Source organism: Petromyzon marinus, unplaced genomic scaffold (genome assembly GCF_048934315.1).
Source record: "Petromyzon marinus isolate PM22_M1 ecotype Great Lakes invasive population unplaced genomic scaffold, UKy_Petmar_22M1.pri1.0 PM_G_Scaffold_126, whole genome shotgun sequence".
Classification (NCBI taxonomy): domain Eukaryota; kingdom Metazoa; phylum Chordata; class Hyperoartia; order Petromyzontiformes; family Petromyzontidae; genus Petromyzon; species Petromyzon marinus.
The window spans coordinates 310,053-382,141 of NW_027422680.1; the positions used below are offsets into that span (position 1 = coordinate 310,053).

Here is a 72,089-nt window from a genome sequence, read left to right on the forward strand (position 1 = left end):
TCACTCCACCAAGTAATGAATCGAGGATCAATCAACATAGCCGAGGCTATCCGTGTCTCTGTCTCTCTCTCCCCGTGGTGAAGGTGTTCCCCTCCACACATTCAGAGTCAACAGCGGCACGCGCTTAGCGTCTTTGACCGATAGATACATTGACGCACGTATTGTTGGTTCTTTCAGTAAAGTCACGTAGATAGAAAATAAAAATAACAGATTAAATTCAATAAGATAAAGACCACTTTTGTTGCGATCGAAACGTCGTGGGTTTTTTGCTTTATTTTCAATTTATTTATTTTATTTTCTATCTACGTGACTTTACCGAAATAACCAAGAATATTAATTCCTGCAGTCACCAAAGTTTTAAGTTAAAACATTCACACACGTTGACAAAGCCTCACCTTGTGTTGTTGTGGGCAGGTCGCTTCTGATAACAAGAGCGGTATAGCAGCTCAAGCGGGCTTGGCCTGGTGAAAAAGAAAATAAAAACTGCGTGAATATTTACAATAAAACAAAGTTACAAAGTGGCGAGCCGGGTGAAGACAACTTAAACTTAAGCGAGATAATTAAAGTGAACGCAATCAGGCGAGGGCAGGAGGCAAGGCCCCGCGTGGCTAGGCCCCGCGTTGTAAAGTTCCAACCTGGACATCGATTCCCATGCTCGCTGCTACTCAACTGACATCCCTACGAGAGAGAGAGGCTCTACCTTGGTAAACAACAACAACAACCACCACAACAACGACCACCACCACCACCACGATGAGAATTTCTCACCTCGGATTTCAGTGCAAGCGCGCACGCGGCAGCTTCCTGTTGCCTGGCGACAGCAGGAAGTAGTATGACGTCACTTCCCTCCCAAGAGCGGCTCTGTTACTGAATAAATTATGTTAATGATGCCAGCCCATATGTCGAGGGATGGGGGCGTGGGCGCTGAACCTGTCGCAATATACTCGCGACGGCTTTAATGGATATATTATGTTAATGAGCCACCAGTCACTGGGCGTAGCTTTGCCCAAATAAGGATTGCCACTGGAACGATATCGGCAGTGACCCACGCGGAGGGGACGTCACGCTCAAGAGCACTGTGGACGGGGTAAGGGTGAATACCTTGGTGACATGACGTAACTAGCGAGGTACACCTCACCCTGGCGTTTCACGCCGATGAGGTAATGCAGAGTGGTGACGTCACAGAGTTGGAGTTTAGTTGATTTAGATTCATTTTCCATTGCTCCCTCCCTTTGGTGCAGTGGTTCTTAACCTGGGTTCGATCGAACCCCAGGGGTTCGGTGAGTCGATCTCAGGGGTTCGGCAGAGCCCCCGCCACGGAGGTCCGGACACACTTGAATTATTGTGTAAATTTGTGATGACACACACGGCCCGCTTGGCCATCACTGGCTGCAGATGATCATGCTACACTGCTTGGCCAATCAGCGCTGCGGGGAATTTAGTGCATACTCAGTAGTCAACGTGTGACTGTTGTTGTCGTACGTCGTGTGATTTCTTTAGTATTTTATCCATACTAACTATGTCGGGCAAAAGAAGAAAGTGGTCGGACGAATATGTACAACATGGATTCTCATGTATCACGGAACGTGATGGGAGTGAGCGTCCTATCTGCATGATTTGCAACGCCAAGTTGAGCAACTCTAGTCTTGCACCGGCAAAACTAAAGGAACACTTCTTGAAGCTGCATGGAGACGGGGGATACAAGAACACAACACTTGCTGAATTCAGGGTGAAGAGAGCCAGATTCGATGAAAGGGCCACTCTGCCTGCTCTTGGATTTGTACCTGTTAACAAACCGATCCTGACAGCATCGTACGAAGTTGCTTACCTGATCGCAAAGCAGGGCAAGCCACACACCATTGGTGAAACACTTGTGAAACCAGCTGCATTAAAGATGGCGAATCTGATACTCGGAACAGCGGCCGAAGGTAAATTATCCCAAATTCCCCTTTCAAATGACACCGTCAGTGACAGAATAGAAGACATGAGTAAAGACATCTTGGCTCAAGTAGTCGCGGATCTGATTTCAAGCCCGGCAAAATTCAGCCTTCAACTCGACGAAACCACAGACGTTTCTGATCTAAGCCAGCTTGCTGTTTTTGTACGCTATGTGAAAGACGACATGATAAAAGAAGAGTTTTTATTTTGTAAGCCTCTTACAACAACAACGAAGGCAGCCGATGTGAAGAAGCTTGTGGATGACTTCTTCAGAGACAACAATCTTTCATGGGATATGGTTTCTGCAGTTTGTACGGACGGAGCTCCAGTCATGCTGGGAAGAAAGTCTGGTTTTGGTGCGCTAGTAAAGGCCGATGCACCACACATCATTGTGACGCATTGTATTCTGCACAGGCATGCGTTGGCAACAAAAACCTTACCTCCAAAAATGACAGAAGTATTAAAAACTGTGGTGGAATGTGTGAACTATGTGCGAAAAAGTGCTCTGAGGCACCGCATCTTCAGTGAGCTGTGTAAAGAAATGGGCTCTGAATTTGAGGTACTTCTGCTCCATTCTAATATTCGGTGTTATCCCGGGGACAGGTGCTGAATCGTGTTTTTGCCATGCGTGTGGAATTAGCCCTGTTTTTGCAAGAGCACCAACACTGCCATGCAGATTGCTTCAAAAATCCTGAGTTCATTCTCATTTTAGCGTACATGGCTGATATATTCGCAGCTCTCAATCATCTCAATCAGCAGATGCAGGGTGGTGGAGTCAATATCATGGAAGCGGAAGAACACCTGAAGGCTTAAATTTTGATTTAAAGCTTTCGTGACTGCAGTAATTCATATTCTTAGTTTTTTCGGTAAAGTCACGTTGAAGAGAAACAACAAAATAACAAAATATATATAAAACAATAAAAAATTCTCACGACGTTTCGACCATAACTCAAACGGTCATCATCAGGTGTGTCGGTTTGCATAAATTTATTTTGAAAACGGCATATTTATTTATTTATATATATAAATAACGTTTGCGTCACGCGCAACGATTGGCTGTTTGCCAGGACTAGTCCATCTATTTTTTGAAAAGAGGAGGGGGGAGACGAAATTTGTTTTTATGTATGCTGTCTGAAAGCCACTGTAAGCGTGAACAATCAATCAAGAACTGAAATGATTTATCAAATCTTTCCAATGATTGCTAAGATAGAATCCATCTTCTCGGTTGAAATTGTCTCTGTGTTTGTATATGTGGATAGCCTCATGAACGAATCTCTCATGGAAGCCAGATGGCTTACAAAGAACCTCCGTCTTGGAAAAGTCAATGGCATGTGAGCCTACTGAATTAGAACAATGATCTGCTACGGCCGAGGTGTTGGTCCTACCGTGTTTAAGGTCTGCTTTATGTTCACGAATGCGGTCCGAGATATGGCGTTTGGTTTCTCCAATGTAACTACTACCACAGAGGCAACTTAGTTTGTAGACACCAGGGTATTGTATGTCCGGAATCACATCTTTTTACAGACGGAACCAGATCACGGATTTTATGTAATGTGTTGAAACGGACCTGGATCTTGTGTTTATTCAAGATTTTGGAGATCTTTTTTGTGATCCCAGCAATGTAGGGTAAAGTGATGGTTTTGAAAGGCTCCTCAAGAGGGTTCTTCTTCATGGTTTGAGTGATAGCTTTGCGGATTGTATAGTCGGAGTAACCATTAGCCCTAAGAGCTTGGTGTACGTGCTTGAGTTCACTGCTTATGTGTTCCTGGTCGGATATGGATTGGGCTCTATGATACAGAGTCTTGATGAGAGAATTCTTCTGTGATGGATGGTGGTGGGAATCCGGTTTCAGATAAGCATCCGTATGGGTAGCTTTCCTGTAGACAGAGTGGCTCATTGAACCATCAGGTCTCTTTTTAATTAGGACATCCAAAAAAGGTATCTTGCCATCTATTTCGACTTCCATGGTAAATCTGATGGCTGGGTGTATGGAATTGATGTGGTCGAAGAATTGGTCTAGAGCAGGCCAGCCATGTGGCCAGATGACAAAAGTGTCATCCACGTACCTCTTCCATAAGGTTGGGCGCAGAGTGGCAGTCTGGATGGCGTCAGTCTCAAATTTCTCCATGAAAATGTTAGCTATAACTGGAGAAAGGGGGGAGCCCATTGGGGTGCCCTCAGTTTGTTTGTAGAAAGTTCCATTCCAAGTGAAGTATGTATTGGTTAAACAGTGTCTCACCAGGGGGGGTACCTCAGTGTTTAGTCCTTGATGAACCAAGTCTTCAATGATTGCAATGGTGTCAGGTACAGGAACCTTGGTGAATAAGGAAACTACATCAAAACTGACAAGCAGGTCGTCTGGGGACAGGGAAATACCCTTGATTGTTGATACCAGGTGAGTAGAATTTTGTACGGCAGAGGTGGTCTTTCCAGTGAAAGGACGCAGGATTTCAGACAAAAAACGAGCTAGTTTGTAGGTGGGGGAGCTGATAGTAGAGACTATGGGACGAAGAGGTGTATCAACTTTATGTATTTTTGGTAAGCCGTATAATCTTGGTGGCCTGGCAGCAGAAGGTTTCAATGAAAACTGTTTAGATTGATCAATTAATGCGGTTGAATCAGAAATTATTTTGTTGGTTTGTGTGACGAGGCTGTTGGTGGGATCTCTTTTTATTTTTGTATAACTACCATCGTCGAGTAATTCTTTAATTTTGTTGTTGTATTCTATTTTATCCATGATAACAGTAGCATTGCCTTTGTCAGCTGAGAGAACTACAATATCATTCCTCTTTTTTAATTTATATAATTCAAAACGCTCATTTTTGCTGAGGTTGCTAGCTGGCATCTTAGCGTTTTTGAGGGTAGCAGCGATTTCAGATCTTGCTTTGTCTGCAGCGATGTGACCCAGGCCCCTGAGAGCAACGTCTACTTGGGCAATTATATCATTAACTGGTATGTGTTTAGGTGTGACTGCAAAGTTTAGACCTTTAGCTAAAACGGATTTCAGACCATCGGAAATAGAACTGTTACTGCGATTAATTACGACTTTATTAACGTCTAACTTTTTGGTGTGTGGGTCCGGTCTTTTGTTGAATAGGAGGTTAAATTTGGAAATCAGGTTTTCCTTACATTTGGTCGACATAGTAGCAGCTGAAGAGGCAGTCATATTGTCTACATGTTCCCAATCCGATGTGGACATTATTGCCGTCAATGATAAGTGTGATTTGTAGAGTGTCTTGTCTAACTGATCTAGTTCTGTGCGTATAAGTCTGATTTTTTCTGAGATAAGAGCTAAGCTAGTTTTGAAAAGAATTCGTTTCGCATTAGAAGAAGTTACAGTAGCAGAGGTGAGTGTAAATGCGATTGGTATTACCCCAGAGTCGCGGCATCTCTTCAGGAAGGTGAGAGACTCGATCAGCTGAGCTTTCTTATCCCGGAGTTTGTTGAAGGATCTTAAAGTTATGTGAAAACCCTCCCCGTAGAGGCGATTAAATTTTGATTTAAAGCTTTCGTGACTGCAGTAATTCATATTCTTAGTTTTTTCGGTAAAGTCACGTTGAAGAGAAACAACAAAATAACAAAATATATATAAAACAATAAAAAATTCTCACGACGTTTCGACCATAACTCAAACGGTCATCATCAGGTGTGTCGGTTTGCATAAATGTATTTTGAAAACGGCATATTTATTTATTTATATAAAAATAACGTTTGCGTCACGCGCAACGATTGGCTGTTTGCCAGGACTAGTCCATCTATTTTTTGAAAAGAGGAGGGGGGAGACGAAATTTGTTTTTATGTATGCTGTTTGAAAGCCACTGTAAGCGTGAACAATCAATCAAGAACTGAAATGATTTATCAAATCTTTCCAATGATTGCTAAGATAGAATCCATCTTCTCGGTTGAAATTGTCTCTGTGTTTGTATATGTGGATAGCCTCATGAACGAATCTCTCATGGAAGCCAGATGGCTTACAAAGAACCTCCGTCTTGGAAAAGTCAATGGCATGTGAGCCTACTGAATTAGAACAATGATCTGCTACGGCCGAGGTGTTGGTCCTACCGTGTTTAAGGTCTGCTTTATGTTCACGAATGCGGTCCGAGATATGGCGTTTGGTTTCTCCAATGTAACTACTACCACAGAGGCAACTTAGTTTGTAGACACCAGGGTATTGTATGTCCGGAATCACATCTTTTACAGACGGAACCAGATCACGGATTTTATGTAATGTGTTGAAACGGACCTGGATCTTGTGTTTATTCAAGATTTTGGAGATCTTTTTTGTGATCCCAGCAATGTAGGGTAAAGTGATGGTTTTGAAAGGCTCCTCAAGAGGGTTCTTCTTCATGGTTTGAGTGATAGCTTTGCGGATTGTATAGTCGGAGTAACCATTAGCCCTAAGAGCTTGGTGTACGTGCTTGAGTTCACTGCTTATGTGTTCCTGGTCGGATATGGATTGGGCTCTATGATACAGAGTCTTGATGAGAGAATTCTTCTGTGATGGATGGTGGTGGGAATCCGGTTTCAGATAAGCATCCGTATGGGTAGCTTTCCTGTAGACAGAGTGGCTCATTGAACCATCAGGTCTCTTTTTAATTAGGACATCCAAAAAAGGTATCTTGCCATCTATTTCGACTTCCATGGTAAATCTGATGGCTGGGTGTATGGAATTGATGTGGTCGAAGAATTGGTCTAGAGCAGGCCGGCCATGTGGCCAGATGACAAAAGTGTCATCCACGTACCTCTTCCATAAGGTTGGGCGCAGAGTGGCAGTCTGGATGGCGTCAGTCTCAAATTTCTCCATGAAAATGTTAGCTATAACTGGAGAAAGGGGGGAGCCCATTGGGGTGCCCTCAGTTTGTTTGTAGAAAGTTCCATTCCAAGTGAAGTATGTATTGGTTAAACAGTGTCTCACCAGGGGGGGTACCTCAGTGTTTAGTCCTTGATGAACCAAGTCTTCAATGATTGCAATGGTGTCAGGTACAGGAACCTTGGTGAATAAGGAAACTACATCAAAACTGACAAGCAGGTCGTCTGGGGACAGGGAAATACCCTTGATTGTTGATACCAGGTGAGTAGAATTTTGTACCGCAGAGGTGGTCTTTCCAGTGAAAGGACGCAGGATTTCAGACAAAAAACGAGCTAGTTTGTAGGTGGGGGAGCTGATAGTAGAGACTATGGGACGAAGAGGTGTATCAACTTTATGTATTTTTGGTAAGCCGTATAATCTTGGTGGCCTGGCAGCAGAAGGTTTCAATGAAAACTGTTTAGATTGATCAATTAATGCGGTTGAATCAGAAATTATTTTGTTGGTTTGTGTGACGAGGCTGTTGGTGGGATCTCTTTTTATTTTTGTATAACTACCATCGTCGAGTAATTCTTTAATTTTGTTGTTGTATTCTATTTTATCCATGATAACAGTAGCATTGCCTTTGTCAGCTGAGAGAACTACAATATCATTCCTCTTTTTTAATTTATATAATTCAAAACGCTCATTTTTGCTGAGGTTGCTAGCTGGCATCTTAGCGTTTTTGAGGGTTGCAGCGATTTCAGATCTTGCTACGTCTGCAGCGATGTGACCCAGGCCCCTGAGAGCAACGTCTACTTGGGCAATTATATCATTAACTGGTATGTGTTTAGGTGTGACTGCAAAGTTTAGACCTTTAGCTAAAACGGATTTCAGACCATCGGAAATAGAACTGTTACTGCGATTAATTACGACTTTATTAACGTCTAACTTTTTGGTGTGTGGGTCCGGTCTTTTATGTGTTCCTGGTCGGATATGGATTGGGCTCTATGATACAGAGTCTTGATGAGAGAATTCTTCTGTGATGGATGGTGGTGGGAATCCGGTTTCAGATAAGCTTCCATGAGAGATTCGTTCATGAGGCTATCCACATATACAAACACAGAGACAATTTCAACCGAGAAGATGGATTCTATCTTAGCAATCATTGGAAAGATTTGATAAATCATTTCAGTTCTTGATTGATTGTTCACGCTTACAGTGGCTTTCAAACAGCATACATAAAAACAAATTTCGTCTCCCCCCTCCTCTTTTCAAAAAATAGATGGACTAGTCCTGGCAAACAGCCAATCGTTGCGCGTGACGCAAACGTTATTTTTATATATATATATATAAATAAATATGCCGTTTTCAAAACAAATTTATGCAAACCGACACACCTGATGATGACCGTTTGAGTTATGGTCGAAACGTCGTGAGAATTTTTTTATTGTTTTATATATATTTTGTTATTTTGTTGTTTCTCTTCAACGTGACTTTACCGAAAAAACTAAGAATATGAATTACTGCAGTCACGAAAGCTTTAAATCAAAATTTAATCGCCTCTACGGGGAGGGTTTTCACATAACTTTAAGATCCTTCAACAAACTCCGGGATAAGAAAGCTCAGCTGATCGAGTCTCTCACCTTCCTGAAGAGATGCCGCGACTCTGGGGTAATACCAATCGCATTTACACTCACCTCTGCTACTGTAACTTCTTCTAATGCGAAACGAATTCTTTTCAAAACTAGCTTAGCTCTTATCTCAGAAAAAATCAGACTTATACGCACAGAACTAGATCAGTTAGACAAGACACTCTACAAATCACACTTATCATTGACGGCAATAATGTCCACATCGGATTGGGAACATGTAGACAATATGACTGCCTCTTCAGCTGCTACTATGTCGACCAAATGTAAGGAAAACCTGATTTCCAAATTTAACCTCCTATTCAACAAAAGACCGGACCCACACACCAAAAAGTTAGACGTTAATAAAGTCGTAATTAATCGCAGTAACAGTTCTATTTCCGATGGTCTGAAATCCGTTTTAGCTAAAGGTCTAAACTTTGCAGTCACACCTAAACACATACCAGTTAATGATATAATTGCCCAAGTAGACGTTGCTCTCAGGGGCCTGGGTCACATCGCTGCAGACGTAGCAAGATCTGAAATCGCTGCAACCCTCAAAAACGCTAAGATGCCAGCTAGCAACCTCAGCAAAAATGAGCGTTTTGAATTATATAAATTAAAAAAGAGGAATGATATTGTAGTTCTCTCAGCTGACAAAGGCAATGCTACTGTTATCATGGATAAAATAGAATACAACAACAAAATTAAAGAATTACTCGACGATGGTAGTTATACAAAAATAAAAAGAGATCCCACCAACAGCCTCGTCACACAAACCAACAAAATAATTTCTGATTCAACCGCATTAATTGATCAATCTAAACAGTTTTCATTGAAACCTTCTGCTGCCAGGCCACCAAGATTATACGGCTTACCAAAAATACATAAAGTTGATACACCTCTTCGTCCCATAGTCTCTACTATCAGCTCCCCCACCTACAAACTAGCTCGTTTTTTGTCTGAAATCCTGCGTCCTTTCACTGGAAAGACCACCTCTGCGGTACAAAATTCTACTCACCTGGTATCAACAATCAAGGGTATTTCCCTGTCCCCAGACGACCTGCTTGTCAGTTTTGATGTAGTTTCCTTATTCACCAAGGTTCCTGTACCTGACACCATTGCAATCATTGAAGACTTGGTTCATCAAGGACTAAACACTGAGGTACCCCCCCTGGTGAGACACTGTTTAACCAATACATACTTCACTTGGAATGGAACTTTCTACAAACAAACTGAGGGCACCCCAATGGGCTCCCCCCTTTCTCCAGTTATAGCTAACATTTTCATGGAGAAATTTGAGACTGACGCCATCCAGACTGCCACTCTGCGCCCAACCTTATGGAAGAGGTACGTGGATGACACTTTTGTCATCTGGCCACATGGCCGGCCTGCTCTAGACCAATTCTTCGACCACATCAATTCCATACACCCAGCCATCAGATTTACCATGGAAGTCGAAATAGATGGCAAGATACCTTTTTTGGATGTCCTAATTAAAAAGAGACCTGATGGTTCAATGAGCCACTCTGTCTACAGGAAAGCTACCCATACGGATGCTTATCTGAAACCGGATTCCCACCACCATCCATCACAGAAGAATTCTCTCATCAAGACTCTGTATCATAGAGCCCAATCCATATCCGACCAGGAACACATAAGCAGTGAACTCAAGCACGTACACCAAGCTCTTAGGGCTAATGGTTACTCCGACTATACAATCCGCAAAGCTATCACTCAAACCATGAAGAAGAACCCTCTTGAGGAGCCTTTCAAAACCATCACTTTACCCTACATTGCTGGGATCACAAAAAAGATCTCCAAAATCTTGAATAAACACAAGATCCAGGTCCGTTTCAACACATTACATAAAATCCGTGATCTGGTTCCGTCTGTAAAAGATGTGATTCCGGACATACAATACCCTGGTGTCTACAAACTAAGTTGCCTCTGTGGTAGTAGTTACATTGGAGAAACCAAACGCCATATCTCGGACCGCATTCGTGAACATAAAGCAGACCTTAAACACGGTAGGACCAACACCTCGGCCGTAGCAGATCATTGTTCTAATTCAGTAGGCTCACATGCCATTGACTTTTCCAAGACGGAGGTTCTTTGTAAGCCATCTGGCTTCCATGAGAGATTCGTTCATGAGGCTATCCACATATACAAACACAGAGACAATTTCAACCGAGAAGATGGATTCTATCTTAGCAATCATTGGAAAGATTTGATAAATCATTTCAGTTCTTGATTGATTGTTCACGCTTACAGTGGCTTTCAGACAGCATACATAAAAACAAATTTCGTCTCCCCCCTCCTCTTTTCAAAAAATAGATGGACTAGTCCTGGCAAACAGCCAATCGTTGCGCGTGACGCAAACGTTATTTATATATATATAAATAAATATGCCGTTTTCAAAATAAATTTATGCAAACCGACACACCTGATGATGACCGTTTGAGTTATGGTCGAAACGTCGTGAGAATTTTTTATTGTTTTATATATATTTTGTTATTTTGTTGTTTCTCTTCAACGTGACTTTACCGAAAAAACTAAGAATATGAATTACTGCAGTCACGAAAGCTTTAAATCAAAATTTAATCGCCTCTACGGGGAGGGTTTTCACATAACTTTAAGATCCTTCAACAAACTCCGGGATAAGAAAGCTCAGCTGATCGAGTCTCTCACCTTCCTGAAGAGATGCCGCGACTCTGGGGTAATACCAATCGCATTTACACTCACCTCTGCTACTGTAACTTCTTCTAATGCGAAACGAATTCTTTTCAAAACTAGCTTAGCTCTTATCTCAGAAAAAATCAGACTTATACGCACAGAACTAGATCAGTTAGACAAGACACTCTACAAATCACACTTATCATTGACGGCAATAATGTCCACATCGGATTGGGAACATGTAGACAATATGACTGCCTCTTCAGCTGCTACTATGTCGACCAAATGTAAGGAAAACCTGATTTCCAAATTTAACCTCCTATTCAACAAAAGACCGGACCCACACACCAAAAAGTTAGACGTTAATAAAGTCGTAATTAATCGCAGTAACAGTTCTATTTCCGATGGTCTGAAATCCGTTTTAGCTAAAGGTCTAAACTTTGCAGTCACACCTAAACACATACCAGTTAATGATATAATTGCCCAAGTAGACGTTGCTCTCAGGGGCCTGGGTCACATCGCTGCAGACGTAGCAAGATCTGAAATCGCTGCTACCCTCAAAAACGCTAAGATGCCAGCTAGCAACCTCAGCAAAAATGAGCGTTTTGAATTATATAAATTAAAAAAGAGGAATGATATTGTAGTTCTCTCAGCTGACAAAGGCAATGCTACTGTTATCATGGATAAAATAGAATACAACAACAAAATTAAAGAATTACTCGACGATGGTAGTTATACAAAAATAAAAAGAGATCCCACCAACAGCCTCGTCACACAAACCAACAAAATAATTTCTGATTCAACCGCATTAATTGATCAATCTAAACAGTTTTCATTGAAACCTTCTGCTGCCAGGCCACCAAGATTATACGGCTTACCAAAAATACATAAAGTTGATACACCTCTTCGTCCCATAGTCTCTACTATCAGCTCCCCCATCTACAAACTAGCTCGTTTTTTGTCTGAAATCCTGCGTCCTTTCACTGGAAAGACCACCTCTGCGGTACAAAATTCTACTCACCTGGTATCAACAATCAAGGGTATTTCCCTGTCCCCAGACGACCTGCTTGTCAGTTTTGATGTAGTTTCCTTATTCACCAAGGTTCCTGTACCCGACACCATTGCAATCATTGAAGACTTGGTTCATCAAGGACTAAACACTGAGGTACCCCCCCTGGTGAGACACTGTTTAACCAATACATACTTCACTTGGAATGGAACTTTCTACAAACAAACTGAGGGCACCCCAATGGGCTCCCCCCTTTCTCCAGTTATAGCTAACATTTTCATGGAGAAATTTGAGACTGACGCCATCCAGACTGCCACTCTGCGCCCAACCTTATGGAAGAGGTACGTGGATGACACTTTTGTCATCTGGCCACATGGCCGGCCTGCTCTAGACCAATTCTTCGACCACATCAATTCCATACACCCAGCCATCAGATTTACCATGGAAGTCGAAATAGATGGCAAGATACCTTTTTTGGATGTCCTAATTAAAAAGAGACCTGATGGTTCAATGAGCCACTCTGTCTACAGGAAAGCTACCCATACGGATGCTTATCTGAAACCGGATTCCCACCACCATCCATCACAGAAGAATTCTCTCATCAAGACTCTGTATCATAGAGCCCAATCCATATCCGACCAGGAACACATAAGCAGTGAACTCAAGCACGTACACCAAGCTCTTAGGGCTAATGGTTACTCCGACTATACAATCCGCAAAGCTATCACTCAAACCATGAAGAAGAACCCTCTTGAGGAGCCTTTCAAAACCATCACTTTACCCTACATTGCTGGGATCACAAAAAAGATCTCCAAAATCTTGAATAAACACAAGATCCAGGTCCGTTTCAACACATTACATAAAATCCGTGATCTGGTTCCGTCTGTAAAAGATGTGATTCCGGACATACAATACCCTGGTGTCTACAAACTAAGTTGCCTCTGTGGTAGTAGTTACATTGGAGAAACCAAACGCCATATCTCGGACCGCATTCGTGAACATAAAGCAGACCTTAAACACGGTAGGACCAACACCTCGGCCGTAGCAGATCATTGTTCTAATTCAGTAGGCTCACATGCCATTGACTTTTCCAAGACGGAGGTTCTTTGTAAGCCATCTGGCTTCCATGAGAGATTCGTTCATGAGGCTATCCACATATACAAACACAGAGACAATTTCAACCGAGAAGATGGATTCTATCTTAGCAATCATTGGAAAGATTTGATAAATCATTTCAGTTCTTGATTGATTGTTCACGCTTACAGTGGCTTTCAGACAGCATACATAAAAACAAATTTCGTCTCCCCCCTCCTCTTTTCAAAAAATAGATGGACTAGTCCTGGCAAACAGCCAATCGTTGCGCGTGACGCAAACGTTATTTATATATATAAATAAATATGCCGTTTTCAAAATAAATTTATGCAAACCGACACACCTGATGATGACCGTTTGAGTTATGGTCGAAACGTCGTGAGAATTTTTTATTGTTTTATATATATTTTGTTGTTTCTCTTCAACGTGACTTTACCGAAAAAACTAAGAAACCTGAAGGCTTTTCAAAAAAAGCTACCGTTATGGAAACGACGAACAGAGAACAATAACTTCGCAAACTTCCCGCTTCTGGACGACTGTGCAAGTAATATCGAAGATGTGTCTGGAATCGGAGATATTTCTGTATCCACGGAACTGAAGCAAACAATTGCCACGCACTTAGATGAGCTTGCAAAGTCTCTCGACGGATATTTCCCTACAAGAGAGTCATATCCAGCATGGGTGAGACAGCCGTTCACGTTTGCTGTTGAAACAGCAGATGTCAATGATGAATTCCTCGACGAAATCATTGAAATTCAGCAGAGCCAGGTTCAACAGCAACTCTTCAGAACAACAACGCTCTCAACGTTTTGGTGTCGACAAATGAACAAGTATCCAGTTATTGCTAAGAAAGCCCTGGATTTTTTTATACCATTTGTTACAACATATCTTTGTGAGCAATCCTTTTCGAGGATGCTGGACATAAAAACGAAGAAAAGGAACAGACTTTGCTGTGAAAATGACATGAGAGTGGCACTTGCCAAGGTGAAGCCACGCATATCTGAACTGATCTCTCAAAGGCAACAGCAGAAGTCACATTGATTTCCAGGTATGTAATTTGTTGTGAGTTTATGCATTGTGTTGGTTTTATTCTTTGAACAAGGTAATGTTCATGCACGGCTCATTTTGTGTACCAGTAAAAAACATCTATGTCTTGAATTTGAAAAAAATCACATTTTATTTTTCACTAAAGAGGGGTTCGGTGAATGCGCATATGAAACTGGTGGGGTTCGGTACCTCCAACAAGGTTAAGAACCACTGCTTTGGTGTGTGAGCTCACAACGTGGACATTATTGTGTATACACTGTGTGTGTGTACACTGTGTGTACGTATATACACTGTGTATACACTGTGTATACACTGTGTGTGTACACTGTATGTGTGTACACTATGTGTATACACTGTGTGTGTACACTATGTGTATACACTATGTGTATACACTGTGTGTCGCTGTGTGTCACTGTGTGTGTGTGTCACTGTGCCTGGCACAAGCGTCGTGGTGACGTCACCGCCACTTAGTGGCGAATGGCGATTGTTGTTGTGTCACTGTGTGTCACTGTGTATATACTGTGTGTACACTGTGTCACTGTGTGTACACTGTGTGTGTGTACACTGCGTGTGCACACTGTGTGTGTATCACTGTGTGTGTCACTGTGTGTATATACACTGTGTGTGTACCCTGTGTGTGTACACTGTGTATACACTGTATGTGTGTACACTGTGTGTGTACAGTGTATACCCTGTGCATGTGTACAGTGCATACACTGTGTGTACACAGTGTGTGTACACACTGTGTATACACTGTGTGTGTGTACGCTATGTGTGTATACACTGTGTGTGTCACTGTGTGTGTGTACACTGTGTGTCACTGTGTGTGTGTACACTGTGTGTATACACTGTGTGTGTGTACACTGTGTGCATGTGTACACTGTGTGTACACTGTGTGTGTACACTGTGTGTGTACATTGTGTGTGTGTATACTGTGTGTGTGACACTGTTTGTGTCCGAACCCCCGGCAAGGCCATCTACTTAATGACGAGAGAAAATTTACACGAAATGTCCTTTTCAATGAAGTCTTCCAGATGTAAATTGATACAAGCTTTTAATGAAGAGATAAAATCATCTAATTCAAAACACAACACAATTCAAAGATGCTTCATTTAAAAACTTCAAAACGGAGCATGGGGTACTTGCGTGAATGCGTCCTTCGTGTGCAAATGTTGTGACTTTCCTGGCCTGAAGGCCGTCAATGTGTTGGACCCTTATTGGTGCACAGCGTCTCAACAACAGCAGCGGGGTTTGCTTCAACCGATAGGTAACGAACATCCAGACGTGAATCAGCAAGGTGCATTTATAGTCCTAGTTAGACAAAATCTACGTCAACACGTAAGACAAAACTATAATTCGTGTTGTAGAGAATGTACCTCCTCCTATACGTGTAACTTTCAAGTGGTATGCCTTGTAACTGATGAATGATCCGAGCGTGCTCCCTATTTCAAAGACGATGAGTTGCTCCAGAGGCAGACGCTTCGTGAAACACAAAAGTACCCTTTGACCTGTATCACAAGAACAACGGGTCTCACCTGAGTTCTCTGTACGGGTTACTTCCAAACACACACACTTTGTCCTAACATCACTTATTCAATGTGTGACCCTCAGACAAAATGTTACATGTACGCGCACAGTCAGACAAGTATTCATTCTAAATCATTGACGGGCATATTAACATTGAATTACTGCAGCGAAATTGACTGCATCAGGTTACATCGTATTAACAAGAAGTTATTTTAAAAATACGCACCGCCTGCTTAACAGTGTATGTACACCGTACTATTGCAGTGTCATTCAAAACGAGTAGGCCATTGCATGCTGGCGTCTGGGTAAAAATGTAGCAAATTCTAAACATTAGCTACAAATAATAGATCACGGAGTTTAGATCGCAACACAAGCAATCGTCATCAGGTGGGACAACCACAGCAGCAAGAAGACAAAACTGCTGAAGTAGGCGCCTACTACTTCAGCATCTTCTTCTTGCTGTGGTTGTCCCACCTGATGACGATTGCTTGTGTTGTGATCTAAACGCCGTGGTCTGTTATGTTTCTACCCACGTGATGACTTTACCGAAATAACGAGAGTGTGGATTCCTGCAGTCACAAAAGCTTCGAATCAAGATTGCCGACATACTACACAACCGAGATGACACATCAATCATCGCCCCCTACTGACAGGCTCTTGCCCACATGCAGGCCGGTGCAGGGCCACCACTCCGTGCCACACAGGGGCAGCTGCTACTTGGGGATGCTCTTCGAGCGTCTCAGACGAGATACAAAACTCCGAGTTGCCGAGGCGATTAAGCGAGCAAAGCGTAAAAGCAATTATCATGAGAACATCGTGAATGCTTGGGAGCTTATTGGCTCTCGCTCCTGGTGAGAGATTGACCCAACCCACAGGTCCACAAAGACTGGCCACTCTTACTCTGCAGGTTGAATCTAGGAATTGAGTGTTCAACTTCAAATCCTTGTCATTAAAGGCCTGTGACAAAGGTGCATCTATTGTAGCGACATCGTCTCTGGCTTACACATCTACCGGGTCTCCACTTGACGTTGTATTGTCTAGGAGAAACTCCACCCACACTTCCACAAACTGCTGGGAGTTGCCTCGCTCTGCCTCACAGTCAGAATTCACCCCCTGCTTGACGTTGCCTCCATCAATATGAAGGTCCGATTTTGGAGTTGAATCTTCATCTCCACATTTCACCTATACTTCTTCGCTATTCACCATCACTTCTTCCTTCTTCACCATCACTTCTTCCCTCTTCACCATCACCTCTTCATATTTCACCTTGATACCTTGAAAAGTGTCCAAGCTGGGATTTTCTTCCGGTTCGTGTTTCATGAGGGATGGGCTTATAGTGGCACTTTGACTTTCACAAGCTGATTTCAGACTCCACTCCTTGCAGATCTTCTGATGCGTCCGTGTTCTCTGGTGTACTTGAAGATTTTATGAATGTGCAAACGCCTTCCTGCAGAATGCACCTGAAGGGTTTCTCTCCCGTGTGTGTTCTCTGGTGTACTTCAAGATGTGATGACTGTGCAAACATCATCCCACACAGAGTGTACCTCAAGGGTTTCTCTTCTGTGTGTGTTCTCTGGTGTGTTACAAGAGGAGATGACTGTGCAAACGCCTTCCCACACACACTGCACTTGAAGGGTTTCTCTCCTGTGTGTGTTCTCTGGTGTACTTTAAGATGTGGTGACTGTGAAAACGCCTTCCCGCATAGAGTGCACTTGAAGGGTTTCTCTCCCGTGTGTGTTCTCTGGTGTACTTGAAGATGTGGTGACTGTGCAAACATCATCCCGCAGAAAATGCACCTGAAGGGTTTCTCTCCTGTGTGTATTCTCTGGTGTTTTTTAAGAACAGATGACAGTGAAAATGCCTTCCCACACACAGTGCACTTGAATGGTTTCTCTCCTGTCTGTGTTCTCTGGTGTTTTTTAAGAACAGTTGACTGTGAAAATGCCTTCCCACACACAGTACACTTGAAGGGTTTCTCTCCCGTGTGTGTTCTCTGGTGTTCTTTAAGAACAGATGACCGTGAAAACGCCTTCCCACACACACTGCACTTGAAAGGTTTCTCTCCTGTGTGAGTTCTTTGGTGCCGTGTGAAATCTCCAGTACGATCCGTGCTGTATGCACACCGGTCGCATTGGAGCCTTGTCCTACCGAGCTGCGCTGAGTGCATTTGCTCCATCAGACCAATTCTGCGGAGGAAGCGTCAGAGGAAGCGTCAGCTGCAGAGAGAAAAAAATAATATCCACACCATCTACACGACAGTATCGAGGCACAGAGGAATGCATATATAGTCACATGTGACTTACACGTCTATACTTATTCATATATTCATGATGTAGTGAAAAAGTGTCCCAAATTCATCACAGGGCTGTTATGGCACACAATGAGAGGGCAAATGGTTATAAACATGCCGGGAAGCCCTCGTATCTTCAAAATGAATGTTCACCCAAAACTCCGAGCACACAATTTAAGCTGTCTGGCTGCAAAAGGAATATTTATGAAAGCTCAATTCAGCTGACATAGCAGAGGGTGTTGAAAACAATACTATTTGTGTTATGCAGAAATTCATAAATTAATGTTCAATCGCAACTTAGAGGTGTGAATCCAGGCTCAGATGTCCTTGAATGCTGTGATGAACAGTTCCGACTTCAGCTGAATGTGTGTGCTGTGTTAACTTCATGTTTTCATTCATATAAAGAGTTCCAGAGGAAAACAAAAGTAAACTATTGTTATGATATAACCTCAGTGTTCAACAGAGTTAATAGACATTACTGCAAACACAAACTGTATACTGTCACTGGGTAAACAGACGGTGCCGTGTCTAGAATCACGCCTGGCCACCTTCATCTGCTTGGCATGAATGCTTCCTCACTCCACCAAGTAATTAATCGAGGATCAACAAACATAGCCGAGGCTAACTGGAGTTTGCGTGTCTCTCTCCGTGGTGAGATGTTAACTACCTCACCTGGTATACAGGTAGTCGTGGGTTCGATCCCGACCCTGACGCCTGCTGTATATTTGGAGTTTGCGCGTCTCTCCGCTGAGCGTCTTTGACCGATAGACATTGACACACGTATTCTTGTTTCTTTCGGTAAAGTTACGTAGATAGAAAATAACAATAATTGATAATACAATTACATTAAATAAAGACTGCTTGTGTTAAAAACGTGAGTTTTTTTGCTTTATTTTAAATTTATTTTTTATTTATTTTCATTATGTTATTTTTATTAAATTTTCTATCTACGTGATTTTACCGAAAGAACCAAGAATGTTAATTCCTGCAGTCACCAAAGTTTTAAGTCAAAACATTCACACACGTTGACAAAGCCTCACCTTGTGTTGTTGTGGGCAGGTCGCTTCTGATAACAAGAGCGGTATAGCAGCTCAAGCGGGCTTGGCCTGCTAACAAAAGAAAATAAAAACTGCGTGAATATTGACAATAAAACAAAGTTACAAAGTGGGGAGCCGGGTGAAGACAAATTAAACTTAAGCGAGATAATTAAAGTAAACGCAATCAGGCGAGGGCAGGAGGCAAGGCCCCGCGTGGCTACGCCCCGCGTTGTAAAGTTCCAACCTGGACATCGATTCCCATGCTCGCTGCTACTCAACTGACATCCTACGAGAGAGAGCGAAGCTCTACCTTGGTAAACAACAACCACCACTACCACAATAACCACAATCGCAATGAGAAGTTCTCACCTCGGATTTCAGTGCAGTGTTACCTCGCGATGTCACGCGGCAGCAGGTGACATGACGTCACATCCGGGGAACGATACACGCTTCTCCCACAATGAGCGGCTCCGTAACTAAATAGAGAATAAATTATGTTAATGTTACTCGTCCCATGTGGCGTGGCCAATGAACTCGTCGGCTTTAACGAATAAATTATGTTAATGCATGCCGTCACTGGGCGTAGCTTTGCCCAAATAAGGATTGGCACTGGAACGCAATCGGCAGTGACACAAGCGGAGGTGACGTCACGCTCAAGAGCGCGGTGTAATACCTTGGAGACATGACGTTCCTAGCGAAGTACACCTCCTCCTGGCGTTTCACGCCGATGAAGTAATGCTGAGTGGTGAGGTCACAGACCGGGGTTGGAGTTTAAGTTGATTTAGATTCATTTTACATTGCTCCCTCCCTTGGGTGCGTGGACTCAGCTACAACAACAACGTGGACATTATTGTGTGTACACTGTGTGTGTGTACACTGTGTGTGTATATATACTGTGTGTGTGTACACTGTGTGTGTACACAATGTGTGTGTACACTGTGTGTGTGTGTACACAATGCGTGTGTGTGTACACTGTGTGTGTACACTCTGTGTGTGTACACTGTGTGTGTACACTCTGTGTGTGTACACTGTGTGTTTACACTGTGTGTGTTTACTCTGTGTGTTTACACTGTGTGTGTACACTCTGTGTGTTTACACTGTGTGTGTGTACACTCTGTGTGTTTATACTGTGTGTGTTTACACTGTGTGTGTACACTGTGTGTGTGTACACTGTGTGTGTTTACACTGTGTGTGTACACTGTGTGTGTGTATACTGTGTGTGTACACTCTATGTGTTTACACTGTGTGTGTGTACACTGTCTGTGTACAGTGTGTGTGTGTACACTGTGTGTACACTGTGTCTGTGTACACTGTGTGTGTACACTGTGTCTGTGTACACTGTGTGTGTTTACACTGTGTGTGTGTTTACACTATGTGTGTGTGTACACTGTGTGTGTGTACACTGTGCATGTGTGTACACTGTGTGTGTACACTGTGTGTGTACACTGTGTGTGTACAATCTGTGTGTGTGTACACTGTGTGTGTTTACACTGTGTGTGTACAATGTGTGTGTGTGTGTACACTTTGTGTGTTTACACTGTGGCTGTGTGTACACACACAGACACAACCTCTACCATCAGCAGTGGATGGGTGTAGCGAGGTGCAATGCCCCCCCCCCCATCTCTGTGATTAAAACACACAAACACCACTAGGCTATAATAATAAAGTGACCAAAAAGGACAAAGAGTACGTTTGACCTGTCAACTGATATAAATTCCACATTTATATGGCGTAGCCTAGTCTCTCCATTGGATGACTCCTGTTAACCTCACACAGAGTAGTACTCAATTTATTGAGCTCTGATGCCCAAACCTTATTTTGAAATTGCAACCTTTAAAACTGCGAGACAAACGTTTTAATCACATCACTTTCCAGCCAGAAATCTCTGCCCAAGTTGGAGCACTCTACCAATGAATCCAGTCATCTGAAACTAACGTGATTGTAACATGCATTCGGAATTCCTTTGGTCGCCCAAATGAGCCTCCGCACCTTGGCATGGATAGCGAGTCCTGCACTCACGTCAGAAGCAATAACGTCCAGCTATTTTATTTCAGCATGGCAGATTTTAAACCACGTTGACTTGGGATAAACCTCCCCAGGTACTTGGTCCGATTGAAACTGTAAAAATAAAATTGTACCCTTAGGGGTTAGCCTGAATTGAATCCATGAGATCGGATCCAAGCGTAATGCATCAAAGCAGCACTCCCATCTCACTGGGTTTGTGCAAAATATCTGTGCTATACACCATACTACTTTACAGTAATATACTACTATACTTTAGCTGGAATGTAGCATGTTTATGTTAGAGTGGATTATTTGTAAATTTTGATTGAAAATCCAAAGTGCCTTCAGTTATAAGACTCCGTCATTCTTCAAGCTGCATACCAATGTTGAACAAACATTTACATTGCTAAAGGACATTTGCAGATGATACATTATTAATGTTTGAGACAGAGGGACATGCCAATGCACGTGAATGTTTTTCAATAAAACATATCAAAACGATACAGTTGCAATGATATTAAAATTAAATCCAAGCAACATTACCATTTTCCCTGCTCCTTGAGTTTGTGCTCAATACTTTAACGTGTACAGGGCCATGGCGGTGTGGGGGCCGACGTCCACCCCACCGCCCTCGCTAGGCAGGTGGGGCGCGACGTCCGCCCCTTCCGCCGCCTCTTCCACCGCGTCGGTCGGCTCCCGCCGGTCCCCCGCCGACCGAGCGATCGGGGCCCCCCGCGCCAGCGCCCTCTCCGAGGGACAGACTCGTGCTGCTGGCTCACGGCCGCACGGAGTAAACCCACGCACCCCCGCGCGCACCGCGGCTATCGCTAATGCAGCGGACAGCGGCACGCTAGCGCCTACACCGGCGAGCGATTACCTCCACGAGCATCCGCGCGCACCGCAGCCATCATTAACACGGGGCCCGAACGGTCTCGCACCTGCGGGCGATGATCTCAACGCGCGAGCTCCGGCTGCGGCTCCGCCCTCGCTCTCGCCGCGCATCCGCCCACGGAGCCGCTCCGCGCGGGAATCACACGCGCACCACACCGATGCTCTCTGCTGACTTTTATTCGTGGCGCAAACCCCGCACCGCCCGGAGGGAATATTCTACGAGCGGAGCCTAGGCCTACCGCTACCCAAGTCCGCAAATGCTCGCAGGCCCCATCACGTACCTCGCGGCCGTGCTCACGGCGTCACGCGGACGCCGTGAAAGTCGGAGGGACGAAGACGAAAGGGAACTTTGCCTATCGCCGCCTCGTAGCGGCGCTCGCCGGCGTCACACAGATGCCGCGAGCGGCTCGAGAAGGCGGGGAGTGTCGCGTGCGACTCGTCGCCGCCGACCCGGCAAACCTTCGCGCGCCCAAACAATTTGAAGCCAACTCAGGGGCGCCGCAATGTGACTCGCTCTGCGAGGGTCGGCCATTCTCCTGGCACCGGGAAACCGCGGGACTTTCATCCCAGAGACCCTTCGGATGAAAACCCGTCGTGACGGGCAATCCCCCGCCAGGACGCTATGTGCGGGCGCTGCAGGTGCGTGCTCGGTGTGGGGGGCCACGGGGGAGTCGAGGCGCCGGCAGAGTTGCTCCAAGACCGTGGCACCACAACGGATCGGGAATTGCGTTGAAATCCGGCTCGCGCAAAAGCACAAAAGGGGCGACCCAACGGAGCCCGAAATCATGTCGATTTGCCGAGTCGACAAATGTGCATATAGCCCCCTGGGATGGCAACTGACAGTCGAATACGGAAAATCGTGATGTGAACAGATTCTGTTTATGTGCGACACAACTTCACGCCACATGGTCCCATGGGGAAAGAGGGTGACATAAATTAATCTTTGGTTTTTTCGATAAAGTCACATATAAATAAGAAATAACAAAACATAATTATGTTGTTTTGTTATTTCTTATTTATACGTGACTTTACCTAAAAAACAAAGATTAATTCCTGCAGTCACGAAAGCTTCGAACCAAGTTTAGGGTGGCATAAGTAAATACAAAAACGAACCAGTAAACCATTGGTGATTGATCAAAGCTATGAAGGCGATGATCCAGGAAAATGATATTATGATGCTGTGGTAAAAGGTAATAAGTTACTCGAAAGTGCCTGGCCGTGGGAACGTTGGTAATGATCAGGATAATACCCTAACAAAACAGGGAAGTCTGAAATATGTTGGCGTGTAAATCAGCATATCAAATTAAATCCACAGAGGAGGGAAAGAAGGATCCCAAGCATGCGACACTCAGAACCAGAAGTGGCAGAGACTCGGCCGAGAGAGTGGAGAGAGAGAGAGGAAGAGACTTTTCAGGACTTTATTTCCACTAAAAAAATAACAAAAAAACATTACAGGAAAAAAACACCTAAATTGAAAATCAATAAAACATCAAACTCTTAACAGCGGTATGTGCATGAAATACAAATGGCACTGGGATAGAAGCTGTGGAAACGAGGCGGTGCACGGACATTTCCGTGTGCAGCAAAGTTGTTCAAGGGTTTTTCAATTTTATAAAGAATCAAATGTTTTGACATCAGAATGCGATGTGCACAATATATATATATTTTTCTCCTGTATAAAACGAAATGTCAAACACCTGAATTCGTTTTTTCTTCAAGGATTCTGTTGTCGTAGCTACGTATGCAGTCTGCAAGTTTTTTTTATGTGGGCACTTGCAAATATTGTCTGGGTACATGAAAATATTTCTTTGAAAATGTGTCCTAGACACTATATTTGTAAGTTAATAAAAGTAGAATTGAAACATTAGCACAATGTAGATTTGTATATTGTAGGGTATAAATATATTTATCATAGCGATGATCAAATATTGGTTAATACAATTTATATTTTTACTTAGAATACTTTAGCCATGCAATAGACTAAATATAATGCTCGTGTTTTTAAAGAAAATAATATATTTACCAGGATTAAAGTTGTGCGAAATATGTTATAAAATCTGAGGCTTGGAGAATTGCATGCTGGGAATGAAATTGAGACAGAAAGGGGTTAATGCATGCCTTGCAGAGCAGGCGCACGTTACAGAGATTATTGACAAAACAGAATGCGATGTGAACAAAATATATTTTTCTCCGCTACATTTTCAAAACGAAATGGCGTTGACATGTCAAACGCATGAATTAGTTTTTTGTTCAAGGATCCTGGAAGAGGCGGCTGGGAGGCGGTGTCGCGGCAGGGGCTGGGCACATTCTCAGAGGATTCGCCTTGGTGAGGATGTTGTAGGCGTGCTGACACGCCACCTCCCGTGCTCCCTCCTCGCTGGAGCTCAGAAATGCGGGGAAGATGCCGGTGCCTTTTCCCATCCCGGGAATCAACACCTTATAGAGGAGGCCCACGGGTATCCCGGGCTCCGAGTGAGCGTGCAGCTCGAAGATTGGGTAGCTGACGCCGGCGGTCCGGCACAGCATCCGCAGCCGCACCTCCCACGACAGCATGGCCGCCTCCGGCAGCGCCTCGAGAGCAATGGGCATAGGCCGCAGGTGGAGAGGTACCCACCACAGCCACGTACGTGCCCCCCAGCCCTCAAACAGGCTGTGTGCGGCTTTGCCGGTGGCCGTGCACTCCGGCTCCGGCAGGTCTGGCACCGCCGCCTCCTCCTCCGCGTCTTCCGTTGCCGCGGCCGCAGCCACCGTTTCCCACTCCGGGATGGCCCAGTCCACCTTGATGGTCCGGCCCCATGGCCGGAAGTTGATTCGAAGGAGCTTCTTCCTGGCCATGGCGGCCGCGCGATGGCTCCCGTACTCGATGAACGCGTAGCCTCGGTTGAGGGTTTTGTCCCAGCGACAGACGCTCATCTTGACATCCGCCACGCCCTCTGTGGCACCGCTCATCGCCATCATCACCTCCGCTCGCTTCTTGTCCTCTGGCAGCCCCCCAATGAAGAGGCGGCGATTGTCCACGCTGAAGCAGACTGCAATGCGGCGTCCGGGACGGATCTCGAATTTGTCGAGTTTCTTGACGGCATCCGTGGCTTGGGCGAGCGTCGCGTAGGTAGCGAACGCATAGCCGCGGGTCTCTCCGCTATGCTCCATCATGAGGCGGAGCTGGTAGAGCTTCCCCACCGTCTCCAGCACGGGCACCAGCTCATCCTCGTAGAGGTCACGCGGGATCCTCACCAGAAACACCTCGCAGCCACGGGCGGGAGGGGGCCCCTGCCAGTCGGGTGGCGGTCCGAACTTCCTCTGTCCGTTCACCTGGACAATGTTGTACCCCGTGCTCAACATGAGGTCCAGCAAGACCTTCATAGAGGCCATGCCGAGCACCGGTGGTTTGGCTGCTACGGTGGTGCTGGGGCAGCGGCTTGGGGCCCGGTGGAGCCCTTGACACTCCGCGCGGTCGCCTCGTGCCGACAAAGCCACGGGGGGAATCAACTCCTGAAGAGCCAAAACCCCGGCAGGAACTCGCTCGGCCCAAACCTACAGGCCAGCAGTGAAGAGAGGAAGAGAGAGAGTGGAGACGGATGGAGAGAGAGACACGTTTAAGCAGAGCTACCTATATAAACTCGCAAAATCACAATAAACTTAAAGATAAACCCAAGAAACTGTGTCCTGACTTTAGTACCGCCTTGTATAATAATCATTACCCCTCACCCTCTGTACACTCCCCCACCCCGCAGTGCCCCTCCTCACTCATCCACTCACTGATCCACCCACGCACTCACTCACCGAGTCGCTCACACACTCACCCACCCACTCACTTACCCACTCACCCATTCACTCACCCACATGCCCACTCACTCAGCCACTCACTCTCTCTCACCCACCCACTCACTCACCCAATCACTCACCCAGTCGCTCACACACTCACCCACCCACACACTCACCCAGAAACTCACACACTCACCCACCCACTCACCCAACCACTCACCCACACACTCACCCACCCACACACTCACCCAGTCGCTCACTCACTTACACACTCACCCAGTCGCTCACACACTCACCTCAACAACAACAACCGCCATTCACCACTAAGTGGCGGTGACGTCACCACGACGCTTGTGCCAGGCTATGTGCACCCTGAGGCCACGTGAAGTGTCGAACGCCCGCTGACAGGTCACGGGGCAGACCCAGGTGCCATGGGTCGACTGACTGAGATGACTGGCTGATGCACCACCTGTGCCCCCTACTGTGCCAGCCTGCTGTGCTTTAGCCACCCGGCGCTCCGCTCGTTGTGGTGAGCGTCATTCCTCCACCCTCCGTTGTTGTTGGAGGGCGACTACCTCCAACTGCCCACTAGCGTCCTTCACGAGCCTCCTCCACAGAGGCCGATCTTGACACCGCTGGTACCAGTCATCGGCAAGTCCACTCAGCTCCACGTCCTCCCGTACCACATCACTCCATCTCTTCTCTAGCCCGGGCTGCGCCCGTTTAGCCCCCTCGATCCGGCCGAACAAAAGCTGTTTCGGCATGCAGTGGCTGGGCATGCGGGCTACATGACCCAGCCATTGCAGCCTTGCCCGCCGGTGGTCCCCCTTCTTAAAAAGGGGGACCACCAGGGCATCCTTCCAATCCTGCGGAACCCGTCCAGTGGTCCAGACTGTTGTTATGATGTCATATAGGGCAGTCAGTGCACAAACGCCACCCTCCCTCAGCATTTCGCTTTGGAGATCATCTCTGCCCGCTGCCTTTCCTGGTCTCAGACTCCGGATCGCCCTCAGTACTTCCTCAACAGATGACACCTCAGCCAGCCACTCACAGGGGGTGACTTCTTCCAATATTTGAGGCACCGCAGCCTCAGCAGGGTCATCCTCACTTTGTGCCACGATGTTTTCCTGGCTGAGGGATTTTCCCTCCCCCAGGACCTCACAGAAATGCTCAGCAAATCTGCAAACCTGTTCATGGGGGTCGGAGATTGGATCACCGTTTTTTCTCCTGATGGTAATAGGTGTGGTGCTGCAGGTTACTTTTTTGATGGAGTTAAATAGAAATTTGTGATCACGGGCCACTGAGGCAGACTCCATCTCCTCAGCAACCCGCGACCACTACCCATCCTTGCAGCGCCTCACGGCTCTCCGAACCTCCGAGCGAAGGCTGCGGTAAGCCTCCTCATTCTCTGACGTGGGATTCTGTAGCCGATGACAGTGGGCCTGTCGCTTTTTCTCAACCATCCTGAACACCTCCTCTGTCAGCCAGGGTCTCTGGGGAGGTCTGGACCGCGTGCCCAAAGCAGCCATTGCAGCTGCATGAGTCACAGTCCTAAACCTCGCCCATTTACCCTCGACATCAGGAGGAGTCGGGGACGATGCCAATCCCAGCCACAAGCAATGATTAAATTCTCGCTTGCAACTTTCATCAGATAACTGAGATCAGGCCACTTTAGGTTGGAATGGGGTCCTGGGTGTACACCCACCACCGGAGTAGAAGAATGGCAGGCGCATCTTACAGATGACTAGTCGATGGTCAGAGGGCAGATCAGCTCCACGGTAGGTCCTGGTGTCAAGGACATGGGCTCGCATCCGCTGGTCCGTCACTATGTAGTCCAGCAGATGTTCTTGCTTGGACCCGGCATGCATCCATGATGTTGTGTGAATGCGCCGATGCCGGAACAGCGTGTTGGTAATTACAAGCCCATGGGCTGCACAAAAATCTAGCAGCCTCCTACCGTTGTTATTGAGCTGATCTGGTCCATGCCCTCCAATCACTCCAGACCAAGTGCCAGCATCATGACCAACTCGGGCATTGAAGTCACCCAACATGATGACTCTATCCCGAGGGGCCACTTTAGCCAGCACCTGTGACAGGAGGTCATAGAAGGCATCTGACTCATCGGCTTTGCCTGCATCCCTCCACGGATGTTCATCTTCGGTGGGGGCATAAGTAACCACGACCACCATTCCTCGCCTCCGGTTGATGGGAAGGCGAGCCCAAAGTAGCCTGGGGCTTACAACTTCCCACACCTCACCGCCATGCTCCCACGCCCCCTTCATTCTTTTGTTCAAAAGAGCCACACCCTGTTGTTTGGCAGTCTGCTGCCCCGAGTAGAGGACTGTCCACCCCTCATGGTGGCAGGAGCCAGAACCGGTCCACCGGACCTCCTGAATGTCACATAGATCCAGGCGGTACCGGTCCAGCTCCCGACAGAGGAGTGGCAGCCTCTCCTCCGCAGTGAGCGTTCGAACATTCCACGTGGCCACCCGTAGTGGTTTTTCGTTGTTTATGGAGGAGCCCCGAGGGTAGATATTCAATCTCCTGGCTCCGCCAATTGGGGTTTGGCCAGGAGACGTCATAGACGCCTGGCCCCCGGGGCCTCCGGCACAAGCTTATTAGTTACATATTTCAGTTTAACTCGTGGTTTAGTGGTAATTAATTGAAGGTGGAGGGGTTACCAGCCCCTCGCACCCGTCCAGAGCCCCCGTTTAGCCCCTGTGGTGGACACAGATGCCATGAGGGGAGGAGCCAATCGAAATTGGACCTCCCCCCACAGCACTGTCCACGACAGAGTTACCCGTCCGGCACTCACACTCACTACCCACTCACCCAGTCGCTCACTCACTCACACGCTCACCTACCCACTCACAGACACACACTCACTTACCCAGTCGCTCACACACTCACCTCACACACTTACTCACACACCCACCCACTCACCCAGTCGCTCACTCACACACACTCACTCACCCAATCGCTCACATACTCACCCAGTTGCTCACACACTCGCTCACACACTCACCCACACACTCACTACCCACTCACCCAGTCGCTCACTCACTCACACGCTCACCCACCCACTCACACACACACATTCACTTACCCAGTTGCTCACACACTCACCCACCCACACTCTCACCCACTCACCCACCCACTCGCTCACTTACTCGCCCACTCACTCAGCCACTCACCCACCCACACACTCACCCAGAAACTCACACACTAACCCACCCACCCACTCACCCAACCACTCATACACTCACTCACCCAATCCCTCGCCCAGTCTCTCACATACTCACCTACACACTCACCCACCCACACACTCACCCACCCATATACTCACCCAGTCGCTCACTCACTCACACACTCACCCAGTCGCTCACACACTCACCTCACACACTCACACACCCACCCACTCACCCAGTAGCTCACTCACACACACACTCACTCACCCAGTCGCCCACATACTCACCCAGTTGCTCACACACTCACCCACACACTCACTACCCACTCACCCAGTCGCTCACTCACTCACATGCTCACCCACCCACTCACCCACCCACACACTCACCCAGAAACACACTCACCCACTCACCCAACCACTCATACACTCACTCACCCAATCACTCGCCCAGTCGCTCACATACTCACCTACACACTCACCCACCCACACACTCACCCACTCACCCAGTCGTGTTCCGTGTGTGTGTTCCGTGTGTGTGTTCCGTGTGTGTGTTCCGTGTGTGTGTTACGTGTGTGTGTGTTCCGTGTGTGTGTGTTATGTGTGTGTGTATTCGGTGTGTGTGTTCCGTGTGTGTGTTCCGTGTGTGTGTGTTCGGTGTGTGTGTTCCGTGTGTGTGTGTTACGTGTGTGTGTGTTCCGTGTGTGTGTGTTCCGTGTGTGTGTTCCGTGTGTGTGTTCCGTGTGTGTGTGTTCCGTGTGTGTGTGTTCCGTGTGTGTGTTCCGTGTGTGTGTTACGTGTGTGTGTTCGGTGTGTGTGTTCCGTGTGTGTGTGTTACGTGTGTGTGTTCGGTGTGTGTGTGTTACGTGTGTGTGTCTCCTGTGTGTGTTCCGTGTGTGTGTTCCGTGTGTGTGTTACGTGTGTGTGTGTTCGGTGTGTGTGTTCCGTGTGTGTGTTCCGTGTGTGTGTTCCGTGTGTGTGTGTTCCGTGTGTGTGTTCCGTGTGTGTGTGTTACGTGTGTGTGTCCCGTGTGTGTGTTCCGTGTGTGTGTTCTGTGTGTGTGTGTCGTGTGTGTGTCCCGTGTGTGTGTTCCGTGTGTGTGTTCCGTGTGTGTGTGTTACGTGTGTGTCCCGTGTGTGTGTCCCGTGTGTGTGTTCCGTGTGTGTGTTCCGTGTGTGTCCCGTGTGTGTGTTCCGTGTGTGTGTGTTTTATGTGTGTGTGTTTGTTCCCCAGTGTGTGTGTGTGTGTATTCCGTGTGTGTGTCCTCACTCGCGTGTGTGTTGAGACACGTGTCACACACGAGATGTTAACTACGTCGCCTGGTCTACAGGAGGTAGTGGGTTCGATCCCGACCCTGACGCCTGCTGCTGCTGCTGTATATTTAGAGTTTGCGTCTCTCCCCATGGTCGCGTGGATTTCTCTCCGGGCCCTCCGGTTTTTTCGCCCCACATTTAAAGTCAACATCACCACGGCGCATTCACGGCGTTTGGCTGCCGACGTTGTCCACGCGACAACACGCCGCTTGCTTGGAGGGGCGATCATTTGTGGACAGGTCGCTCCTAAAAGAAGAGAAGCTAACAGCTCAGTGGACCCCTTGCTTGTAGGTAAGTTTCAAGGGCTTGCGCCGAAGGTTTTTTAAGGTTAAATTGTCGATTTAAAGCTTTCGTGACTGCAAGGATTCATCTTCTTTGGTTCTTTCGGTAAAGTCACCACGTAGAATGAGAATAAAATAATAAATTGATCAAATAAAATAACGCAATAAAATTATCACAACGTTTCGGCCAGACAGTCTCGTCCCTTCACCTGAAGGCCGCTTGTGTTGTGGCCGAAACGTCGTGAGAATTGTATTGTGTTATTTTATTTTATCAATTTATAATTTTATTCTCATTCTACGTGGTGACTTTACCGAAAGAACCAAAGAAGATATTCGGCTTCTGTCAATTTCCGCGTAAGAAGACATTTAGCTGAGCTATCATTTCTGGCCAGGTCGCTTGTGAAAAGGGCCTGTACACTACTACAGCTTTTCCTGGTAAAATAAAAAGTATATATAGTTTCGTTTAATTGTTTACTTTAACCGCAAATACATCTCTAATAAAGAAGGGATATTGCTCTCTGCCATGAATAAAGCCTCAATGCCCAAATATTGTCTTAAATAATTCCGGAGAGATCTCTCTGCTGTACGAAGAATTGCCATTTCCCCAAAACGTGAATTAATATTCACAATCTTTGCCTCGTTGGGGAAGTGATAGAGGCCCCTCCCCCTCCTCCTCCCTCTGTCCAATCGCGGCGTTGCCTCGCTGGTTGGCCCCTCCCCCCGCCCCAATGCGACCCGAGCTAACCGCTCGGGTCGCAGTCGCCTCGCTGACGATCTGAGTGCGAAGTTTAACACAGAGAGAGACACAGAGAGAGACACAGAGAGAGACAGAGAGACACAGAGAGACACAGAGAGACACACAGACAGACACAGAGAGACACAGAGAGAGACACACAGAGAGAGACACACAGAGAGAGACAGAGACACACAGAGAGAGACACACAGAGAGAGACACAGAGAGAGACACAGAGAGACACACACAGAGAGACACACAGAGAGAGACACACGGAGAGAGAGACACAGAGACACACAGAGAGACACAGAGAGAGACACACAGAGAGACACAGAGAGAGACACACAGAGAGAGAGACACAGAGAGAGAGACACAGAGAGACAGAGAGAGACACAGAGAGACACACAGAGAGAGAGACAGAGACACACAGACACAGAGAGAGACACACAGAGAGAGACAGAGAGAGACACACAGAGAGAGAGACACAGAGAGACAGAGACACAGAGATAGACACAAAGAGAGAGAGACACAGAGAGACAGAGAGAAACAGCGAGAGACAGAGACGGAGATAGATAGAGAGACACAGAGAGACAGATAGAGAGAAACAGAGAGAGACAGAGACACAGGGAGACAGACAGAGAGAGAAACACAGAGATAGACAGAGAGACACACAGAGAGACAGAGAGAGAGACAGAGACGGAGAGAGAGATAGACAGAGAGAGAGACACAGAGAGAGAGACACAGAGAAAAACACAAAAGACACAGTCAGAGACACAGAGAGAGAGACAGAGACACCGAGGCACACAGGGATAGACAGAGAGACAGACAGGGATAGACACAGAGACAGAGAGAGACACAGAGAGAGGGATAGACAGAGAGAGAGACACACAGAGAGACACACAGGGATAGACAGAGAGAGAAACAGAGAGAGAGAGAGAGACGGGGATAGACAGAGAGAGAGAGACAGGGATAGACACAGAGAGAGACACAGACAGAGAGAGGGATAGACAGAGAGAGACACACAGAGAGACACACAGGGATAGACAGAGAGAGAGACACACACAGAGAGAGAGACGGGGATAGACAGAGAGAGAGACAGGGATAGAAACAGAGACAGAGAGAGGGATAGACAGAGAGAGACACAGAGAGACACACAGGGATAGACAGAGAGAGAGAGACACACAGAGAGAGAGAGACTGACTGACTGCTGCTGCCCGCTTGATCGTTGCCCCTGCCGCGTGTTGTAGACGGGGTGGCTGTTTGCGTGAAGAAGTTGCCGCGTGCAAAGCGTCGCTAAGACTGCCGCCACGTTTGGTGAGTCCCTGTGCCGAGTCGGGCGACTGCCGCCGTTCGTCGGCGTTCGTCATCATCGTCGTCATCAGTAGACACGTGGCATCGTCATCATCGTCGTCATCAGGTAGACACGTGGCATCGTCATCGTCGTCATCAGTAGACACGTGGCATCGTCGTCATCGTCGTCATCAGTAGACATGTGGCATCGTCATCATTGTCATCAGTTGACACATGGCATCGTCATCATCGTCATCGTCAGTAGACACGTGGCATTGTCATCATCGTCATCAGTTGACACATGGCATCGTCATCATCGTCATCATCAGTAGACACGTGGCATCGTCATCATCGTCATCAGTAGACACGTGGCATCGTCATCATCGTCATCGTCAGTAGACACGTGGCATTGTCATCATCGTCATCAGTTGACACATGGCATCGTCATCATCGTCATCATCAGTAGACACGTGGCATCGTCATCATCGTCATCAGTAGACACGTGGCATCGTCGTCATCGTCATCATCAGTAGACACGTGGCATCGTCATCATCGTCGTCATCAGTAGACACGTGGCATCGTCATCATCGTCGTCATCAGTAGACACGTGGCATCGTCATCATCATCATCAGTAGACACGTGGCATCGTCATCATCGTCAGTAGACACGTGGCATCGTCATCATCAGTAGACACGTGGCATCGTCATCATCGTCGTCATCAGTAGACACGTGGCATCGTCGTCATCGTCATCATCAGTAGACACGTGGCATCGTCATCATCGTCGTCATCAGTAGACACGTGGCATCATCATCGTCGTCATCAGTAGACACGTGGCATCGTCATCATCGTCATCATTGTCGTCATCAGTAGACACGTGGCATCGTCATTATCAGTAGACACGTGGCATCGTCATCATCGTCGTCACCAGTAGACACGTGGCATCGTCGTCATCGTCATCAGTAGACACGTGGCATCGTCGTCATCGTCATCAATAGACACGTGGCATCGTCATCATCGTCATCGTCAATATACAGTTTATATACACACGTGATATACAGTTTATATACACACATAATATACAGTTCATACACACACATAATATACAGTTTATATACACACATAATATACAGTTTATATATACACATAATATACAGTTTATATACACACATAATATACAGTTTATATATACACATAATATACAGTTTATATATACACATAATATACAGTTTATATATACACGTAATATACAGTTTATATACACACATAATATACAGTTTATATACACACGTAATATACAGTTTATATATACACATAATATACAGTTTATATACACACATAATATACAGTTTATATACACACATAATATACAGTTTATATATACACATAATATACAGTTTATATACACACGTAATATGCAGTTTATATACACACATAATATACAGTTTATATATACACATAATATACAGTTTATACATACACATAATATAGAGTTTATATACACACGTAATATGCAGTTTATATACACACATAATATACAGTTTATATACACACATAATATACAGTTTATATACACACATAATATACAGTTTATATACACACGTAATATACAGTTTATATACACACATAATATACAGTTTATATACACATAATATACAGTTTATATACACACGTAATATACAGTTTATACACACATAATATACAGTTTATATATACACGTAATATACAGTTTATATACACACGTAATATACAGTTTATATACACACATAATATACAGTTTATATACACATAATATAGTTTATATATACACGTAATGTACAGTTTATATAACACGTAATATACAGTTTATATATACACATAATATACAGTTTATATACACACGTAATATACAGTTTATATACACACATAATATACAGTTTATATACACACGTAATATACAGTTTATATACACATAATATACAGTTTATACATACACATAATATACAGTTTATATACACACATAATATACAGTTTATATACACACATAATATACAGTTTATATACACACGTAATATACAGTTTATATACACACATAATATACAGTTTATATACACACATAATATACAGTTTATATACACACATAATATACAGTTTATATATACACATAATATACAGTTTATATACACACGTAATATACAGTTTATATACACACATAATATACAGTTTATATACACACATAATATACAGTTTATATACACACATAATATAGTTTATATATACACATAATATACAGTTTATATATACACATAACATACAGTTTATACATACACATAATATACAGTTTATATATACACATAATATACAGTTTATATATACACATAATATACAGTTTATATATACACATAACATACAGTTTATACATACACATAATATACAGTTTATATATACACATAATATACAGTTTATATACACATAATATACAGTTTATATACACATAATATACAGTTTATATACACACGTAATATACAGTTTATATACACACATAATATACAGTTTATATACACACATAATATACAGTTAATATACACACATAATATACAGTTTATATACACACATAATATACAGTTTATATATACACATAATGTACAGTTTATATACACATAATATACAGTTTATATACACACATAATATACAGTTTATATACACACGTAATATACAGTTTATATACACACATAATATACAGTTTATATACACACATAATATACAGTTTATACATACACATAATATACAGTTTATATACACACGTAATATACAGTTTATATACACACGTAATATACAGTTTATATATACACATAATATACAGTTTATACACACGTAATATACAGTTTATATACACACATAATATATAGTTTATATATACACATAACATACAGTTTATACATACACATAATATACAGTTTATATACACATAATATACAGTTTATATACACATAATATACAGTTTATATATACATAATATACAGTTTATATATACACATAACATACAGTTTATACATACACATAATATACCGTTTATATACACGTAATATACAGTTTATATACACATAATATACAGTTTATATACACATAATATACAGTTTATATACACATAATATACAGTTTATATATACACATAATATACAGTTCATATATACACATAATATACAGTTTATACATACACATAATATACCGTTTATATACACACATAATATACAGTTTATATACACACGTAATATACAGTTCATATACACATAATATAGAGTTCATACACACATAATATACAGTTTATATACACACATAATATACAGTTTATATATACACATAATATACAGTTTATACATACACATAATATACAGTTTATATACACACATAATATACAGTTTATATACACACGTAATATACAGTTTATATACACACGTAATATACAGTTTATATACACATAATATACAGTTTATATACACACATAATATACAGTTTATATACACTTAATATACAGGTTATACACACACATAATATACAGTTTACATACACACATAATATACAGTTTATTTACACTTAATATACAGTTTATATACACACTTAATATACAGTTTATACATACACATAATATACAGTTTATACACATAATATACAGTTTATATACACACACATAATATACAGTTTATACACACGTAATGTACAGTTTATATATACACACATAATATACAGTTTATGATGTATAAAAGGGAAATTTGTGAATGTGTGTTTGTTCGAAATGTTTAGCTTACTTTCCAACATGCAACAAACTTGAAATTTGGCACCTGGGTAGCTTCCAGACTGTACACAATGCAACAAGTATAAAAATAGACTTTTGTATATATTAATATTAGTCACGGCAAGTGAGCGGTGACGTCACATCTGTGATGTCACCTGATGACGTCACGCATCCCCCCACCCTCCGCGTAGGCCGTGTGATCCAAGCCAACCATCATCATCACACATCACATCACAAGCATTTGAATTTGACCAGGTAAGGTCCCACACTGAGTGAGACCCATAGAGACCCATACTCACAGAGAACCACACCCACAGAGACCCATACTCACAGAGACCCACAGAGACCCATACTCACAGAGACCCATACTCACAGAGACCCATACTCACAGAGAACCACACTCACAGAGACCCATACTCATAGATACCCACAGAGACCCATACTCACAGGGACCCATACTCACAGAGACCCATACTCATAGAGACCCATACTCATAGAGACTCACTGAGAACCACACTCACAGAGACCCATACTCACAGAGAACCACACTCACAGAGACCCATACTCATAGAGACCCACAGAGACCCATACTCACAGAGACCCATACTCACAGAGACCCATACTCATAGAGACCCATACTCATAGAGACTCACAGAGAACCACACTCACAGAGACCCATACTCACAGAGACCCACACTTATAGAGACCCATACTCATAGAGACCCATTCTCACAGAGACCCCTACTCACAGAGAACCACACTCATAGAGACCCATACTCATAGAGACCCACAGAGACCCATACTCACAGAGAACCACACTCACAGAGACCCATACTCACAGAGACCCATACTCATAGAGACCCACAGAGACCCATACTCACAGAGACCCATACTCACAGAGAACCACACCCACAGAGACCCATACTCACAGAGACCCACAGAGACCCATACTCACAGAGACCCATACTCACAGAGACTCATACTCATAGAGACCCACAGAGACCCATACTCACAGAGACCCATACTCACAGAGACCCATACTCATAGAGACCCATGCTCATAGAGACTCAGAGAAAACCACACTCACAGAGACCCATACTCACAGAGACTCATACTCATAGAGACCCACAGAGACCCATACTCACAGAGACCCATACTCACAGAGACCCATACTCATAGAGACCCATGCTCATAGAGACTCAGAGAAAACCACACTCACAGAGACCCATACTCACAGAGACCCACACTTATAGAGACCCATACTCATAGAGACCCATACTCACAGAGACCCATACTCATAGAGACCCATACTCACAGAGACCCATACTCACAGAGAACCACACTCATAGAGACCCGTACTCATAGAGACCCACAGAGACCCATACTCACAGAGAACCACACTCACAGAGACCCATACTCACAGAGACCCATACTCATAGAGACCCACAGAGACCCATACTCACAGAGACCCATACTCACAGAGACCCATACTCACAGAGACCCACACTCACAGAGACCCACAGAGACCCATACTCACAGAGACCCACACTCACAGAGACCCATACTCACAGAGACCCACAGAGACCCACACGCACAGAGACCCATACTCACAGAGACCCACAGAGACCCACACTCACAGAGACCCACAGAGACCCATACTCACAGAGAACCACACTCACAAAGACCCCTACTCACAGAGACTCACAGAGACCCACATTCACAGAGACCCACAGAGACCCACAGAGACCCACACTCACAGAGACCCACAGAGACCCACAGAGACCCACACTCACAGAGACCCACAGAGACCCACACTCACAGATACCCACAGAGACCCACAGAGACCCACACTCACAGAGACCCACAGAGACCCACACTCACAGAGACCCACAGAGACCCATACTCACAGAGACCCACAGAGACCCATACTCACAGAGACCCACAGAGACCCACCCTCACAGAGACCAACCCTCATAGAGAACCATACTCACAGAGACCCACCGAGACCCACACTCACAGAGACCCACAGAGACCCACACTCACAGAGACCCACTGCTTGTGACACAGGAGGGCCGAGCGAGAATCCGAGCGGTGACAACCGCCGGCCATGGACAGGGGCCGAGGCGGCGGCGGAGGCGGAGGAGGCGGAGGAGGCGGAGGAGGCGGAGGAGGAGGAGACCCGAGAAGGATCACCGACATCTCGGCCAGGCTGAGGCAGCTGATTGTCCCCGACAGGGGGCGGCCACTGGCCAGGGAGGGCCGGCACCCGGAGGGCGCCGGCGGAGCCACGGGCCGCGGGGAATCGAGGCGGGAGAGGAGCGAACGAGCGAGGCAGAGGGACGCGGCGGAGCGGGCGAGGGAGGCGAGGGAGCACGACGCCTTCCTGAGGGAGCAGCATGCGATGAACCAGAGGTTCGCCGAGAGGCGACGGGAGCTCGTGAGCCGGGGGGTCAACGTTTACTTCAATCCAGCGGAGGAGGCGTGGACGGCCGCCGGGGGGGGCATGGCGGGGCGGGGGGGGAGAGGGGGGGGGAGGAGCAGAGCGGGGGGAGGGGGGGTGAGAGAGGAGGCGGCGAGAGGAGGGGCGGGGGGAGCGGAGGGAGGGGTGGGGGGACGGGCGAGGGAGGAGGCGCAGAGAAGATCGGGGAGGGAGGCGGGGGGTGGAGCGGGGGGAGGAGGGAGAGCCGAGGGAGGAGGGGGCAGGGAGAGGGGTGGGAGGGTGGGTGAGTGGATGGACCGACTGAGACAGGTCGTGACGCCGAGATGGAATCGTCATTCCGGGAGGGGGGGGTCAGGAGGGGCGGGCACTGGGTGAGGGAGGGGGTTCACTCTGACATGGGAGAGGCCAGTTCACCATGGGGGGGAGGGAGGGGGTTCACTCTGACATGGGTGAGGCCAGTTCACCATGGGGGGGAGGGAGGGGGTGTAGGTGTGCGGCTCGCTCCAAGCGTCTCGGCTTCGCACCGTGCTGTTTGGTGTCGTGATGTCTCCAAGTTCTTTCGGTAAAGTCATCACGTAGGTAGGTATAAAATAAAATAAATTAAATCACGTGACGTTTTGGGCGCAACACAACAAGCGTCCGTCATCAGGTGGGACAACCATAGCAAGAGACAATTGCTGAAGTGGGCAAAAGGGTTGCCGTGACAAGAGGCTATGTAGGTAAGAGAGGGGGGGAGGAGCCAGGGAGGAGAGATAGAGAGAGGGGGGCATGGGGTAGGGGGAGTGGAGTGCTGCTAGAGGGATTAAGAAACTAGCAATGAAATGCAGGGGGGGGGGGGGGGAGTGGGCGGGGCTGGGAGTGGGAGGCTGAAGAAACTGGAGATGCGGATATGAAGGCAACATCCTTCCAATGATTGCTCAATTTGTATCCATCTTCTCGGTTGAAGTTACGTCTAAGTTTATATATCTGGACGGCTTCATGAACAAACCTTTGATAGTAGCCTGAAGGTTTGCAGAGTACCGTGGTCTCGGAAAAAACGAAATCATGAGAGCCCACAGCGTTATAGCAATGGTCAGCCACGGCCGTGTTTCAGATCTGACTTGTGCTCGCGAACACGGTCCGAGATATGTCGTTTCGTTTCCCCAATGTAACAGCCACCACAGGTGCAACTTCGTTTGTAGACTCCAGGATATTGCATGTCAGGAATGACATCCTTTACCGATGGGATTAGATCACGGATTTTGTGTGCTGTACTGAATTGGACCTGGATCTTGTGTTTGTTTAAGATTTTGGAAAACTTTTTGGTAACGCCTGCTATGTATGATAACGTGATGGTTTTGATCGGCGTCTCAGGGGGTTGTTGCTCCATGGTTGGAGAAACATGATTGGAGAAACACGGTTGGAGAAACAGCTTTGCGAGTACCCATTCATCTTGAGGGCCTGGTGTACGTGTTCCAGTTCACTGGCTAGGTGGTGTTGGTCAGAAATACAGTGGGCCCTATGGTGTAGTGTTTTGATGAGGGAATGGGTACTCGGACCGTATTATTCGCAAAGCTGTTTCTCCAACCATGGAGAAACAACCCCCTGAGACGCCGATCAACACCATGACGTTACCATACATAGCAGGCGTTACCAAAAATATTTCCAAAATCTTAAACACAAGATCCAGGTCCGATTCAGTACAGTACACAAAATCCGTGATCTAATCCCATCGGTGAAGGATGTCATTCCTGACATGCAATATCCTCGAGTCTTCAAACTAAGTTGCACCTGTGGTGGCTGTTACATTGGGGAAACGAAACGACATATCTCGGACCGTGTTCGCGAGCACAAGTCAGATCTGAAACACGGCAGAACCAATACCTCAGCCGTGGCTGACCATTGCTATAACGCTGTGGGCTCTCATGATTTAGTTTTTTTCCAAGACCAAGGTACTCTGCAAACCACTATCAAAGGTTTGTTCATGAAGCCATCCAGATATCTAAACATAGACATAACTTCAACTGAGAAGATGGATACAAATTGAGCAATCATTGGAAGGATGTTATTAACCAGGTAAAACCTTAACTGCTTTATGGTGTTGCCTTCATATCCGCATCTCCAGTTTCTTCAGCCTCCCACTCCCTGACCCGCTCACTCCCCCCCCACCCCCCCCCCCCCCCGGCATTTCCTTGCTAGTTTCCTAATCCCTCTAGCAGCACTCCACTCCCCTACCCCCACACCCCCCTCTCTATCTCTCCTCCCTGGCTCCTCCTCCCTCTCTTACCTACGTAGCCTCTTGTCACGGCAACCCTTTTGCCCACTTCAGCAACTGTCTCTTGCTGTGGTTGTCCCACCTGATGACGGACGCTTGTCGTGTTGCACCCGAAACGTCACGTGATTTAATTTACTTTATTTTATACCTACCTGACTTTATACCTACGTGATGACTTTTACCGAAAGAACCAAAGGGTGTGGCTCCCCTGCAGTCACGAAAACCTAGAATCTTGATTGAATGCCTCCAAGTGTCCCCAGGTCTCCGCTTGGAACCCTGAGGAGGTTTCCGCCTCTTTGCGTTCGGTCGCCTCGGACGTCGCATGGCCGCCGCCGTTGGCGGTCGCCGCCGTTGCGAGCCGGCGAGGGGGCCGGAGCGGGAGAGGGGTGAACGCGCCGATTGTCGCTGGGCGCGCGTTGATTAAAAGCGGTGCAAAATGTGTGGAGGGTAGAACTAGATTGTGTTCTTTGTGGACACGAAGGCCGCCTCGTTCCTACGGTGGGGCTGGTTGACTTCACTCGCAGAAAGTGGTGCTCGCTTCGCGACGGCCGGGAGGTGTCGACGACGGTGACGATGGCGGGCCGAGTCGACCCCCGACCGGGGATTGAACTGACACCCTTCATCGTCGTTCGACGGTTATCATTTGTTGACGGTGATTGTTTTAACGTCACGTTTGAAGTTGCCTTTGCTGAACGCGCCGATTGTCGCTGGGCGCGCGTTGATTAAAAGCGGTGCAAAATGTGTGGAGGGTAGAACTAGATTGCCGATATGGAGTTTTACGTAAAACCTAGGGAGCATAACCCCAACGCTCGACTTGATGTTCAGGTTAAGGTTCAGAGGAAATTATTTGGTGGTTGCTAAAAACTATTTTGAGTTTCAAATATTCTGTCTTCAAAAGGTCGACCGAACATGCAAAACTGGTGGCCAACTACAAGAAACGTCTGACCTCTGTGATTTCCAACAAGGGTTTTGCAACCAAGTACTAAGTCATGTTTTGCAGAGGGGTCAAATACTTATTTCCCTTATTAAAATGCAAATAAATTTTTGACATGCGTTTTCTGGATTTTGTTGTTGTTATTCTGTCTCTCACTGTTCAAATAAACCTACCATTAAAATTATAGACTGATCATTTCTTTGTCAGTGGGCAAACGTACAAAATCAGCAGGGGGATCAAATACTTTTTTTCCCTCACCGTAAGGAGGGCTAACACTAACAGGAATGTGCGCTAACGCAATTTACCTAACAGGGAGGGCTACCGAACGTTCGAAACAAAAACCCTTTTAACGATTAACCCCTGAACCGCGAGGGAAGCGTAACAATTTCCGACGGATCAACCAGAAGCCACGGCCCGGCTCGCGGCTGCGACCACCCGCCAGACGGCGTGGGAACACAATTGAATGACAGGAGGGAGCGGTCCAGCGGACCGAAGCAACTCTTTGCACGAGCCATCGCCGCCAGTCCCCCCATCACGAGCAGGAACTTGCGCGCTGGGGACCACTGGGACATTACGCAGATGGCCTAATGGGCGCAGCCCCTGCCTTGGAGGAGAAGATGGCAACCCGGCCTCCACACGTGGTCCATCACAGGGAGTGATGGGATCCTGCGGGCGACGCAGCAGAATCCTCCTGAAGCACAACTTCCGGGCTCACCCGCCCCGGCACGTCGGACGCATCAGACACCCGCCGCTCTGGAGCCGGAGACGAACCGTCTACATGTGGCGGGATGTAGGGGGGGGCTTTAACCACGACGGAGGCACAAACCAGCGGCGGCAAGCGACCTGCGTACGGACGCGCTGCGGCCCCTTGGCCTCGATCACCTCGACAGGGCCCTGCCACGCTCGGTGTAATTTAGGCGATGTACCCAAGGGCACCTGGGGAAAATGCGGCCCCGCCTTAGCCCCAGTGGTCCACGGGGTCCTGGACCTCCCGCGGTCCCACCGGCTTCTCGTTTGCGGCCTGCCGTTTGGCCGAATTCCCCCGAGACGCCTCCCACGCCTCCGTCAAACGCCCGAGTGTGGCCTGCATGGGCATGACGGCTCTCTTCCCTCCCAAATCCATGCCCGGCTGAGCTTGCATGGGTGGCTCATTCTCCCTCCCATACACGAGGTAAAACGGGGAGAATCCTGTTGAGGCATTAATTGGCCATGCTATATAGTGGGCAGGACACCGGGAATGTGCAAACCCCAGTTCGCCTCATTGATCCGTTGGCACAACGTGGACGTATGGGTTCTGTGGAAGCGCTCCGCCACCCCGTCCGTCTGAGGATGGTGGGGCAGGGTCCTGATTTGTTTTTGCACCCAGGGAGTTGCACACCTCCCGTAACAATCGAGAAGAACAATTCCGCCCCTGGTCTGCAGGAAGTTGTTCAGGAGCCCCCTTGTCCATGACGTAGCCGTGCAAGAACGTGTCCGCAATGGATGCGGCTGGCTGGTCTGGCAGAGGCGATGCCACCGGCCCCCGGAACAGGTATTCTACCCCGACCAGGATACATTTGTTTCCCCTCTGAGTGGCAGGGAACGGCCCGAGAATGTCCAGTGCGATGAGCTCATTGATATGAGACACCGTGATAGATCGTAACGGAGGCTGGGCCTGCCTCGTTGGTGGCTTGCGGGGTGTGCAATCAGTACAACCTTTTACCATGTGGTATACTTTGTCCGTCACCAAGGGCCAATAGAAGTCAACGCTTTAGTGTCAGCAAGGTTTCACGGATTCTGAGGTGCATTAATTTCTCATGGGACCACCCGGCGCGTGAGTTTACCCTGCAGAGCATTCGGCACCACCGTGCAATAACACTGCAGCTCTTCAACCCGTCTTATCAAAAGTCATTCGTGGAGGACTATTAGGGACATGCATCCCCGATGGCTTGCTTTTACTGCCTCTCGTACCAACGCGGTGGAGCAATTTCAACAGCGAGGCGTCCTCCATCTGGAGGCGTCCCCATTCAGCGCGCGTGAGACCCAACGTGCCGTCACCTACGTGCATCCGCCTCGGGTGGCGGCGCGTCGACAGATGCCACTACAGCACGTGGCAACCTCGCGCACGATGGCTTACGTCAACCAGCACCCATTAAGCACGCACGCTGGTCACTCGGTGGTAAACGGCCACCGAGGGGTCGGCGCGCTGACGAGGCCTTCGCGCGAGGCGACAAACGCGGCCTCCTCCCCCCACCCCCCCCCCACCGAAATCTCTGGCCCTTAGCAGCGAGCGTGTGGAGCGGTTTTGGGATTGTCGCGAACTTGGGGAACAAAGTGGTGATAATGACGTGAAACCCCGACAAAATTGGGAACTTCACCCACCGACTTGGGGGTTGGCCATGTGTGCACGCGCGCCGTTTTGTCGGGAGCCATGGCTAACCCGGACTCGCTAACGATGTGGCCCAAATACTGCATCGATGTTTGCAAGAGGTGGCACTTTTGCAAGTTTAAATTTGAGATTGGCTGCCTGCACTTTGGCAAACACGGACCGCAGTTGCTGCAAATGCTGCTGATACGTGTGCCCGAACATAATGACGGGCGTTCAATACTTCATGCTGCCTTAACGTGCACTTAGCCTGGCACAAGCGCCGTGGTGACGTCACTGACACTTGTGGCGAATGGCGGTTGTTGTTGTGTATAACCAGCAGGTGGGGTGTAACTGAGTCGCAGACATCTTAGGAGCAACACGATTATTAACTATTAACACAACACACTCCAAGCTATTAACACAACACACTCCAGGCTATTAACACAACACACTCCAGGCTATTAACACAACACACTCCAGGCTATTAACACAACACACTCCAGGGCTATTAACACAACACACTCCAGGCTATTAACACAACAAGCTCCAGGCTATTAACACAACACACTCCAGGCTATTAACACAACATACTCCAAGTATTAACACAACATACTCCAGGCTATTAACACAACATACTCCAGGCTATTAACACAACACACTCCAGGCTATTAACACAACACACTCCAGGCTATTTACACAAGATACTCCAGGCTATTAACACAACAAGCTCCAGGCTATTAACACAACACACTCCAGGCTATTAACACAACACACTCCAGGCTATTTACACAACACACTCCAGGCTAATAACACAACACACTCCAGGCTATTAACACAACACACTCCAGGCTATTAACACAACATACTCCAGGCTATTAACACAACACACTCCAGGCTATTAACACAACACACTCCAGGCTATTAACACAACACACTCCAGGGCTATTAACACAACACACTCCAGGGCTATTAACACAACACACTCCAGGCTATTTACATAACACACTCCAGGCTATTAACACAACACACTCCAGGCTATTAACACAACACACTCCAGGCTATTAAGACAACACACTCCAGGCTAGTAACACAACACACTCCAGGCAATTAACACAACACACTACAGGCTATTAACACAACATATTCCAGGCTATTAACACAAACACTCCAGGGCTATTAACACAACACACTACAGGGCTATTAACACAACACACTACAGGGCTATTAACACAATACACTACAGGCTATTAACACAACACACTCCAGGCTATTAACACAACACACTCTAGGGCTATTGACACAACAAACTCTGGGGTGGTGACCACCCAACTAACCACGCTACGGCAGAACTAGACACGGCTCCACTATCCCGGTCCGGACCAAAAGCTGGGTCCCGGACCACGTGGCTGGAGGCTTCTTCAAGCTTGACGTGGATCTGCTGCCTCTCCAACAGTAAGGGCCCCGAGCCCCTCCCAGGGCCCCCCCCCCTTATATGGGGCTGGCTCCGCCTCTTGCCCCGCCCACCTTCTAGAACTCTCTCGCCCTTGCCTGAAAGCTCTCGAGAGTTCTTCCCGGACCACGTGACCACCCATTGGCCCCCCTCCGCCGGTGGCCCCCCTCCAGTATAATCCGGTCACGCGTCCCCAGGTCAGCCAGAGGTACCACGCCCCCAACGTAACCCTGGCTGGGCTGACGCTCTCTCGCTCTCTCAACGGGAGCCACGGCGCTTAACCAGCGCTCACCCGAGCCCCCCACTAGGGCTGTGCTACACCACGTGTGTCCGGGGTGTACCCACGACAGTGTCCATCCCGCCGTGGCCTCGCAGGCCCGGCACCACACACAGTGACATCTCCAGTCGCCGCACCATTATACTTTTTATTTTGTTGATCATAACGCTTTAACTAACGTAGGGCGGGCTTGGGAGCGGCGTTGACGATGTGTTTTGGCGTTGCACCAACCCAGCACCTTTGCATTCAGAAGTTGGAGGTGCTTTGATTGTTACAGCGAGAGGTGGAATCATCACCGCCATGGGTTTAAGTGGGCACGGAGCCCGTCAAGGGAATGGGTAGGTAGAGGAATGGGGTTGGAGAGTATACACAACTTGCATTTCTAGTCATTTCAACAATTTATGGGCATGCGCATCATTAACAGTATCCTGATTGATGAGCAAAACAAAATCGCAATTTAATCGTGAATCTATTGTCATAAATGAGTCTGAAATATCAATAGTCATGCTCAAAACCGCATTCCTATTATAAAAAATAATTGAACTCCCATTCATGATGACAATTCCAATATGGTCATTATGATGCTCAGAATTACAGTTATATTCTCAGAATCATGAACATTTATTAAAACAGCGGTATGCTCAAAATGCAAATTGACCAATTTCAACATGTACACAATCAATTCCAAGATTCTAATCAAAGTAAGTCCTATGTATCGTGGTGTTTTCATGCTTATCCATTATTTGGGCCCCCCCCAAAAAAATATATATACAAAAGTGTATTTTTATGTTTGCATGGTGTACAGTCTGGAAATTACCCACATGGCAAATTTCAAGCTTGGTGCGTATCGGCAAGTACGCTAAACATTTTGAACAGACACACATTCACAACTTGCCTTTGATATATATGGAGATTGGTAATAAATTGTTAATTTAACTACTTTCATGTTGACGGATTAGAAATACGAATAGCACTGGCTCACCACGGGGCTTATCGCGTGGTATCTGGGCACTTTATTTGAAACGTAAACCCCACAGTTTGTGAGTACAATTCCTCGCAAGTTTCGTCCACAGAGACAGACAATGACGTTTCTAGGTAAGAGTAAGAAATGAATCTACGTGTCGAGGAGAGACGAGAGAGCCAAGAGGGCACCTCGGGAGACGGTGGCGGGGCGTCAACCTTAGTCACGTGACTGAAGGAGTGTGGGCGTGCCGCGCGTGTGTACCGTGCGTGTGTGTCGTGCGTGTGTATTGTGTGTGTGTACTGTGCGTGTGTGTGTACTGTGAGTTTGTGTGTGCGTGTGTACTGTGCGTGTGTGCACCGTGTGTGTGTACTTTGTGTCTGTGTGTACCGTGCATGTGTGTGTACTGTGCGTGTGTGTGTACTGTGCGTGTGTGTACTGTGTGTGTGTACTGTGTGTACTGTGTGTGCACCGTGTGTGTGTGCTGTGTGTGTGTGTAACGTGTGTGGCGGTAGTCTAGCGGTTAGCGCTACGCTGCTCTACGAACATAACGACCCGAGTTTGATTCCCGCTCACAGCCAACACCCAGTGACGATTATTTGAACCGGTTCTGGGCCTCCCCTAGGTCGAGTCAGCCTCAAATGAGTACCCGGTGCGGTGTGTAAATATCATTACTGGGGAGACAAAGGCGGTCGGGCACGGTGCTGGCCACCCACCCCCTCGTGTACCGTTCCGGCCTTCATAGGTGGTGCTGCTACTTGCTAACAACACTTGCCCCAACAGTCTGTTAAGGCTACACGGGGGATCTTTGTCTTTGTATCACCACCCAGGAGTCACGGAGCTTTTGAGGCTCCGAGCCACGTGGGGATCCACAACAGCGTGAGGCGGTGCCACTCAGGTGAGACTCGGGGATATGTGATTTCTAATCGATAGCCATCCGTCAGTTAACCCATCGCAACTGCTGAGACTGTCACGCGACTTCCTCCTTCCAGCGAGCCTTTGACGCTTCACGTGGCCTCAAAGTGTACACAGTGTGTACGTATACACAATAATGTCCACGTTGTTGTTGCTGAGTTCACGCACTCAAGGGAGGGGGCAATGGAAAATTAATCTAAATCAACTTAAACTCCATCCCCATGACCTCATCGGCATGAAGTGCCAGCTGGAGGTGTACCTCGCTAGTGACGTCATGTCACCAAGGTATTCACACTTCCCCAACCCCGTCCACGGCGCTCTTGAGCGTGACGTCACCTCCGCTTGGGTCACTGCCGATATCAATCCAGTGGCAATCCTTATTTGGGCAAAGCTACGCCGAGTGACTGGCGGTTCATTAACATAATGTATTTGAAGCCGTCGAGTGTTTATTGCGACGGGTTCAGCAGCCACGCCCCATCACTCGACATATGGGCCGGGTTCATTAACATAATTTATTCAGTTACAGTGCGGCTCATTGTGGGAGGGGCGTGTCCCTTACCGCGGAAGTGACGTCATGTTACCTGCTTACCCGCGTGATGTCGCGAGGTAACAGGAGGCTGCCGATCTGCGCTTGCACTGAAATCCGAGGTGAGAAATTATCATGCTGGTGGTAGTGGTGGTTGTTGTTTACCAAGGTAGAGCCTCTCTCGTAGGGATGTCAGTTGAGTAGCAGCGAGCATGGGAATCGACGTCCAGGTTGGAACTTTACAACGCGGGGCCTAGCCACGCGGGGCCTTGCCTCCTGCCCTCGCCTGATTGCGTTCACTTTAATTATCTCGCTTAAGTTTAATTTGTCTTCACCCGGCTCGCCACTTTGTAACTTTGTTTTATTGTAAATATTCACACAGTTTTTATTTTCTTTTGTTACCAGGCCAAGCCCGCTTGAGCTGCTATACAGCTCTTGTTATCAGAAGCGACCTGCTCACAACAACACAAGGTGAGGCTTTGTCAACGTGTGTGAATGTTTTGACTTAAAACTTTGGTGACTGCAGGAATTAATATTCTTGGTTCTTTCGGTAAAGTCACGTAGATAGAAAATTAAATAAAAATAATAAAATAAATGAATAATTCCAAATAAAGCAAAAAACTCACGTCGTTTTGATCGCAACACAAGTGGTCTTTATTTAATGTAATTGTATTATCAGTTATTGTTAGTTTCTATCTACGTAACTTTACCGAAAGAAACAAGAATACGTGTGTCAATGTCTATCGGTCAAAGACACTCAGCGGAGAGACTCGCAAACTCCAAATATACAGCAGGCGTCAGGGTCGGGATCGAACCCACGACTTCCTGTATACCAGGTGAGGTAGTTAACATCTCACCACGGAGAGAGACACGCAAACTCCAGTTAGCCTCAGCTATGTTCGTTGATCCTCAATTCATTACTTGGTGGAGTGAGGAAGCATTCATGCCAAGCAGATGAAGGTGGCCAGGCGTGATTCTAGACACGCCACCACCTGTTTACCCAGTGACATTGTACAGTTTGTGTTTGCAGTAACGTCTATTAACTCTGTTGAATACGGAGGTTATAGCGTAACAATAGATTACTTTTGTTTTCCTCTGGAACTCTTTATAAGAATGGAAACAGGAGGTGAACACAGCACACACATGCAGCTGAAGTCGGAACTGTTCATCCCAGCATTTAAGGACATCTGAGCCTGGATTCACACCTCTAAGTTGCGATTGAACATTAATTTATGCATAACACAATTAGGATTGTTTTCAACACCCTTTGCTATGTCAGCTGAATTTAGCTGCAGTCAAGAAAGCTTTAAATCAAAATGTATATTCATATTCTTGGTTCTTTCGGTAAAGTCACGTTGAAGGGAAACAATAAAATAATAAAATATATATAAAACAATAAAATGCATAATTTATTATATATTCCCTTCAACGTGGTGACTTCACCGAAAGAACCAAGAATATGAATCGCCGCAGTCACGAAAGCTTTAAATCATAACTTTCTCGATCTCCGTTAAGCAACGCGAGAAACATCGTCACCAAACCGCCGGCAACAGGGTCGCCAATCCTTTACTTTGTGCACACGTCACGATGCCACGTGCACACGTCACGATGCCACGTGCACACGTTGTGTACACGTCACGATGCCACGTGCACACGTCACGATGCCACGTGCACACACGTTATGTACATGTCACGATGCCACGTGCACACGTCACGATGCCACGTGTACACGTCACGATGCCACGTGTACACGTTACGATGCCACGTGCACACGTCACGATGCCACGTGCACACGTTGTGTACACGTCACGATGCCACGTGCACACGGCACGATGCCACGTGCACACGTCACGATGCCACGTGCACACGTCACGATGCCACGTGCACACGTCACGATGCCACGTGCACACGTTGTGTACACGTCACGATGCCACGTGTACACGTCACGATGCCACGTGCACACACGTCACGATGCCACGTGCACACGCGTTGTGTACACGTCACGATGCCACGTGCACACGCGTTGTGTACACGGAACCGCCCCCGTTACCCGCCGGGTACGTGGCTACGAGTTTGCCGGAATGCTCGACGACCCTCGCCGCTCGTTCCCCGAGCTCCTTGGCCCGCCACCCAGTGGCGTGGGCTCTGTGGCGAGACCTTTGACGCCCACTTGTGCTGTGGCCGAAACGTCGTGATTTTTTATTGTTTCATTTTTTTTACCCGCGTGACTTTACCGAATAGAACCAAAGAGCGTGGATCCTCGCGGTCAACGAAAGCTTCCAATCTAGAATTGATAGCCTCTACGGGGAGGGTTTTCACCTATCTGTTAGAGCTTTTAACAGACAACGGGACAAGAAGTCACCTGATGAAGGCCGCTTGTGTTGTGGCCGAAACGTGGTGATTTTTTATTATTATTTTTTTACCTGCGTGACTTTACCGAATAGAACCAAAGAGTGTGTGGATCCTCGCGGTCACTAAATCTTCAAATCTAGAATTTTTTTGCTCGTCTGCTTCGGCACCGTCGCCGCGGTACATCGGGACTCGCGAGCGCGCCACGCCGCCTCACGGTTTGTTATTTAGGGTCGCGTTCCTTAATATTTGTTATTTGAGTGAGCCTCGAGATCTATTGTTTTCCCCCAATCGTTGACGCGGTTTCAACACCATTCTCGAATTTGCGCGGCGCTCTGGTTTTGTGCGTGCGGGCGCGTCGAAGGATTATCGACTTATTTCCACGTCAGCTAAAGTTTCCACAGCCGCGTAATTTGCAACGTTCCGCGCGTACGAGCTTGTCGCCCCGATCGCACGTTTGCCGCCGCGCGATTCGTCCGAAACGCTAAAATAAACAACCGCCGGATGAACCGATAGCGCTTACATCACTCACTCGTCCTCACTCACACTCCCCTCTCTCACTCTCTCTCACTCACTCGTCCTCACTCGCTCACTCATCCACCAACATCGGGGCCGGATTCGGGCGTGGGGGGGGGGGCTTCAGGGGCTGCAGCCCAGGGGCCTCGTCCAGCTGAAGCGCCTCCAGAGACGAAGTGAAAAGTGATTTCAGTTGCGCATGCCGAATTTTATTCGTCGTTAGCCTTGTAAAAAAAAATAATTTTTATTTTTCTTTAACTTTGTGTTCCTTTTGAACATTTTTACCGGGGGGCCTCACGGTACCTGTAGCCCAGGGGGCTTACACAATCTTAATCCGGCTCTGTCTTCAGTGAACTCCTATTAGTATTTGCCCTAACACGCTGTTAAGGCTGGGGGGGGGGCTACTGGGGGGTGTGGGTTCTGTTCTTGTAAGCGCACGGGAAGGGTGCGGGGTGCTCGCGTAGCCTTAGAGATTAGGTCGTGCAGGTCAAGAGGTCACGCGCGGGGGAATCACGTGGTGAGGCGCGGCCACGTGTCTACCCCAACTGGCGATCTTCCCATCAGCATCGGGGCCCCTGACTTGTCGCGGTGAACTTTCGAGGGCCCACCACAACTCTACGCACACTGCCTCCTCTCTCTCGCTATGGTAGAGTTGGCTTCAGGACGACCGTAACTCCTCTCAAGACAATATCATATTACCGTGGAGGCGTCCTGGTGAGTTTGGCCAGGGCGGCACGGCGATAAGGGGGCGATAACCGATGAACGCAGACGGGGCGGTAAGATCACAGCTCACGGGCAGAAAAAGCTCGGTGGCTTTTTTGCCACCGCAGCCACGATTGAAGGGAGGTATTCAGCCGGAAAACGACAGATCGTAGCTGACGACGTATTTGCGGATTTCGGATCCGCTCCGAATTGGCGAGGAATTTTGAACGCGCATCCATTTCGTGCAACTTTTATTCATAGGTTTCAACAGTCGACACGTAACCATCCGTGACAATTACAGAAACACATTGAACATTCCAAAAAAAGTCGTGCGCGTGCACACGTCATGTGACGTGTGTGCACACGTCATGTGACGCGCACGCACACGTCATGTGATGCGTGTGCACACGTCATGTGATGCACGTCACACGTCATGTGACGCGTGTGCACACGCAACTATAAAAATACTGTGCTGTCAACAAACATGTGGAGGGACTGCGTTAACCAGTCCCCCAGTACTTAGAGGTACATTACGCTCCGCTTCAGAAATGTTTCTCGAGAAATCTCACCAACGAAATATTTTTTTGTTATTTTGTGTTTACATCAACACTCTTCTGGGATCTTTGACGAGCCATATCCTCGTGTATCCTTATTGTTCTTGTATAAAGCCCTCATTGGATTGATTGTAAGGATATTTGGTGCAATAAACACAGCGGTGGAATAATACAAAAAGAAGGATTTACCCTTACTGGCAATAAGGCGGCAGGTGTTAAGATGTTCAAACACCAAATGGACCCCTGTTACAAGGCATCCAGTCTGCATTAACCACACATACTTGCGGTAAACCGCTCAAACAAATATACTTCGGTAATGTATGCATTGCCCTTTAAGCTGATTGGCCTACACAACAACATGGACTCTTACGATGGGTGTATCTCACACTCTCTGGGTGCAGTGCCTCCTGCTAATAATTCCTCACTCCCAAGCCAGCACGCGTTCTAGGGAAACGTTGAGAGCCCTGCTTGTAGGAGAGATTGTGAATACTGCTGAAATATATTTCCATTCTCTCTTCACGTGAAACACAAATGCTTGTACTGGTAGGAACCTCCTGGTTATTACACTACCAGCCCACAGGGGATTATTGTGTCCGTCCGTCGTGCATCCAAAAATGGGAGGGGAGGGGCTGGATGGGGAGGGAGGGTCTGGGTGGGGAGGGGAGGGTGGGGAGGGGCTGGGTGGGGAGCGGCTGGGTGGGGAGGATGGGGCTGGGTGGGGGGTGGGAGGGGTGGGACTGGGTGGGGAGGGGCTGGTCACCACGTGGTGCCCTTATAAAACTCAACGTTTTACCTACTCACACCGGCTTGTGCCCGCCCTCACAGTCGGACCTATTTGTGGAATACACCATGTGGTGGTGCCGCCGTTGACCCTGGCCATTGACCGAGCAACCCAACGTTCCTACCAGCTCCCTCCGCAGGAATGTGTTTATCGATGAACCTTCTTCAAATCAGGGATTTTTGTAACATTTTAGCTGTCACAGTGGTCGCTGTTCGTAACTACGCCGTACTCTTCTGCACCTTATAGCAGGGCAAACTGTCTGAAATGTTCAGCGATTAAAGGTTTCAGTCGTGAGGAAGCGTTTGTTAATAATGTGGGCTTATTAAAGTTAGTCACTGTTATGTTGTCCCCAAAGCAGTTTGTGGCATGCGATAACCTTAATGTGTGTCCTCTGTTACAAGCTACGTCTCAATTTACGGATTGAAATTTAATTAATCATACCTCATCATCACCACTCATCGTGTAATTATTTAACCCTCTACAGTCAATTTAATTAATGCGATGAGTGTTCTATATTGGATAATTTAGAGGGCTTCAATCGACGGGCTTGAAAGACTCCGGCTACAGCTTATATAAAACTGTCATCTCTTTCGCAAAAATGTTTCTGCAGTTTGCCCAACGGCCCACAGAAGCATGTCACGCGGAACTACCACCAGGAGCCACGGCTTCCCTACGCGCATGGCGATCCAACCAACATTTTAAATTCTGAAACCCAGAATTATTCGACAAATCAACTTTAAGATTTTGATTTAAAGCTTTCGTGACTGCAGTAATTCATATTCTTAGCTCTTTCGGTAAAGTCACGTTGAAGGGAAACAATAAAATAATAAGTTATATGTTTAATTATTTTATTGTTTCCCTTCAACGTGACTTTACCGAAAGAGCTAAGAATACAACTTTAAGATGGCAATTTTTGCGCAGTCAACTCGCCGAACTTAAGAACCCAATATAATCACGGCTGGGCAGCTGAAACATTGATTTAAATGGTTGCTATATCAATGTTTCTGAGCCCTCACGCTCGGTTCGTGACTACTACAACACGACCATTTAAAAGACCCTTCCCCCGCCCCCCCACCCCCGTCTTGTTCGACCAGGTCTTTCTCCGCAACGGCGAACCGTGCATCCTCACCGACCCTCCTCCCGGCGGGGCGGTCTCCTTGCGCAAACCCGGAGCAGCAGCTTCAAGTGCTTCTCTAGCCTCCTCCCCCCCTGCTTCCCGCGCCCACGCCGCCGCCGCCCCGCGTCGCCCACGGCGACGAGCAGCAGCTCCCGGACGTGGGCGGCCTTCCCTGCGCCGCGGCGGGCCAGGCACGACAGGAGCAGGCGGCGGACGCCGCCCGCGAACCGCAGGGTCGCGGCGTCGCACGGGCCCTCCGGCCGGGGCGGCGGACGAGGTGGCGGCGACGGCGACGGCGGCGGAGGCTCTGCAGCGGAAGGAAGGGAGAGAGATGTAAAGCACGTTGTTCCGAGATCACCTTTCGCAAGGTGGACGAGCCAGCTCGTTCGCCAATTGGGAGGCGCGGGCGTCGTGCCAGCTTGCAGTCAGGCGACCGAGATCCGTTCCTGGTTGGCGACTCAGAAAATTCTAGATTTAAAGTATTCGTGACTGCAAGGATCCATACTCAGCTTAAAGGTCGCAGTCTGAGCGTGGCTGTGTTTCACTCCAGCGCTGTCCTCGAGACAGCCCGGTCCCTTCACCTGATGAAGGCCGCTTGTGTTGTGGCCGAAACGTCGTGATTTTTGTTTTATTTTTTACCTACGTGACTTTACCGAATAGAACCAAAGAGTATGGACTCAGAAAATGCTTCCATAGCCAGCAAGACCGCGTCGGCGTACCTCTCGCTGTGCTACCAGTCGGTCACGCGCCATCGCGTGGAATTTAGCGCCTCGTTCAAGTGGCGAACGTTCCTATCGTTTTCTATTCCTGCAACGTGGAGAATGAACCGGCGACCTCTTCACGATTACGTTAGAATTTCCCAAAGACGTACACGCACACACACATCCAAAATGCGCTGCGGTTGTAGTAGTCTTTTTAAACGGATAAATACGTGACCGTGGACCAGATTGCGAACGCGTGTCCAACCCGGTTCTTTCGGTAAAGTCACGTTGAAGAGAAACTATAAAATAATAAAATATATATAAAACAATACAATTCTCACGACCGTTGTTTTTTTCACACCTGATGATGACTGCTTGTGTTACGGTCGAAACGTCGTGAGAATTTTATTGTTTTATATTTTTATTATTTTATCGTTTCCCTTCTACGTGGTGACTTTACCGAAAGAACCAAGAATATGAATCCACTGCCGTCACGAAAGCTTCAAATTAAAATTTGATGCCGTCGATCTACGGTTGTCGCTAAAACGACGCGTCCGTGTGGAAAAAAAAGCGAGCGAGAGAGCGGTCACCTGCCGGCCCCGCGTCCCCGCGCTCGCGACTCCGCGCGGGCGCCCGCCGCCGGTGGGAGGACCAGCAGAGCGCGTCGTGCGTGGAGGCCCCGGGCAGCAGCTCCACGGAGCCCGGGCCGGAGCAGTTTGTGTGCGGGCGGCACGGGGCGTCCGCCGACGCCTCGGAGGAGAAGAATCCCCGAGGGCACGGGGCGCAGCGCGTGTCTTCGCGCGGGGATCCTGCGGAACAACGGAGACGCGAGACGGGGGGGGGGGGGGGGGGCGCACGGGCAGGCAGAGACGCGGGACAAAATGTAGAGATGCGTAGAGAGAGAAAGAAAGATGAGAAGAGAATAGGCATAGATTTCGGTTTAAAGCTTTCGTGACTGCAAGGATTCATCTTCTTTGGTTCTTTCGGTAAAGTCACCACGTAGAATGAGAATAAAATAATAAAATAACACAATAAAATTCTCGCGACGTTTCGGCCACAACATAAGTGGCCTTCTTCATTGTAGCTCTGTCGTCCCGACAGGTTTGTTCTTTTCACCTGAAGGCCACTTGCGTTGTGGCCGAAACGTTGTGAGAATTTTATTGTGTTATTTTATCATTTTATTCTCATTCTACGTGACTTTACCGAAAGAACGAAAGAAGAATAGGCATAAATTGGCGCTGGGAGATAGCTGGGAGATAGGAGAGTGGAGATAAGATTCCCCCCTACTTGACGAGCACTGGCCGGCGGGGCACAGTAAATACGTTTACAAATGAATGATCATCAAAGGAGTGAAAGTAGGAACTAATTGTTTTCTGAGTGGGGTAGAAATCTCGCGCTGCGCGCGAAGGAGCTCTGTCCCGATGGGCGCAGGAGATTGTTCCAATCTCCAGCGCCCAACAGGAATAATGCGCGAACGATTTAACCTCTAGCCAATGAATAAAGAATGCATGAACGGGGAGTTTGGGCGTTCGTGCGTTTTTCGCCGCAGGGATCTGTTGACGGGGGAGGCCACGCGGAATGAACCCTCATCGATTCAACTAATTAAATCGGACGCGACGATTGAGCGGCGTCTTTGGTCACGAGCGAATCGATCGCCGGACGAATGGCAACGACACACGTGGTGTAGCCCAGCCCCTCCCCGCCCCCCCTGCCCCGCCCCCCACCCCGCGCGTGCCTTTGGTGACGACGCCGTGCCCGGCGGCGCAGCCGCTGTGCCGCTCGCAGAACTCCTGCGGCAGCGTCAGGAAGGTGCCCGGCTCGCACTCGCACACGCGGTCGTGCGTGGGGCTGCACTCCTTCGCGAGCCGCTGGCCCTCCTTGCACGGCGGGCCGCAGTAGAGACACCGGTCCAGGGAGTTCCAGAACTGTGTGTAGTGGCGCGGTGGGCACGGCGTGCAACGCGCCTCCACGTCGGACGCGTCCTCCAGGAGGAGCTGTTGCTGCTGCTGCTCGCTGGCCTTGGTGGAACACGGCAGCGAGACGTGGTGGCCCGGGGGACACAGCCCGCACGGCGGCTGGGACGGTGAAGGCATCGGCGAGACGTCTGCCGACGCCGCCGCCGCCGCCCCCGTCATCACCACCAGCAGCAACGTCGTCGTCGTCGTCATCGTCGTCATTGTCATCGCTAGCGTAGCCCCGATGCGATCTGCGAGGGGGGGGGGGTGCGGGAGGAGCGCGCACGTTTTGTGTTTAAGCACAGGCGGGCGGGAGATGCCGTGCATCGCGTTACATCGCTGGTGCGTCGTCACCAGCGACCGGTGAGAGACGGCCGTGGGTTGGCGGGAGGGTCTTCATCTCCGCCAAGGATCGAGCGTGGCTGACGACAACGATGACCGCGTGGCTGACGACAACGATGACCGCCGCGTCGAGATCAGCAAGGCGGGGGGGGCGGTATCATCGCCGACCATTCGATGGGCACCGATGCGATCACCACAATTGTTGTTCGGCAAAGAGACGGACCGCGCGGGGGCGCAACGAGACGAACGGAAAACCGCAGAGTTCAAACGCGAGTTCACAGACAACGGGGATAAAACAATGAGACAAATGATACATTACTCATTGTGTTTTTTCGGTAAAGTCACGTGTGTAGGAATACCATAACATTATATTAAAACAAATCAATCACGATGTTTCGACCGCAACACAAGCGATCCTCATCAGGCATAAGAAACGAATCACGGAGGCAAATATAACAAGGAGAGACGAGAATTCAACAAACCTAAGGAAAATTACGTGATACACAACCAGTCAGGTAAACAACACAGACACTTACCTGGCGGACCACGAATTTCAGAAGAGTGTTAAATTTCGTGTTCAACCTCTGGATTGAACATACCAGCATAGACAGAGTGAACAAATACGAGGTACAAGTCAGAAATACAGAGACACCAAGAGGCAAGGACGGACAGAGAAGTGAGGTCGGATGAAACGGAAGCCTTACATAAGAAGTGAAGTTGGGGGGAGGGGCCAGAGAGAAAGGACGCGGCAGGAGGAAACGTCGTGATTTATTTGTTTTAATATAACGTTATGGTATTCCTACATACGTGACTTTACCGAAAAAACCAATGAGTAATTTATGCAGTCACAGAAGCTTTAATTCTTTATTAACACACTTCTACGGGGAAGTTACCTTTACGTCGTGATTGATTTATTTTAATATAACGGTATGGTATTCCTACATACGTGACTTTACCGAAAAAAACAGTAACTAATTTATGCAGTCACGAAAGCTTTAATTCTTTATTAAATAATCCATTCTTCTGGAATCTTCTCGACACAATCGGATCGTGGTGATGGTGGGGGGGGGATGAGAGGACGGGGATCTTGGGACATCGAGGTGGGGGGAGGGATACGGGGAATGTTTGGTGGCGAGTGCGAGGTTGCCTGCAGAGTGGATCGCCACATCCTGCCGCACAGAGAGACATCAGCAGGGGACTCAAGCCCCAAGCCTGGGGCAGTGTCGCGAGCGACTTCGGCATTTCGCCTTGGCGAAACGCTACAATCACGTATTCCAATCACGGCTCCAACTCTTTATCAATCGCACGATTTGTAATAATAATAGGGTTTTTCCCCTTTTTTTCTGGCAACAAAACTGAAACCTTTTAACAAGGAATCATGTCTACTGCATTAACCACAATACCTGCAGTCAAAATGCAAACAAAAAACATACTATGATAATATATGTGGCATTGTCCCTTAGAAAGAAAGCCGTCCCTTGGTGTGGACCAACCAGTTTCAAGGTCAATGCATTATATATTATCATAGTATGTTTTTTGTTTACATTTTGACTGGAGGTATTGTGTAAAGTCACCACGTAGAATGAGAATAAAATAATAAATTGATAAAATAAAATAACACAATAAAATTCTCACGACGTTTCGGCCACAACACAAGTGGCCTTCATCAGGTGAAGGGACGAGACTGTCTGGAGGACAGCGCTGGAGCAAACAAAGCCAAGCTCAGACCGCGACCTTTAAGCTGTGTGAGAAGCAACAGAGTGCCTTGACAAAGGAATTAGCATAGAATTTAGCATTGAAACGGCTTGTGTTGTGGCCGAAACGTCGTGAGAATTTTATTGTTATTTTATTTAATCAATTTATTATTTTTATTCTCATTCTACGTGTTGGTGACTTTACCGAAAGAACCAAAGAAGATGAATCCTTGCAGTCACGAAAGCTTTAAATCGAAATTCCGACTGGTGCTTTTTAATCGATTTGTGTACACGCCACGAGGCTCTCTCCGCTCGTCGCGTTCACCGCGGCAGGGAGTCAAACTTCGGCCCCCACTGTCTCAGGTCACGCTCGATGTACCCAAAGACAAAGATCCCCCGGGTAGCCTCCGGCAAGACCGCCGGGGGCAAAGCGCTGCCGGCGAGCAGGGCCGCGAAGGCCGGGGAAAGGTTGCACGAGGCGGGAGGGCGGACCAAGCGCCAGGGCCGCACCCGACGAGGAGCTCCCTCGAGGCCGAGTCGACCACCGGGGGGCACGGCCAGGAACGGCGCGGGCGTCCCCACCGCTCCATCCTCGCCGCGTCCCGTCTCTTACCTCGGGGGGGGGGCGTGGAGGCGGTGCGGAGCCCCGGGCGACTGTGGAGTGGAGTCATCCTTCGGATGTGCCGCTCGCCACTCGCTCGCTTCTCGTCGACTTGTGGGAAACTCCCCACCCCCACCACCACCCCCACCCCACCCACGTGCTCAGCCACCGAACAGCAGAGCCAAGGGGCGTGGGCGGAAGTGACGGGCGTGGGCAGGAAGTGAGGCGTGGGCAGGAAGTGAGGCGTGGGCAGGAAGTGAGGCGTGGGCAGGAAGTGAGGCATGGGCGGAAGTGAGGCGTGGGCAGGAAGTGAGGCGTGGGCAGGAAGTGAAAGTTGACGGGCGTGGACGGAAGTGACGTAAATGGGCGGAAGTGAGGCGTGGGCAGGAAGTGAGGCGTGGGCAGAAAGTGACGGGCGTGGGCAGGAAGTGAAAGTGAGGGGCGTGGGCGGAAGTGATGTGTGTGAGCGGAAGTGTGTGTGGGGTGGGGGGGACAGGGGGGGTGATGCTCATTGCTGTGGCTTGTCACGTGTTCCGTAATGTAAGGACCAAGTCAGTCCTTACGCTTTGGTTCTTTCGGAAAAGCCACGTGACTTTACCGAAAGAAGATTTTATTTTATACGTAGGTAAAAAATAAAATATATTTTTTATTTTATACCTACTACGTGACTTTACCGAATGAACATTTTATTTTATACGTAGGTATAAAATAAAATATATTTTTTTTATATTCTACCTACTACGTATGGATTCCTGCAGTCACGAAATCTTTAAATAAAGATTGAAGTCAGTCCTTGATTGACCCACTGCTGGATGGTGGTCACGGTCACTTCACCCCTTCCGCACGCCGTTGTTGTCGGTCGTGATGGTGGTGGTGGGGGGGTGATTCACCATATTTGACCACTCTGGCCAGTGGGGGCTGGTGAAGTGTGGGGAGTGAAGGGTAGGTGGGTCGGTCCAGGACCGGTTCAAATATTGCCACTGATGCGCGCCGCCGTGGGCGGTGAATCGAACCTGGGCGGTGTGCTAACCACTGCGCCTCCGCTCCACTCGGCTCATGCGGCAATAAACATTTTAAATGTCAAACTCGCAACCTGATGACGGTTATAATTACCCACGACAGCAAAACGTTTAACAACACCGTGGCCTTAGAATGTTTAAACGTATATATTCTTAGCTCTTTCGGAAAAGTCACGTTGAAGGGAAACAAAATAATAAAATATATGATAATTTTATTGCGTTATTTTATTAATTTATTATTTTATTCTCGTTCTACGTGACTTTACCGAAAGAACCAAAGAAGATATATTATTTTATATATTTTATTATTTTATTGTTTCCCTTCTATGTGACTTTACCGAAAGAGCTAAGAATATGAATCACTGCAGTCACGAAAGCTTTAAATCAAAATGTTTAAACGTGTATGCAGTCGGCGGCGTTTCAGGCAATGACTCTTTAATTGTGCGTAAAAATAAAAGAGGCGAGCGATGGGAGTTGGGGTACGAAGGGAAACGCCAGCGGTGTTGACAATCTCTCTGCTGCTCGTGTTGAGGGAAGTTCGTCTGGCTGCTTTGACATTTACTGATGACGTCCGGCTGCATCAGAGGCTCAAATGGCATACATTGTCCTTGACAACAACAAAAATCCATTTCAACTTACACGTAATTATATTAATATTTCCTCCCTTGCAGGTTTGCACTCATTTTATAAAGAGACGTATATACGCACACACGTACGTGTGGGGTGAAACGTTCCCCGGGGGAATACAGGAATGCCTTCAGATGCGTCAGCTGTGATTTCACTCCATTCCGGTGTTCCACATTAAAGAGAGAGACGTCCCTGTAGGATCTTGGTGTGTGGCTGTGGACCAATCTTAGCACGCAAACTCGACAACAAAATAACACAATAAAAGTCTCACAACGTTTCGGCCACAACGCAAGCGGCCGTCTTCAGGTGAAAGGTACAGACCTAACGGGATGACAGACATTGAAGCTCTGTTGTCCCGACAGGTCTGCACCTTTCACCTGAAGACGGGCGCTTGCGTTGTGGCCGAAACGTCGTGATAATTTTATTGTGTTATTTTATTATTTTATTCTCATTCTACGTGACCTTACCGAAAGAACCAAAGAAGATGAATCCTTGCAGTCACGAAAGCTTTAAAGCGAAATTTAAACTCGACGTTTTAATTTAGGCAGGAATTCTGGAAAGGCTGCAACAACCGGGGGGTGGGGGGAGAGTAAACCACCCCAGGTGGCTGTGGTTGCAGGCCGGTTTGATCCCCTACGCTCAACATTACGAGAGAGATTTAACACAGTATACACTGTGTGTATACACACACTGTGTGTATACTGTGCGTACACTGTTTGTGTCCGCATTGAACCGAACCCCCGGCAAGGCCATCTATTTAATGACGAGAGAAAATTCACACGAAATGTCCTTTTCAATGAAGTCTTCCACATGTAAATTGATACAAGCTTTTAATGAAGAAATAAAATCATCTAATTCAAAACACAACACAATTCAAAGATGTTTCATTTTAAAACTTCAAAACGGAGCATGGGGTATTTGCGTGAATGCGTCCTTCGTGTGCAAATGTTGTGACTTTCCTGGCCTGAAGGCCATCAATGTGTTGGACCCTTATTGGTGCACAATGTCTCAACAACAGCAGTGGGGTTTGCTTCAATAGGTACGAACATCCAGACGTCAATCAGCAAGGAGCACTTCTAGTCCCAGTTAGACAAAATCTACGTCAACACGTAAGACAAAACTACAATTCGTGTTGTAAAGAATGTACCTCCTCCTATACGTGTAACTTTTAAGTGGTTTGCCTTGTGACTGATGAATGATCCGAGTGTGCTACCTATTTCAAAGACGATGAGTTGCTCCAGAGGCAGCCGCTTCGTGAAACACAAAAGTACCCTTTGACCTGTATCACAAGAACAACGGGTTTCACCCGAGTTCTCTGTACAGGCTGCTTCCAAAACACACACACTTTGTCCTAACATCACATATTCAATGTGTGACCCTCAGATAAAATGTTACATGCACAATCAGAAAAGTATTCATTCAGTTTAACACGTAGGCTTTCGCGACCAAACGCAGTTAAAATAACACATCACATAAAGTCTTCTAAAGCTAACCAAATACTACACAAAGCTAGCGAATTATTATTAATAGAGAAAATACAGCACAATAGGAGTAAATTATCTTACATTTCGGAATCGCTAAAGCAGTTACACTTAGATATAAGCAATAGTGTATCTATGCATTATTGGAATATAATCGATAACATAACACAACAACCGGCTGATAATGTGTTTCAACTAACAAAAACTAACCCAATTAATAAATTTTCTAGACTACATAATAAACAAATCCCTACTAAAAACCAAAAATTTAAAAAACAAAACCGTACTGAACTTGACTAACACTGTATTAACCGGTGACATGGTCTCTGTCCTTTCTAAAGGCCTTAACTTTGCCATTACCCCACGCACAATTCTAGTGGATGAGATAATTACTGAGGTAGAATCAGCAGTTAGACTCCTTCCACATAATGAGGCAGATATGACTAGACATGAGGTTGCTAAAATAATTGAGAATAGCAAAGTTCCAAAAGTAAATATTAGCTCTAACGAGGCAAAAGCCTTAATAGAGCTGCGTGTAAACAAGGAAATCCAAATCCTAGCAGCTAATAAAGGCCGCAATACTGTAGTGATGTCACGAGCCGATGATAATAAAATTAGAAATTTACTAGAGGAAAGTACCTCATTAAAATTAAACGAGATCCAACTAATACTTTAGAATGTAAGACCACTGCAATAATTGCAAATTCATTAATCCCTAAAAATGAGCAATACCAAATTAAGCCAAGGGCCTCAAAACCACCTAGACTCTATGGGCTACCAAAGATTCATAAAATCGGCATCCCATTACGACCCATAGTCAGTACAATTGGCTCTTCCACATATCAATTAGCAAAATATATAACCAAACAAATACAGCCCTACATCGGTAGGACATCTTCATTCATAAAAAAATCAGAACATCTTGTGAATGTGATTAAAGATATTAAACTTACTCCTGATGATATTCTGGTAAGTTTTGATGTGATTTCTCTATTCACTAAGGTTCCAGTGGACGAATCGCTTAAATTACTTGATACACTAGTAAAGAATACCAGTTTACCAAAAGATATTCCGAAACTTGCTGCCCATTGTTTAAATAACACTTACTTCTTATGGAGAGGGGATTTCTTTAAACAAAAGGAAGGAGCAGCAATGGGTTCTCCTTTATCCCCTGCTATAGCAAATTTGTACATGGAAAACTTTGAAATAAGAGCACTTGCCTCGAGCACATTAAAACCATCCTTTTGGTTTAGATATGTGGATGACACTTTGGTTGTCTGGCCACATGGTAAAGATACACTTAATGATTTTCTAAATCATCTCAATGCACAAAACCCGGCCATCCAGTTCACCATGGAAATGGAGGTGAATAACACACTCCCATTCCTAGATATTTTGCTTGGACATGGCCTAAACGGTAAAATAACACACAGCGTTTACAGAAAGCAAACGCACACTGATGCCTATCTGAATGCAGAATCACATCATCATCCAGCTCAGAAATCCTCTCTTATCAAGACGCTCATACATCGGGCTAAAACAGTGTCAGATGGTGAGAGTCTAGTGAGAGAGATTAAACACGTTAAAGACGCACTACGACAGAATGGCTACAATAATGCTCAAATTAACAGAGCACTGAATGCCAAATCACGATCGCAAAGCAATACTGCTGAAAGCGACCAGATTGTTAAAACAATAAAAATTCCATATATCTCAGGAGTAACTGACAAATTAGCCCGTGTTTTGCAAAAGCAAAACATTACAGTAAGATTTGGTACAGTACACAAAATTCAAAAACTAGTATCTTGCACTAAAGAAGCACTACCTAAATTATCAACAGAAGGTGTATATCGGATTTTTATGTGGCAGATGCTACATTGGACAGACGGGATGTAACATCAGCGTAAGACTAAAAGAACATCAGAGAAATATTAAATTATCTCAAACACAACTGTCGGCAGTGGCAGAACATGCTTGTCAACAAGGACACTCAATTGATTTTGACAATGTTGCAGTGTTGTGTAAAACTAATTATTACTGGCAAAGACTAATTAGAGAATCCATTGAAATTGAGAGGAATAAGAATAACTTTAATCGCTCTGACAGCTACAGGCTTAGTGCGGCCTGGAAGCGTATTATTAAATAAAACACATTACACTTTGATTTAAAGCTTTCGTGACTGCAGTGATTCATGTTCTTGGCTCTTTCGGTGGAGTCACGTTGGGGGGGAAGCAATAAAATAATAGAATATCTATGTGTGTTGTTTTGTTGTTTCCCTTCGGCGTGGCTTTGCCGAGGAAGCTAAGAATATTAATGCACATTACAATTCCTTATAGGGGAAACACATACTAATTAATGGATTACTAACATAGCATATAATCACTAACACACATTACAACTAATTACATTCTTGTCATTAAAGGCCTATGACAAAGGTGCATCTATTGGAGCGACATCGTCTCAAGCTTACACATCTAACGGGTCTCCACTTGACTTTGTATTGTCTCGGAAGAAGTCCACCCACACCTCCACTTCCACAAACTGCTGGGAGTTGCCTCGCTCTGCCTCACAGTCAGAATTCTCCTCCTGCTTCACGTTGCCTCCATCGATGTGAAGGTCCCATTTTGGAGTTGAATCTTCATCTTCACATTTTACCTTCACTTCTTCGCTCTTCACCATCACTTCTTCACATTTCACCTTCACTTCTTCACTCTTCACCATCACTTCTTCACATTTCACCATCACTTCTTCGCTCTTCACCATCACTTCTTCGCTCTTCACCATCACTACTTCACTGTTCACCATCACTTCTTCACATTTCACCATCACCTCTTCACATTTCACCTCGATACCTTTACAAGTGTCCAAGCTGGGATTTTCTTCCGGTTCGTGTTTCATGAGGGATGGGCTCATTGCGGCACTTTGACTTTCACAAGCTGATTTCAGACTCTGACTCCGCTCCTTGTGGATCTTCTGATGCTTCTGTGTTCTCTGGTGTACTTGAAGATTTGATGAATGTGCAAATGCCTTCCTGCACACACTGCACTTGAAGGGTTTCTCTCCCGTGTGTGTACTCTGGTGTGTTTTAAGAGCAGATGAATCTGAAAATGTCTTCCCACACACACTGCACTTGAAAGGTTTCTCTCCCGTGTGTGTTCTCTGGTGTGTTTTAAGAGCAGATGACTGTGAAAATGCCTTCCCACACACACTGCAACTAAAGGGTTTCTCTCCCGTGTGTGTTCTCTGGTGTGTTTTAAGAGTAGATGAATCTGAAAATGTCTTCCCACACACACTGCACCTGAAGGGTTTCTCTCCCGTGTGTGTACTCTGGTGTGTTTTAAGAGCAGATGAATCTGAAAATGTCTTCCCACACACACTGCACTTGAAAGGTTTCTCTCCCGTGTGTGTTCTCTGGTGTGTTTTAAGAGCAGATGACTGTGAAAATGCCTTCCCACACACACTGCACCTAAAGGGTTTCTCTCCCGTGTGTGTTCTCTGGTGTTTTTTAAGAGTAGATGAATCTGAAAATGTCTTCCCACACACACTGCACCTGAAGGGTTTCTCTCCCGTGTGTGTTCTCTGGTGTGTTTTAAGAGCAGATGAATCTGAAAATGTCTTCCCACACACAGTGCACTTGAAGGGTTTCTCTCCCGTGTGTGTTCTCTGGTGTTTTTTAAGAGCAGATGACTGTGCAAATGCCTTCCCACACACAGTGCACTTGAAGGGTTTCTCTCCCGTGTGTGTTCTCTGGTGTGTTTTAAGAGTAGATGAATCTGAAAAAGTCTTCCCACACACAGTGCACTTGAAGGGTTTCTCTCCCGTGTGTGTTCTCTGGTGTTTTTTAAGAGTAGATGACTGTGAAAATGCCTTCCCACACACAGTGCACTTGAAGGGTTTCTCTCCTGTGTGTGTTCTCTGGTGGGCCTCAAGAACTGATGGCCATGCAAATGCCTTGTTACACACAGTGCACTTGAAGGGTTTCTCTCCTGTGTGAGTTCTCTGGTGTTGTGTCAAATTTCCAGTCCGATCCGTGCTGTATGCACGCTGGTCGCATTGTTGAATTGTAGTACCGCGCTGGTGTGCTGAGGGCCTTTGCTCCATCAGACCAGCGTCAGCTGCAGACAGAAATATAAGATTATCCACACCATCTACACGTCAGAATCCAGCCATGGAGGAATTACTATATACAGTCACACGTGACTTACACGTCTATATTCATTCATATATTCACGACTAGCTGTACTACCCGGCTTCGCCCGGGACTTTGATCCACCACGTCCGGCCGCCTATGTCTCCCCAGTGGCGATGTTCACACCACAACAGTTACTCGTTTGAGGCTGAGTCGACGTAGGGGAGGCCCAGAAGCGGTTTAAATAATCGTCGCCGGTGGTGGCCGTGAGCGGGAATCGAACTCGGGTCGCCGGGTTTGTAGCGTAGCGTAGCGCTAACCGCTACACTACAATGCGTTACTCTTCCACACACACACAGACACACACAGACACACACACACACAGACACACACACACAGACACACACACACAGACACACACAGACACAAACACACAGACAACGCTAACCGCTACACTACAATGCGTTACTCTTCCACATGCGAGGGTCACGTGACAGATTTGACGTCACAGCTCACTTGCCGTGCAAAAAATCTATACATTATTGAGCTCCCCCCCCCAATAAAAACCAAAAGTGCATTTATATAATGTTTGCACGGTGTACAGTCTGGAAAGTACCCACATGACAAATTTCCAGTTTGTTGCATGTCAGGAAGTACGCTACACATTTTGAACAGACAACACACACAATCACAACTTTGCCTTTTATATATATTTGGAGATGCAGTGAAAAACTTTCCCAAAATTCATCACACGGTTTCAGTTTTTTTTATTTTCAGTTTGATTTATTTTGGTTATAGTCCCGTGAGCCATTCGGCTCTTGAATCGGGTGCAACCACAACAAGCAAAAAAACAAAAACACGACCAAGAAAAACATCTTACAGTGACTATGTGTGACTGTGCAAACAGCACTGTCATGGCACGCAATGAGAGGGCAAATGTCATAAATATTCCTGTAAGCCCTCGCATCTTCAACATTAATGTTGCCATAGAAACGTTGTGGGGTTTTTTGCTTCATTTAAAAAAAGAAAAATTATTATCTGTTATTTTTATTTTATTTTCTATCTACGTGACTTCACCGAACGAACCAAGAATATTAATTCCTGCAGTCACCAAAGTTTTAAGTCAAAACATTCACACACGTTGACAAAGCCCCACCTTGTGTTGTTGTGGGCAGGTCGCTTCTGATAACAAGAGCGGTATAGCAGCTCAAGCGGGCTTGGCCTAACAAAAGAAAATAAAAACTGCGTGAATATTTACAATAAAACAAAGTTACAAAATAGCGAGCCGGGTGAAGACAAATTAAACTTAAGCGAGATAATTAAAGTGAATGCAATCAGGCGAGGGCAGGAGGCAAGGCCCTGCGTGGCTAGGCCCCGCGTTGTAAAGTTCCAACCTGGACATCGATTCCCATGCTCGCTGCTACTCAACTGACATCCCTACGAGAGGGAGAGAGAGGCTCTACCTTGGTAAACAACAACCACCACCACTACCACCATGAGAATTTCTCACCTAGGATTTCAGTGCAAGCGCGGATCGGCAGCCTCCTGTTACCTCGCGACGTCACGTGGTAGCAGGTAACATGACATCACTTCCAGGGTAAGAGACACGCCCCTCCCATGAGCAGCTCCGTAACTGAATAAATTATGTAAATGAGCCCGGCCCATATGTCGAGGGATGGGGCGTGGCTGCTGAACCCGTCGCAATAAACTCTCGACGGCTTCAACGGACACATTATGTTAATGAACCGCCAGTCACTGGGAGTAGCTTTGCCCAAATAAGGATTGCCACTGGGTTGATATCGGCAGTGACCCAAGCGGAGGTGACGTCACGCTCAAGAGCGCTGTGGACGGGGTTGGGGGAGTGTGAATACCTTGGTGACATGACGTCACTAGCGAGGTACACCTCCCGCTGGCACTTCATGCCGATGAGGTCATGCTAAGTGGTGACGTCACAGAGCGGGGATGGAGTTTAAGTTGATTTAGCTTCATTTTCCATTGCCCCCTCCCTTGGGTGCGTGAGCTCAGCAACAACAACGTGGACATTATTGTGTATACACTGTGTGTGTACGTACACACTGTGTGTGTCTGTACATACACACACACTGTGTGTGTGTAGTGGAGGGCAAAGGCGGTGCATTGGCCAGTCATCTGAGTCAGTAGACCCATGGCATCTTATCATCAATTATTTTTTTTAAATGTATTATTTTTATTTGTTATTTGTATTACATTTTTTCATTTTTTTTATCTTTTATTTTGTTTCTTTTTTGTTTTCTATCTACGTGACTTTACCGGAAGAAACAGGAATATGGTAGCGCATTCTCTATTTGTTGCAGAGGTTCAAAGTTCAAATCCAACAGGCACATCTGACTACCCCAGATAGTGTAGTGTATAGTAGTGTAGTGTATAGTGTAGTGTATAGTAGTGTATAGGGTAGTGTATAGTGTAGTGTATAGTAGTGTATAGTGTAGTGCATAGTAGTGTATAATAGTGTATTGTATAGTAGTGTATAGTGTAGTGTATAGTAGTGTATTGTATAGTGTAGTGTATAATAGTGTTTATTGTAGTGTATAGTAGTGTAGTGTATAGTGTAGTGTATAGTGTAGTGTTTAGTAGTGTATAGTGTAGTGTATTGTAGTGCATATTGTAGTGTATATTGTAGTGTAGTGTATAGTGTAGTGTAGAGTACTGTATAGTAGTGTAGTGTATAGTGTAGTGTATAGTAGTGTAGTGTATAGTGTAGTGTATAGTGTAGTGAATAGTAGTATATATTGTAGTGTATAGTGTAGTGTAGAGTGTAGTGTATAGTAGTGTATAGTGCAGTGTATAGTGTAGTATAGTGTATAGTGTAGTATATATTAGTGTATATTGTAGTGTATAGTAGTGTTTAGTGTAGTGTGTAGTAGTGTAGTGTATAGTGTAGTGTATAGTACTGTAGTGTATAGTGTAGTGTACAGTAGTGTATAGTAGTGTAGTGTATAGTGTAGTGTATACTAGTGTATAGTGTAGTGTATAGTTTAGTATACTAGTTATCACGTGACTAGTGTAGCTAGCCAGGTGGTGACCACACTCGTGCGTGCATCTCCACTTGTCCGTGCATGCAAGTAAGCGCTCGTGTGTGTATGTGCACCCGCGTGTTTGTTCGTGTTTGTATGTACGCACACTGTTGCACATGGTTCGTTCGTGTGGGTGTGTAGTGGAACGCACTGCTCATGAAAACATTGCCTCGTTACGCGGTAAATGCTGCGGCACAACAGGAGGGAACTGCAAGGATGAGGCTCTCCGCTCTTGGTGCTGTGAATTAAAACAGCGCCAAGGTGGAGAATCCTGTCCCTACAGCTCGTAGCTGTGACGGAGTGAGAGTGATCAGCGGACAGTCACCATGGTTGCCAGGTAAGGGGAGACTTCACCCGGAACTCGCCTCCACACGTGTTCCCCGTGAACATTGTCGCAATAAACGTACGATTAGGAATCTTTAAAATATCCGACCTTTGTTGTTCCGCAAGAATATTAACGCTCAAACTCGTATCGAACTCTTCATGAATTCACTCGGTCAAATAGTTCAGGTACTCGGCAAAGCATTTCACCACCTGGTATGCAACAGTTAAACAATCTACTCCAAATCAACACCGAAATGTCAAATTATCATCCACCATTGACTTCCACATCGATGGAAGCCATTTGCCATTACGTCCAAGCCATTAAACACCGGAACAACGAACGTGCCATTCAAGTACATCTTGAAACCCATTTTCTGAAGTAGTTTGTATTAAACAATAACTAAATAATAGAAACACGCTTACAATATTGAGCGAAGTTATAGTCACGGACTTTTTCCAACTTTAGCTCAGCAGGACACACAAAAGCTCAGATATGCGGTTCATAATAAATTAATCAATCTGATTGAAATCATGAATTGGCCAAACACTTTTCGATTTCAACGTCACCTTATAAAAGAATAACATTTTAAATATAAGCGCACAACTTTATCTATCTGTGATGAGCGCTGCACTTTCCGTTGTTTTCATGCAGGGGGCGCTGCAAACCGACGCACCCCCTGCATGGACGACGGAGGCGCAGGGACAGACGTTCGATTACGTTGGAATCGATCTGCAGACAGCGGTCTTCTCGCACGGCCAGCTCCGTGTCGCCTTATCTCGATCCCGCAATCCCAAATAGGTGAAAGTCCGCATAGAACCGAACCCCCGACAAGGCCATCTACTTAACGAGAGAAAATTCACACGAAATGTCCTTTTCAATGAAGTCTTCCAGATGTAAATTGATACAAACTTTTAATGAAGAAATAAAATCATCTAATTCAAAAGATAACACAATTCAAAGATGTTTCATTTTAAAACTTCAAAACGGAGCATGAGGTACTTGCGTGAATGCGTCCTTCCGTGTACAAATGTTGTGACTTTCCTGGCCTGAAGGCCGTCAATGTGTTGGACCCTTATTGGTGTACAGCATCTCAACAACAGCAGTGGGGTTTGCTTCAACCGATAGGTAACGAACATCCAAACGTGAATCAGCAAGGTGCATTTCTAGTCCTAGTTAGACAAAATCTACGTCAACACGTAAGACAAAACTACAATTCGTGTTGTAGAGAATGTACCTCCTCCTATAGTGTAACTTTCAAGTGGTATGCCTTGTAACTGATGAATTATCCGAGCGTGCTCCCTATTTCAAAGACAATGAGCTGCTCCAGAGGCAGATGCTTCGTGAAACACAAAAGTACCCTTTGACCTGTATCACAAGAACAACGGGTCTCACCTGAGTTCTCTGTACAGGTTACTTCCAAACACACACACACACTTTGTCCTAACATCACTTATTCAATGTTTGTTCCTCATACAAAATGTTACATGCACGCGCACAATCAGACAAGTATTAATTCTAAATCATTGACGGGCATATTAACAACATTGAATTACTGCAGCGAAATTGACTGCATCACGTTACATCGTATTAACAAGAAGTTATTTTACAAATACGCACCGTCTGCTTAACAGTGTATGTACACCGTACTATTGTTGTGTCATTCAAAACGAGTAGGCCATTGCATGCTGGCGTCTGGGTCAAAATGTAGCAAATTCTAAACATTACGCTACAAATAATAGATGAGGGCGTTTTGATGGCAACACAAGCAATCGCGA

General features: G+C 46.6%; 1 protein-coding gene and 1 pseudogene across 1 annotated transcript; both read right to left on the minus strand.

Annotated features, from left to right (window-relative positions):
* Positions 1-23,332: 23,332 nt before the first annotated feature.
* On the minus strand, positions 23,333-36,374 carry LOC142909552 (putative RNA-binding protein 46 pseudogene; annotated as a pseudogene).
* Positions 36,375-52,169: 15,795 nt separating this feature from the next.
* LOC142909553 (uncharacterized) lies at positions 52,170-59,818 on the minus strand. The gene is made up of 4 exons (XM_076059773.1): positions 59,693-59,818; positions 56,824-57,294; positions 55,679-55,897; positions 52,170-54,694 (listed from the first exon to the last, which is right to left on the minus strand). Exons 1-4 carry the CDS (start codon positions 59,748-59,750, stop codon positions 54,396-54,398), a joined length of 1,047 nt encoding a protein of 348 aa, XP_075915888.1. The 5' UTR covers positions 59,751-59,818; the 3' UTR covers positions 52,170-54,395.
* Positions 59,819-72,089: the final 12,271 nt, after the last annotated feature.

Bases quoted from the DNA above. Each gene is read 5' to 3' on its own strand.
- LOC142909553 (XM_076059773.1), bottom strand. From the start codon at position 59,750: ATGACTCCACTCCACAGTCGCCCGGGGCTCCGCACCGCCTCCACGCCC. The intron at 57,295-59,692 runs GTAAGAGACGGG...CCCCCCTCGCAG, and splicing joins CTCCACGCCCCCCCCCCGAG to ATCGCATCGGGGCTACGCTA. The intron at 55,898-56,823 runs GCACGCGCGGGG...GTTGTTCCGCAG, and splicing joins GCACGGCGTCGTCACCAAAG to GATCCCCGCGCGAAGACACG.